The sequence below is a fragment of the Ixodes scapularis genome, unplaced genomic scaffold, assembly GCF_016920785.2.
Source record: "Ixodes scapularis isolate PalLabHiFi unplaced genomic scaffold, ASM1692078v2 PGA_scaffold6__148_contigs__length_123643588, whole genome shotgun sequence".
Taxonomy (NCBI): domain Eukaryota; kingdom Metazoa; phylum Arthropoda; class Arachnida; order Ixodida; family Ixodidae; genus Ixodes; species Ixodes scapularis.
This window is the reverse complement of record NW_024609881.1, coordinates 62,785,884-62,857,972: the sequence shown is the minus strand read 5'-3', so window position 1 is coordinate 62,857,972 and position 72,089 is coordinate 62,785,884. Positions and strand designations below refer to the sequence as shown.

The 72,089-nt window shown below is 44.1% G+C and overlaps 1 protein-coding gene across 1 annotated transcript; it reads left to right on the top strand.

Annotated features, from left to right (window-relative positions):
* Positions 1 to 11,983: 11,983 nt before the first annotated feature.
* Positions 11,984 to 47,349, top strand: LOC120836237 (venom metalloproteinase antarease-like TtrivMP_A). Its single transcript, XM_040212267.1, has 14 exons — positions 11,984 to 12,065; positions 23,124 to 23,281; positions 24,354 to 24,446; positions 24,834 to 24,951; positions 25,971 to 26,012; positions 26,431 to 26,558; positions 26,699 to 26,770; positions 32,766 to 32,899; positions 36,218 to 36,273; positions 38,713 to 38,824; positions 39,057 to 39,224; positions 44,187 to 44,319; positions 45,450 to 45,554; positions 47,302 to 47,349. The coding sequence occupies exons 1-14, from the start codon at positions 12,017 to 12,019 to the stop codon at positions 47,347 to 47,349; spliced, it is 1,416 nt and encodes a 471-aa protein (XP_040068201.1). The 5' UTR covers positions 11,984 to 12,016.
* Positions 47,350 to 72,089: the final 24,740 nt, after the last annotated feature.

The window sequence follows — 72,089 nt, the reverse complement described above, 5'->3', positions numbered from 1 at the left end:
ATGTTGCATCATTGCACTGTGAAAGAAGAAACAACTCCCCAAAGTAGGGTCCTTTTTCAAAGCCTACACTTAGCAGTGTCCTATACAAGAAGTGACTCTGAGTTCCAGTTTCATGAAACTTGCACAAATCTTTTATATACATTTATTCAGACGAGGTCATTGATAAAAAGAGCGATCGGTCACACAGTAAAAGGGAGGAGAAACTATATACAGCATTTTACATAAGCGTACAAAGTGGTATCATATTAGAGACTAATGATTTGAGAAAAGATGATGCAGTGTGAAGTTGTACCTTCCTGTATATTTTACATCTAGAGTAAAATAAATAACTTTATTTCCACACAGAAAAACAAAGATATAATAGTAAGATATTTAGGTTGGCTGTGTATTTACGATTACAAACAATTTCAGGTGACGGATGCCATAGTGCCTAACTGGATCAGCTTCGATGCTCTCGGTGTATGATTGAATCGTGGCAAGCCGATATATTTTATCCTGCTCGAGGATAACATTTTGGGATTTTTTTATAGTGATCAGATAAAAATTACTAGTAACCACCAACAAAAACAGTAGGTTAAATACCCCGTGAAGAAAAATGTGATAAATAAGATGTCCCTGCATTCAAAATGAGCAGTCCTTGGGAAATCAAATTCGGCACTTTACGCTAAGGTTTTCCTCGCTGTACCCATTTAATAAAGTTGCTTCCAAGCAGATCCGACTGTCCGTGCTGCATATACGTCACAGGTCCCTTCTGTTGATGACTTGCTGAGCCTCCACGCGTGCCAAGACTGAATGCCAGGGAAGGCGCGCACCGTCAGCCACTCTTCTTTTTTTTTGTTCACGATACCGAACAACCTCATTTTCGTCCAGATATACAAGAAGCACGCCTTTCAGTTTCTTTGATAGAACGCTCACCATTGTCCTGGCCGTCTGAATTGCGCTTACTGAACGTTCTGTCAGGTTGTTCAGCGTGGCCTGGTGCTTCACGATTCCGCCAACTCCGTCACATGCATTTTTCCCATGTCCAGATGCAGAAAATAACCACTGGGCTTGTGGGCAATCGTCCTTTGCAAATTGGTGAAGCTGGTAGCGATTCTTGAAATGACTGGCGGCGCCGTCACTTACGTACGTCACGTACGAGTATACCGCAACGTTGTCTTCAACCCACTCCTTCACTTTTTCTAGAGCCAAGCAAGCGTGAGCGGCGTCGTGACACAGGTCCTCACTGATGATGGCAAAGCTGTTTGTAGATTTTCTTGTCGTCACTACACATGTAAATATCGAAACTTGTTTTTTTTTCCAGTGATATGCTTGCACTTCGTCAGGAAGCACGATTGTCCAGTTTTCAGCAAAGTCAAAATGAAAGACAATGCTCCCACGTTGCATGCACTGTTTTTCATCGTAGATCGCTTTACCTTGCGTTTGCCGGATATGGTTGTGAAGTACCCAACTTCCAATTGTCACTTGGATGACTTTTAGGAAAGTCTCAGGTTCCAAAGTTTTTTTCACAAGGTCGCCGGACTCCCATGTTGCAAGCACAATCTCTTCATCCTCCGGGACATCAAGTTCCTGAAGTGTAAGAAACTGGCCTTTTGGGAAGTGATCACAGTCTCCTTGAAGGCACAGTTCTGTTGCTGGGACGCACAGAAATGCCGAGTTCATTTCACCAGTGTTGAATGTTGAGCCTGTAACGTCCTCTAGAGCGGCAATACAAAGATAATAATTGGCGCAGCGCACACAAACGCACACTTCCTGGTGTGGAATACATTGGACCCATCTAGGGCGCAACGAATAAAATTTCGTTAGCCCAACGCCGGAATCGGGATGCTTGTCTTTGTATATACGGAAGGCCTCTCGTATTGAGCGTGTCATGAAGCGCTTTGGCACGAACGTTTTCTCTCCGTTGAGCATGACAGAGATGACGTCCTTCTGGTTGGGACTTTGGCGCGAACATTGTAGCTCGTCTTTTGTGAAGTACTTTAGGGTAGCAGACAGGTTCTCAGGGCTCACCTTGCACCTCGTGTAAGGATCCGGCTCATACCACACGCCATGCTTTTCGTTGAGTTTTCGGAATTTACTGATGAGGTACATTGAGGCCTGTGGAATCATCTTTTGAACCTCATTCTTCGTCAGTGTTGACGGCAGGAGTGTAAGCAGTTGACAACGTTCCCGGAGAGAGGTGGCGGTTTCAAAGGCCTGCCGAAAGTTGTCCACCCACTCAGTGCATGTGGAGCATGTTGGTTCGGACGACCCCGATGGTGCGTCCCTGTCGTACGCAATACGTAGCCTTGAGCGTATATTCTTGACAGCAACCTGCTCCAGTTCTGTCTGCTTTCTCTTGACATAGGCAGGCCTGTCCCGACTTCTTACGACGCTTGGTTGTCTCAGCGGCGACACATCTGTAGGTAGTATGCTGCGATTTAGATCTTCAATTGCTTCTTCAGCTGGCACAAATATGTCAGGACACTGCTCTGAGCTTCGCATCGAGATCTCCTTAGTGATGTGCATGACGCAATGGTAGCACAGGTAGTCCGTCGCACTCACTTTGGTGGAACAGTCAGGCGGAAGAATTTGCTTCAACGAGTTTAGGTCTAACTCGCCAACACTTCGAAAATTCCGCTGCTTTGGTATAGTCTTTTTGTGTTTGCAAAAGTAATCTGCACAAAACACTCGTTCGGAGCTCCAGGACGTCTTCATAATGTGTACATAAATAATAGAAATTAAACCCCAACTGATGGCATATAATTGCCAAGTGAAAGAACTACTGGGTGCACAAGTGACAAGTCCGAGGCTGAAGAGCTCACTCACTGCAAACGTACATTTGAAAAGAGAAGTCACAACTGAGGCTGTCGGCAAAGCTTGATCCACGTCAAAGGAAGAAAGAGGGAAAGTCTGAAGACTTTGACGAGCGTGTTGGGACAGATGTAACAGTAAGAAAGCACAAAACAAACAGAGGGACATGTGCTTTCTTACTGTTACAGGGAAAGTCTCCAGACAAAAAATTGTGGTCAGCGGCCTTCGAAAAAGACTTTCCGGAATCGCACTGTCGTCCCTCCACGCGCTGATATGAAACCACCCGAGCTTCTACCACGTGGTTCATGACACAGCCTGAGCCATGTCGGCGACCGGTTCGCGAGGGGTTGGCGGTGGGGTTACGTTGATGGTCACTCGGATTAGCCCTTGCTGTACTGAGCTACCGCCTGCAGTGCCTTATCGCCGGCTGGTGTCAACAACGAGAACACACACACCCTGTCTACACCAAAACTACAAGCGTTCACCGCGCACGCGTCGCCGCCACTTTTGAGCTTTTGTGAAATTGCTTTTTTTTGCCGCGGAGAACCGCCTTATCTTAACTACGCGCCTGAAATCCTTCCAGGCGGGCGTACACAATATCAAGCGTTTCGAGAAATGCCCGTGGAGTAGAACTATGGGAAAATTAGGCGCCCGCGATGTCGATATCGTCGCCGTTGTGGTAGGACGCCGTCGCGTACTGCAGTCCCCCGTTGGGGGAGGGGGGGGGGGGGGGCGGTCTTACTACGATAACATGGCGACAGCGTTTACACTCTATGTATTTACGCGAGGCTCGAGTATTTGGGGATAATGCTGCCGGTTGGTGTGCCCCTTTGTGCCTGGTATTATCGCCCGTGACGCCAGCGAGTGAGATGGCGACAGGCATGACTGCTCAGTAAACAGGCGTCGGCGGCCATGTTTTGCTGGTTGAAGCGAACCCCCTTGTCCTTGACAGCGAGCGGGGAAATGCGAAAAACATTGTATCGGCCGTTTTGCCAGAACTAGCGACGAGTGTCGTCTGCGGTTTCCGGCAACTATTTTGCCATAATCGTGAGCTTAGCGAGGAAATGATTTTTGCTAGCCACAGAACACTACCACGCAGAAAGGGAATGCTTGAACATGTTTTTGTTCTGGATATATACCAGGGATATATATGAGAGAGAGAGAGAGAGAGATGAAGGTAGAGCGGAAGAGGGAATAGCATATAGTGTTGCAGGAGAATAAAGTAAACAAAGTTTCTAGTGGCCGATGGCTGCATGATCTTTTCTCGGATCACTAGTCCGTAATATGATACCTCTTTGTACACAGTAGTTTCTCCTTAATTTAAGTGTGTGAACGATTTCTTTAGTTATCATTGGCCTCATCTGAATAAAAATATATAAAAGATGTGTGTTGGTTTCATGAAACTGGAACTCAGAGTCAGTTCTTGTATAAAACACTGCTAAGTGTAGGCTTTGAAAAAGGACCCTACTTTGGGGAGTTGTATCTTCTTTCTCAATAAAATGATGCAACATGTTTTTAATGGAAATGAATGCCGAAATAGAGTATAACAGGTTGCCTAAATTTAAAAAAAAAATCGAGGGTGGTGTTTTTTTTTTTATTCGCATCGGAATTTTTCTTTGTTTGATTTTTTTTCCATGTTTGACTAAATATATCCTAACTATTGTATCACACAGATACTTTAGTTATTTTTTAAATATTAGCTATATATTAGTAGAATAATATCTGCAAATTACATCATAATGATTAAATTATTTCATGAGATACAGACCTCCAAAGTTTGCCATTTGTCGTTCGAGCAGGCATGTTTGTCAATTTTTAGAAAATAAATAAATTTTAAATAAATATGATTACTTTATATTACAAGCAAGCTGTACCCATAGTTTGCGCCTAAAACGTATTAGAGTTCTCCTAATGTTATCGCTTTAGTTATTCACTCTCAAACGGGCCCCCTCCATCAGTGCGCGTTAATGCAACTGTCCACTTCCTCATGCCTTACGATTTTTCCTGTCCCCAAGTATTTTTTCTAGTCAAAACTAAGTTTGGATTCGTTCATACCAGACACTAGACAATAACATATAAAAACATCAGTTGATTTGAAAATGTCGACTAGCCATCCTTTGGTCGATCTTATCTGAAATCACCCTACTGCAATACATTTTTCGAATTTGTTTGATACGCCAATTGAGATGAAGCTCGAAGTTGGAAGTGGAAGTTTTTGATCCCGAAATTACTTTCCCGTAGGGTTGGCACTTTGCCTTTTAGGTAGTGTTTTCAGACAACGAGGAGTCTACAATGGGCTTAAAAAAACGTTTCATCAAGGACTGTCCCTTTCCTCACATCCTGTCTGTCTCACGAGGGATGCGAAAAGACTCCTACCTCTAAATAAATTATATGTCATCCTAAAGCCCATCAAAACGTTAAAACGCCCTTGTCCAATGAGGACGACCCTGTCAACATTGATCAAATGATTTCAACGCGGAATGAACTGGTATTCTTGATCTGCAGGTGGGGCCTTGACCATGAAACTTTACCGCGTTGCTGTATGAAAAGACAATACGTACTTTCGTTGTTGGTTACATCGTTGAAGATCATGCAGGCGCATTTGGAATTTTCGAAAATAGTGAACCGCCTGAAACATTCCGGAACACATGCCTTATCTTCTGTTACGACTGAAAAAAAAAAAACGATACGGTAGCATCCCTGTTGTGAAGGTGCTTCCTGCCGACCCTCCGCCCCCGACAGATGAATTGCAGGCCTCAAGTTTCGCCCAGCATCATCCAAAGAGAGGCCTCGTGAATTGCGACCTGATATTGCCGGCACAGGTGCGAGCACTTCGAGAAACGGCGGGCTCGAGACGAGTCGCAGGTGTACGAAGTCTGGGTCGGCCTGATCTCTATGGGGTCGGCACAGCGATGATTCGTCTGGCCTCCTTTCTGAGTTCCGGACCACCAGAGCAGCGGGTCACATTCACGTCGGCTGATGACGTACCCTTGACCCGTGCAATATTACGGATGCAGCCGCAGACGCCTTCGAATATGTGTTGAACTTCACTGCGTGCGTCATCCTATTTATTTCAAGTCAACCACCGCCAGGCTCGTGCTGCAATGGACTGTGACTCAGCTACGCCGGCAGGGTGTACTGTGTACGTTAAGGCAAGAGAGGCGGTTAGCCGCGGGCACTGGAGGCCAGCAAACAATGACTCAAGAAATCCCTACCTAAGGACCTGCGGCAGTAGATGCTCTGACTCCACTCCTGGCACGCCACCTCGTTCCAGTCCCCGCCTATGCACGCAACAATTCTCAGAAGAGAGAAGTAAACGCATAGGAAAATAGTTCGGAGAATTGGAGGGAACCTCGGTCGGCATGGTAACAATGTAATAGACGCAAAGCAGACTTGTACGTAATCCGTTACAAGTAACGAAATTACTTGTAATCCCTTACATTTATCAGTAATTTAGTAATGGAATAATTACATATTTTCTAGAGTAATTTTAAAGTAATTCCCTTACATTTTTGACGTAACGGATTCCTTGTAATCCGTTACATTTTTTTTTTGTCAGAACCAACCCTCCCCCCTCATTCTAAATAGTTTTTTTTTTTTTTTTTTTTTTTTTCAAATTTTCGTAAAGTCGAGTGCAGTGACACTGTCACGCGAATCGACCAGCGCAAAGGGAGGCTTGGCACTCCTCAGTTCCGCAAAGCCTTTTTTGCAACACCAAGCCTCTGAATCTATCTTTTTTTTTTTTTTTTAGATCCTAATATCAATGTCAAAAAATCGATAAAATCATTTCTACAAAAAAAGAAAAAAAAGGGGGGAGGGGGGCAAGTTATATCCGGTTTTTTTTAGTCCCTTTGTTTTTTCTTTGCGATCGAAGACGGGGAGAGGAGGACACCAAGTGATTTGCGGCTCTTCGAGAAGCTCGAGGCGGTAAGTGACTACGACCATTTTCATAATGTCACAACACGAGACAACGCTCCGTCTACCCCACCCTTTAGGTGAGTCAGCTTTTTGCGAGCACTTAGAAAATGGTGATAGCCTTCCTTTCTTCTTCTTCCTGTTTTGCCCCAGCAGGACGCATCTTATCTTAAGCAGATATTTTTACAAATAAAACATAATGGTGGCTGACGTAGACTTGATATTCTGGGCTTGAGGAGAGAGCGAAATTCGTGAGTGGGGCCATAGCGCGGCTTACTTAGTACTCTAACCTTTGCTGCCCGTGGCATCAGCGGACGTCTATCTGGAGAACACCGGAGTAAACTGCAGTCGGTCCGTGCTCCGTGCGTTTTTGAACGGCACCAAGAAAGGTACACACGGCAAACGTGCGTTTACATTTCCTTCTTTTAACCGACGTTCTAAATAATTGTTGTTATGAGTGTCTTTCTTTTTCTTTTATTACTTGTATTTATATACTGGAAGCTTTTTTTTTTTTTTTTATTCACCAACCTCTCAAGTGAGGCTCGAACTGTTCAGAACCAAAGGGAGAAGAATATCGATTATTTATTATTTAATTATCACCTTTCTGTTATAACCATCTTTTGTTATTCATGGCTTCTACAGCTTCGCGATTTAGACTGTGGAGAATTTTAGTAGATCGGTCCGATGGCTCCGATACGATATCCGATACCCCGCCGCCGTCTTTGCGTGTGCATCACATTTTTATCGGGTACCGTTATCGCGGGTATCGTATCGGAGGTATCGGAAGGCTGTACTAAATCTCTCAAATCGCAGGCAACGACTGCAACGACGAAGCTTTGCTCTACATTCGAGGTAAATAGTACTTCCCTTGCTTCGCTGAAAAAGCTCAATGCAGAGCATGAAGCATTCGTGAGGAACAATATGGCACTCCCATCCAGTGCCTCAGCTGAAATGGTGTTCAGAGTAGCAGTCGACATATTGCGTAAGAAATAACGCAAAATGTCTGACGAGGCTTTCGAGAGCCAGCTGTGACTCAAAATACTCAAGGTCATTATACGGAACAGGTGGCAACAATAAGAACTTGAATAACCCTCTTCCATTTGTTTCTTACTTGAGGACAATAATGTAAAAAGTAACGCCACGAAAGTAACGGATTACTTTTTGGAGTAACGGTCAGTTACTTTCATGGGAGGGTAATTGTAATTGTAATAAATTACAATTTAACCTCGAGTATTTGTAAATGTAATTCCTTACTATTTTTCAGTAACGTGTACAAGTCTGACGCAAAGTATCACGACTGGCTTTTCTTCATCGCGAGTATTATTACAACGCTGACCTGAAAAGTCAAATTTTACTTCCGCCCCATAGGATTTTTCCTCGGCATAATCACCGTCATAAAATTAGGCTACCCATATGTCGCATTTTTCAGAGACGCCCTTGATCTTGGCTATTCATGAATGGAATGACCTCCCTGAAAGTGTGGTTGATATCTCAGACAGTGCACAGTTTAGGAGTGTATGTGAAGAATTATTCAAGTGAGTTTAATGTTATACGCTCTCTGGTGTGTAGCTGTTGTGTATATAGTATGATGTGTATGTGTGCGCGATCTGTCGCGTGCTGTTTTCAATGTTAGCGTTTTCTTGTTTTTACAGCGAACTTTTTCTTTTGTCTCTCTCCCCCCCCCCCCCCCCCCCATGTAATGCCTCCGGGCGCTTTGAGGGAACAATAAATGAAATGAAATGAAATGAAATGAAATGCCCCAGCATCTCCTTGACCTAGCACCTCAGAAGTAAAAAAATAAAATAAAAAATAGATGCGTTCACATTTTTTTTTTCGGGGAGGGGGGGTGGTATTTCTCACGAGATATATCGAAATACATTTCACCCTGATTGTATTGTGATACACAGAAATCTTCTAAATGTATTTTGATACAAGAATACAGATACTGGTGCAAAAACTCTATCCCGATACAGAAATGCACATACGAAATGTATTTCTGAAATACTATCGCGATACATTTGTATCGCGATACTGCCCAACCCTGCCCCCAAGGGGGAATCCAAACACAAGCTAATCGGGGCTCGTGGCTATCGTGGGGGTGCACTGATTGACCTAGAGGTCTTTAAGAGGGAGGATGATCATTGTCGGTGTACAAGTACCCTTGCTGGGTAACGCAGGGTTCATCTTTCAGGAAAAGGGTGCATGTGCACCCGATAAACCCGACTGCACCCTTTCTTTCTTAGAATGAACGAGGTATGACAGAAGCTTTTTAAAATGGACCCTGACGAGTGTTGAAAACTGCAGTGCGTCAACCTGGAAAAGATTCTGCAGCTCCATTCGCGCGTGGAACTAAGAGCCGCGCCACAAACCGAACAGAACACAATGATTCGCCAATTTTGTTTTTTTCAAGAAAAAAAAAACACAACAACAAAAGACAACTTTTTGACGTACCCCGCAAAACGCTTTTCAAGTTAAAGGGAGACTGAAGCGGTTTTTTATTTAAGGAAAAACACCAAAATAGCCTTCAGTTGGCCTCCAAGATTACGAATATCAAGATTATTCTTCGATTTGGCGCACTAAGGCTGCAGAAATTATTTTTCAAAGCTAATATCAAAGTGCAAGGGGCGCGGCGTCATACTAGGAGTTTTCGGAATCCCTGCTCTAGCGCATCTTCAGCACCTGTCAAAGCTATGCACGTGCACACTTGCTATCTTCGAAAAGGTCACAAATAGACGTCACGATTGAAGTCAGCGCGGAAAAATACACCTGGCAAGCTTGCGATTGCACGCGCTGCCCACACGAGCGACACGCGCTTGGCGGCCCAAAGATCCTAGTGTGACGTTACGACTGGTCTGAGGATTTTCGAGTTTTCTCAGGTTTTGTATAAATCTTCGTGGAAAATGAACGTAATATTCAAATTCACGGGATAAATATACTCTAAAATTCTCGTCTAACTCGTTTCCTTTCCTTTTCAAAAATTCTTTCTGTTTCTTTTTAAAGGCTCTCAGCTATTCAGTCTTTTCAATCCGCGCGCCCGCGGATTGAAATAATATTTTATTGTATTGTACTAATTTCTTCTGCCAAAAACATAAAATGGTCTTTGCTAGTAAATAAGAAAAAATACGAAATGTTGTTTAACAACTTATGAACAAAAACGAGGACAAGCGGGCTCCCATCATTTCGACCAGTCGCCAGACGTGCCACAATTGATGTCACGGTCCACGTCATTCATGAGCTGGATTTTTCCGCAGTCTAGGGCGTCGCTCTCATCGGCCCCGGTGTGATTGATGGTGGTTCTATTCAATTAATTTGTGCGGCGCGCAAGCGCCACATCGGTCTTAAACTTCGTAAAGATTGCCTGCAAGACACTTGGCGTTCATATCGATCGTTAAACTGAACTTCAGAGTGGTCTTCATGGTCCCATCAAGGTTTTTTTTTTTCATTTTCTTAGCAGATTTGCGTTTGAGTAATGACGAATTCCAGTCGTCGTTCTGACACGTTCCGGGATCGACCTTTTTGGAGGGCGCGTTCGCCACTGGTCGTTTGAGATCAAATAAGATGTCTTTCGCACGTCCATTAAGAGCCGCGCCGAATCTTATTTAGGGTTCGGACCGCCCAAATCTAGATCGGCTGATCTTCCCGAAGCCGAGTGGAAGCCGATCTCTGGGAGACGTAACTTCCTGCCTCGCCGAGCATGACGGGAACGGCGGCCGACCGACGCCTGATGGCGCTTTCCGGAAGTGACGATAGCCCAGCGCGATGGGGAATGCCGGAACGACAGTATATCACTCCCGGAAGACTGTCGTCTTCCGCTGGTGGACTCGGAGTCGCGGTGGCTCCGCATGAATCGGATGCTCCGTAGTTGATTTAGGATAGTGATCTAAAACGATCAGGGGAATGGTCGTTTTGACACGACTGCGACCGCTTTTCAACGAGGGAACACAGTGGTGTCATATACCGGGCAGCCCTGGATACCTCCCGATCTTCCTACAGTTTTTGGTGTCATCCTTAGGCATTACTCTATTATCACGGATCAAAAAGTAGGTTCATTTAAAAACTGAAAATAAATGTACAATAAGGCAAACTCGCTCTCCTAACCAAAGCAAAAAGAACAGCGTGCATCCCGTGACGATGACAGGGGACCAAGGGCCCAATGTTGCCAAATTCACCTTCCTTTGTACATAGTCTGTATTCTAAAACATTCCGAACATGAACGAGCGATACGTTACAAGATGAGAGCGTTATAGAAGAGACGGCAGAGATAAAATGTGAAATTTGGCTGGTGGGGTCCTAGTCCTGTGCCCTTCCGTGGGAGACGCGTGCGATGCCAACTCGGTCGTGAATATGTCAATAGAAATCCCTTGAGTAAACGTAGCCTTCGAGAGCTGTTCTGAGCTTCCCTAGCAGCAAGTCAGATGACGCTCATAAAGTACACGATTGTTTAATCTCAGTTTTACGTGTCCTCACTGTTATTAAGTGTATGAAATCGCACTTTTTTTTCTACCAGAGCGACGATAGATTTGAGGAAGCCATTTGTCGACAACCTCTGGTGTATTTTTCGGCGTCTCCGACGGGCCGGTTTCGTGACATTTGCATGTCTCCTTAACCGCGGCGTTTATATGTGGCCGGCATGTGACGTCATATTACATACTTATTTTCATGCAGTGATGTAGAAGCCACGTGCTCAGCAAGCAATGGCCACCAGAATGGCCGCTTATGTGATGTCAGTGGAAGCCATGTTTAGTCTCCACCGCGATAAGCAAACCGCTTGCGTCTCCTTTTTGACACGCTTCAATGGACCCTTTTCAAATGTTAGTGTACCTACCACGCGCAGAGCCAAACTCGACGCTCTAATGGCGGCGCTACGCAGCTTCTGCACCCTTGGAGAGGCGAGCGTCTTTGAAAGTTCGCCACAGAGAAGCGGAGAATCCATTCTAACAAGTTGGTCCTTGTAAGTCGCCTCTGATTCACAAAATCTGGAGTGTTTGAAGGTAGACAATCTTGATCTTCTATCGCCATCATTAGTGCGGAGAAATTGGAGCTATTGAGACTGCCACGAGATGGCTCCGACGTTTGAAAAGGGTGAGTTGCGGTGTTAATGCTCGTCTCGTGCAAAAGCTGTCTTTAACAACATAACAAATGCAACTTCCTGTGTACGATATTTGACTTGTTGTTTTCATTATCTCGCATTTTATGTAATATTTTAAAGGGCACTTAACCTTTCCACCCTTTAAAAAGGTTCCTGACAGAGCCATCCTTACATTTCCAAGTGTTTTTCTTTCCTTTACGCACGTTTTTACGACGGAAAATGTATTCGGCTACACTCATTATTTTCAGCGTTGCTATTGCTCACGCCGGTGATGTATTGACTCTATTTACGTAGACGCTTGTGCATGGCGTTTTTCTAAGTGACGTAAAATCGAATTTTACTTTTCTGCTGGGCATAAATTTCGGAGTTTTTGGGCACGATAAACATTTATCATAGAACTTCCGAACACAATATTGCAGACGAGAAATGACTTGTATTACGGCATGCACCATACTCCCGAAAGGCGCAGGGTTTAAATAGGCTTGGATAGACATACTCCATTGATTGTATTCATTGATTCCTTCATAGTCGCTGACAAATAAGACGCGCAGGGTGTGGCTTAATATTATAATCTTAATTCTTACCTCGCAATTGCTTCTTCCGTGTTCTTATCCTTTAATACCGCAATACTACTGGATGAGAAGAAATAATCAAATGATCGTCAGTCAGCGCGCCCTTCACTTAGGTTGTCAACGATTGAAAGAGAGGCCTCTTATAAATATATGCCGCTATATCTCCCGATAACCAGGACGGGTTGATTCGGATACTTTAATACGTTGGTATTATAACGGGTGTATCAAGTAGTGGCCAGGCTATTTAAATCTACCGCAAAATTCGGTTTCTTAACCCATCGCGCTACGACTTTGTGCAGCGTTGCCCACAGGCGGCGCATATTTTTCTATAAAATTTACAAAGATTGAACTTACCTGAGGAAAAATTAAAGAAAACAATAGTCTTAATTCCTGTGGAAACCCAGCGAAGCAACCGATCCTCAATCATTGAGGCGCCCTCTTGTTTGAAAACTGGTGACTTCGCTACGTTTCCATAGGAGTTAAGCCTTTTTTTTACATTTTCCTCAGGTAAGTTTGCTCTTTGCAAATTTTATAGAACAAATGCACCACCTGTGAGCAAAGCTGCAGAACATCGTAGCGCGATAAGTTAAGAAACCAAATTTTGCTGTGAATTTAAAGAGTCTGGCCGCTACTTGATAATCCCGGTACTACATCCAAATGCCTTCAAAAACACAAGCAAAATAAAATTGCGACTAGGTTAACGCATACCTAGTGATTATATTTTTTATAGCTGTGACATAGAAGTGGCGAACGTAATTCTTGTACTTTTAACCAAATATGTTAATTATTTTTTTCTTTTTTTTATATAGATTTGTCAAAGCAACTTAGCTTAAGCAGCGTTCTTAAGTACTGCTGGCTCCATAGAATGGTTTGGAGCCAGCAGTACGAAAGCCACGTTCCGCGTTCTAAAAAAGTTGTCGGTCTTTTTCCGCGCATTGACGTCATATAAGTTCCATGCCGTCGGCCAGGATCCTGGCGGTGCCGCATCGGTGGAGGTAGGAGCCAAAAGTGCGAGCTTTCCATCGTAATTAAGGCCGGGAATTCTAGCACCAAGCGGAAGGGTTGCGACATCTAACAGCATGACGCTTTGGCTCCTGTGAGGTCGTTAGTGGACACTTCGGAATTACTTTGAAGGTATGGGTGCGATAGGATCCTGAACGCACCAGTCACAGACGAGTTCTAACGGCAACGTACTCCAGAGTTCATCCAGCTAAGGGCGTCACAAATACGCAGAAAGATACACCGAGGTCATCATACAGGAGGCAGTTGTTCACGTATTCAACGTCTGAGGTACGTCAGGTCTACGTACAGACCATCCCTACTGAAAAAAACCATTTGAAATTCAAACGGGTGGCAAACTGGTCGCCCGTTTGAATCAAACCTGTCGATCCGTTTGGATCAAACGTGATTATGGGATACGGGTGCCCGTTTGGAAACGGTACCCGTTCGATACAGGTGCCCGTTTGATACGGGTGCCGTCTGGTACGAGTACCCGTTCGACATGGCACGTTTGAACGTTGTAAAGACTCGGGGCTTGTCCATGTAGTCGATCTCCGCTGGAGCCATGTTTCGCCCAGGACATCGGGCAGAGTTGGTAGCGAGCCAGGGTGTCTCTTCTCAAACTGTTTATTTACATGCTATGTACAGTCTGCCGTTCGGCATGAGAACAACGTGAGAACACGCAGAGGGAGCGTAAAACCGCTCTTTTTATAATGTCCCCCTTCCCTACATCCCTAGGCCAGGACGCCGTTCCCCAACTGGTCAGGCACCGCCCACTCGCACGCACACGCACACACAGAGGATAAGTGCTCTTCCGGTTCCTCCAGGCTTGTGGTGGCAGCCGTTTCTTCAGTGACACTTGAGATTTGGCCTTGCTCCTGGAATCTAGGTCGAGGTGACACCTAAAAGCTCATTCCCAAACGTCCGGGCACCGCCTATGAGCACGCCCAAACGGACACACCGGTTAATCCTTTTGTTGGCTCTAAGAGAGCACGAACGCCCGGAGGATACCGTCCCACTCCCTAGTCGGGACGGAGAAGACCTTGGACGCCGATATCCGGGCAGTTCCCGTTCACGGCTTATCTCCTTCTTTCGGCTTAGCAGGGATCACCGTGGCCGTTGGTTCCTGCTTGGACACCTCAAAGAGAACGCATTTCCGTTTCAGCACCCAACTTGAGCCGGTATCGACGACGGCTTGTCTTGCTCTTTTGTCGACGGTACCAGGGCACCGGGTAAAATAATCCCAGCTTGAGATTGTCAGCGAAAGGCGCGTCCTCGGGAATGTTACAAAAGGGGTGGCGATCCGCGTCCAGGTCCGGCCGCGAAGGTCGTTCGTTACAGCTCCTCCACGCAAAGGCTGATCTCGGAAGGGGAGGAGTATCAGCTGCTTTCCTGGAGAGATCAGCTTCGAAATCGTCGTGAGTAGCCAACACATCAACAGAGACACGAACCGCTACAACCAAATCCAGCGAGCGGCAGCACCCTCTCCCCAACCGCCAGGCCTTTTTTCTGCGGCAATAAACCTATCACTTTTTCTGCCATTGACACCACCAAGAAAAGCCCGCGATAGGGCAACATTGCACAAAGCGAAATCGCTGACACATGTGAAGATTACAAAAAGTAAAAGAAAACGCAATGAAACTTCTTAAAATTTGGCCCAACTCGCAAGGCAACATCCAGAACAAATAATCTCAAAACGACCTGCTAAGTCCGTCTACGTTGGAGTTAGCCGCCCCCCTCTTGTACTTAACCGTGAAGGTTAATTCTTGCAAAGCCAAACTCCACCGTAGAAGTCGGGCATTTTTTTTCGACATTTGAGTTAACCATGTCAAAGGACAGTGGTCGGTGACGAAGACGAACGGAGCTCCGTAAAGGTAACAGGAGAGCTTTTGAGTTGCCCAAATTGAGCCGGCGCATTCCTTTTCCGACGCACTGTAAGCCTCCTCTCGGCTGCTGAGTTTCCGGCTTGCGTACAGCACGGGGTGCTCCTCTCCGGCATCATCCTCCTGACATAAAATCACCCCCAAGCCGCGATTACTGGCATCGCACTGCACTATAAACGAGCGACTATAATCCGGGGCCCGAAGTATGGGGGAACAGCAGAGGGAATTTTTCAAGCCCTGGAAGGCCTGTTCTTTTTTGTCGTCCCACCGAATCTTATCGGGTTCGGTCTTCCGCAGCGCATCGGTTAGGGGGCTAGCCTTTTCTGAGTACTGAGGGATATAGCGTTGGTAATACCCCGTCAGCCCCAAAAAAGCCCTCATGCCAGTTTTTTTCTCAGGTCGCGGGAAGTCTCTTACAGCCTCAACCTTGAGTTCGTCGGGCCTTCTTAGCCCCTGACCCACGATATGGCCGAGGTATCTAACCTCGCCTCTCGCCAGCTGACACTTACTTGGTTTCGCGGTTAGACCCGCGCTCCTCAACCTTTCAAATACGTCAGAAAGGTGGTTCATGTGATCTGCCCAAGTTGTCGAAAAAATGGCGATGTCATCTAGATACGGTAGCGCGTAGCTTTCCGCCCCACGCGAAATTCTGTCCATCATTCGCGAGAAACAGAACGGAGCGTTTTTAAGGCCGAAGCTCAAAACCAACGGGCGGAATGTGCCCGTTGGGGTCACGAAGGCTGCGTAATGGCTAGCTCTTTCCGTCATCGGGACCTGCCAGTATCCGCGCACTAGGTCTAAAGTCGAGACGTATCTAGCCCCACTAACCGTCTCAACTCTTTCCTCCACGTTGGGAATCGGGTAAGCCTGGTCTCTGGTGATTGCATTGAGTTTGCGATAGTCAATGCATGGTCGGGGATCCCTTCCCGCAGCCTCTACGATGATCATAGGGGAAGAGTAATCACTTTCACACGGAACGATTACCCCTAAGTGCAGCATGCGCTCCACCTCGTCTTTTAAGATAGCCTGCTGCCTTGGTGACATGCGATAGGGACGGGATCGTACCGCGACGTTTGATGTTAGCTCAATGTCATGCGTGGCAAGGGAGGTTCGTCCGGGAGACATTGAGAACAAGTTCTCGTACTTTTCCAGAAGATCTCTCAATTCAGCCCGCTGTGAGACCGAAAGATCCTCCGAACGAACCGCCTGAGCCATGACTTCATTTACTCCGACCGGCGCTCCAGCCTCCCAAAGTAGCGGAACATCAGTCTGAACTTCCTCTGGGGCGTTTAGTGTCAAGTTCACCACTTCCGTTTCGCTCACGTAACGCTTCATCAGATTGCAGTGATAGATTCTGATTTCCTTTCTCTTGCCTCTGGTTTCGATTGCGTAGTTAGTATCCGACAGCTTTTGAGTCACCTTGAATGGTCCCTCCCACTGCACCTGTAGCTTATTTTGGCGTGAGGGACGAAGCAAGAGGACTTGATCGCCCGCCCGGTACTCCCGGACACGGGCGTTTCGGTCGTAATACCGTTTCGCTCTGATCTGGGCCTCGCGCATATTAACCTCCGCTATCTCACTCGTGCTTCGGAATCGCTCTAGCAGATCAAGAATGTACTCTACCACACTCGGATCGGATCCCTTGGTCTCCCAAGTTTCGCGGAGCAGCCGCAGGGGAGTCCGCAAACACCGTCCATACACTAGTTCGGCCGGGCTGAAGCCGGTTGCCTCGTGAGTCACGGTGCGCAGCGCGAACAACATTGCCGGCAGGCAGGCGTCCCATTCGTTCCCACTCTCATAAGTTAGCGCCCTCAGAACCCGCTTCATAACTGAGTGACACCTCTCGACACTGTTTGACTGCGGGTGATATACTGAACTGTGTATAACCTTTATACCGCACCTCTCGAGGAAACCAGTAGTCAAAGCGCTTGTGAAAACGCTCCCTTGGTCGCTCTGGACCTCTTGGGGGAAGCCTACCCTCGCAAAAATTGACAGAAGTGCGTTCACCACCTCCACTGAACTCTGTTCCTTCATGGGGACCGCTTCGGGGAACTTGGTAGCCGCGCACATGACCGTTAGAGCATAGCGGTACCCCCCCTTAGTAGCCGGAAGAGGACCCACCACATCAATGACCACCCGCCTGAATGGCTCCGAGATAATCGGAACAAGTCTCAGGGGCGCTTTGCATTTTTCATTGGGTTTTCCCACTCTCTGACAGACATCGCACGCCCGCACCTGAAACTCGGCATCTCGGAAGCATCCCGGCCAGTAGAATTCCGTGAGGAGCCGATCTTTCGTCTTTTTGTTGCCCAAGTGACCGGATCATCCCGCTCCGTGGCACAGGCGCAACACATCCGCTCGATATTTCTCCGGCACTACCAGCTGATCGAACGTGCGACCCGACCGATATCGGTAGTGTCAGTACAGCACACCATCACGGACAGGAAATGAAACGTTTTTCCTGGCCACGCCCACCTTGGAGGTTTCCCACACCTTATCTAGACTAGGATCAGCTTTTTGCTCCTTGATCAGAACTTCCTTCGTTACGGACACGAGTTTCTCAAAGTTTCCCGACGTCGGGGGCAATATTAACTCGTCCAGTTCGATTAGCTGCTCTTGGCGAGTTTCTTTTTCGACCGCGACTTTTTCCTCACTCCCCCGGTCTTTCTCTGCTTCCCCGGAACTGGTTTCCTCCGAGACCCCCGTCGGCGGATCCTTCGGTTTTCCTGGGCTAGCCTCGTCATAACTGAGCCGCGTGGAAATCTCGCGAGCTTTAGCCCTCGTGAGCGCTTGAACGAGTCCCTTCCCGAGGCTCTTGCCCTGTTCTTTCAAAATCCTGTCTGTTCGGTTCGAAAATAGGTAGGGGTACTGTGGCGGCAGTTTGTCTGAAACAGCCGCCTCAGTACGCACCTCTCCGAATGGTCCAGAAATCAGAACATCGGCCACAGGGAGACACACGCTCCCCTCGTCCAGCACCGACTTGATCCAGCTACATTTCCCATTGTAATGGGTCTCAGTAACGTACGACGGGTGAATTAGGTCAATGGTAGCCCCACTGTCGCGCAACACGCGGCACGACTTTCCGTTCACTGTCATGTCGAAAAGATACGGACTCAGGAGCTCCTCATTCTCCTCGCACTTACTCGCTAAGGCGAAAACCACCTTTGGTTTTTGACATCCCGCGGCAATGTGCCCATTTTCATGGCAATTGAAGCACCTTATCGGCCTCCTGGCCTCAAAGGGTTTCTTCTTTTGCTGACTGTCTGGCCCGTTGCCCCGGGAGGTCGTGGAGATATTCTCCTCCTTGTCTTCCTCCTTTCGCGACTCTGTTCTTTTCCAGCCCCCTTTTTTCCGCTCATCTCCGCTTTCCTTCTCAAAGGTTCTCCTCATTCCCTCTTTTCCGCCTCTACGGGAACTGTACTCATCCGCAAGGTCTGCGGCTCGATAAACAGAGTCTACTCCTGACTTATCTTGAATCCAGGTTCGCATGCTTTCAGGAAGAGTCTTATAGAACTGTTCGAGCGCGACCGTCTCCAGCATTTTCTCTTTGTCGTCATACGACTCGGCGACCTTCATCCATTCGACAAGGTACGACCGAAGTTCGTATGCGAACTCCGCATAACTGGCTTCCGACTTTTTGGTCACGCCCCTGAACTTCTGTCTGAACGCTTCTGCCGACAACCGATACTTCTTGAGCAGGCAGCTCTTCACGCGGTCGTAGTCGTCCGAGTCGTCCGCGGATAACCTCGCGATTACCCCGGCTGCCTCGCATGGCAGAACACTCAGCAACCTTCTGGCCCAAGATACCCGATTAAAACGGGCCCTCTCGCAAGCTCTCTCGAAGTTTACCAGGTAGAGGCCCATGTCCTGTCCCACCTTGAAAGCCTGAATAAGCTTCGTCATGTCATAGAGACTTCGGGTGCCCTCTACCTCCGTTTCCCGTTCTCCGGTCGTTTTCCTTAGCTCCACCTCGAGACGAAGTTTTTCTAGTTCTAATTCCTTGAATTTTGCTTCGTCTCCTTTTTTTGTTTTGATTTTTTCCCACATCTCTTCGATTTCCTCGTTGTCAAGTTTTTCGTCCTGGATAGCCTTAACAAGCTCCGGTTTTTTCATCGATGTGTTCGCGTCTACCCCGAGCTCCTCACACAAGTCGAGCAACTGACACTTTAGCAAACGCTGCAGATCCATGTCTGTGACCTACCTGGGTGGCAAAACTCTGCACTACCAACACACAACAACCTTAAAATTGCCTTTTCGGTAGTTACTTACGCCCCTGCAAAATACACCTCGATCTTACAGGCCTGGCGACAGAGAAAAGATGCCGTCACTCACCAGACTCGGCTCACGGCCCATGAGATCCGTTGTTGCTGCCGCTCAATGATCGTAGCTGTCGATCCCACCGTCCGCCATCCAGTTGTAAAGACTCGGGGCTTGTCCATGTAGTCGATCTCCGCTGGAGCCATGTTTCGCCCAGGACATCGGGCAGAGTTGGTAGTGAGCCAGGGTGTCTCTTCTCAAACTGTTTATTTACATGCTATGTACAGTCTGCCGTTCGGCATGAGAACAACGTGAGAACACGCAGAGGGAGCGTAAAACCGCTCTTTTTATAATGTCCCCCTTCCCTACATCCCTAGGCCAGGACGCCGTTCCCCAACTGGTCAGGCACCGCCCACTCGCACGCACACGCACACACAGAGGATAAGTGCTCTTCCGGTTCCTCCAGGCTTGTGGTGGCAGCCGTTTCTTCAGTGACACTTGAGATTTGGCCTTGCTCCTGGAATCTAGGTCGAGGTGACACCTAGAAGCTCATTCCCAAACGTCCGGGCACCGCCTATGAGCACGCCCAAACGGACACACCGGTTAATCCTTTTGTTGGCTCTAAGAGAGCACGAACGCCCGGAGGATACCGTCCCACTCCCTAGTCGGGACGGAGAAGACCTTGGACGCCGATATCCGGGCAGTTCCCGTTCACGGCTTATCTCCTTCTTTCGGCTTAGCAGGGATCACCGTGGCCGTTGGTTCCTGCTTGGACACCTCAAAGAGAACGCATTTCCGTTTCAGCACCCAACTTGAGCCGGTATCGACGACGGCTTGTCTTGCTCTTTTGTCGACGGTACCAGGGCAGCGGGGAAAATAATCCCAGCTTGAGATTGTCAGCGAAAGGCGCGTCCTCGGGAATGTTACAAAAGGGGTGGCGATCCGCGTCCAGGTCCGGCCGCGAAGGTCGTTCGTTACAACGTGCCCTTCGAAATTGCAAATTATGCGCTAGCCCTAAATGGGTATCGTCTGGGAGGTTGGTTATCTTAAACATATTTAAGACGTCCCGAAACTCATAAACGTATTTATAACATGGAGAAAACACGTAGAACAAATGCACTCGCGTAGGTGCTTGTAAGTGGACAGGAAAACCGACACAAAAGATTGTTTTCAATTCTCCTCGAAGTTTATTACCTCTTCTGTAGACAAGTACAAACGTGCAAGCGATCTGTGAACACTATACAGGTAGACTTTCGGGGAAATTATTCTCCTGGCTGCCGCGCGAATAGGCGCTGCATAATTCTTTAGATAATTTAGAAGAGTACGCGTAGAAGAACGGTCAATCGTTGCCAACACGTAGGTTGCAGTGCACTTACCATAACAATAGCGGACTTGAAAGAGGTAATCCGTGATATTTGTCGACACGGTCAAAGCAGGACAACCACACAAACACAAACGAGAGGAACCGGCTCCTTGGAAGTTTCAACACGATGCGGCGCACAAGCTGTCATTTGCCGAACCCAACCAAACCGCGAGAATTTGCGACTTCTTTGAAGAATCGCTCGTTGCCGACATACACGTGGGTCGTTTCGAACACTGATAGCTTTGGTGCACATCCAATACGTTGTCGTGAGACATCCCAATAAGACAGCAGGGTTAGGCGACAGATTGAAGCAGGTAGGACGAGCGAACTTCGAGCAGCAACTGACAACAAGCAGACAAAGTAAAAAGCGGCTGCAAGGCGCGCCCTTCCGGATCTCGATGCTTATCAGCGTGTAGCTCGCGCGCTGCTGTGGGTCACGTGACAGGGGTGACAAGAGAGGAGGGAGGGAGCGAGGTCAAGGCGCTGGGACCACCGGGACAGCCCCTCTCCCTCTCCCCAGGCATTCCAGGGAGATGCGTTTTTGTAGTCCCGAAGAACAAACGCGCGCGCGCGCGCGCGCTCGAACTTTGGAAATGGCGGCGGGGCTGCCAGAAGCTCGGCTTGCGCCCGAGCGAAGAAAGAACTCAGCGCAAGCTCGTAGTTTGAGTGCTGCAACGGCGGGCGTGCTCTCGCAATGCTCGATGTTCTTGCAGCCGCGTGTACGCGTGCTACCTTCGCTGCGTCTTGAATAAAGTGAAACGGAGTCTAGACGTACATTCTTTCACGCGGTCGCGTCTTCTGCGAGAGAGATTCCAGCTGAATAAGTAAATTGAGGCAACAAAGATGGACAAAGTATTAAAGGTCTGTCAAAAATATCGGCTCACCAACGTCGCGCGTTTACGTAAAACAAAAAAAAAAAAGGTGTTAGTTTTAGTTGCAGTATAATCGAAAATCAGCGCAATTGAAATATAAATATAATTACTTGCCTTACGCGGACGATCTGAAATCGATGAACCGGCGCTCCCAGCCTTCCGGAAAACATTGGCTGCAACGGCTGAAACGCTAGGCGTGCCCACGCCGCCGATCTGTACGTTCAATATCAAACGGGCTCCGGAGAGCCGTTTGATTAAACAGGTGCAGTTTGCAACATGGTCGCCGGTTTGAGCAAACGTGCGACAGCTTTGCCCAAACGAGTCGCCCATTTGCCCAGACGAGCGACCCGTTTGCCAAATAGATGACCATTATGGCTCATACGGGGGACCCCTTTGAGCCATACGGGCGACCCCTTTGACAAACTGGTGACCAGTATGGTTAAACTTTTACCGGTATGGACCCGTTTATTTTCATATGGGCGCCAAATGGTTTTTTTCAGTAGGGATGCACTTTGTTCCTCCTGTTACACCTACAAATTAAGAGAGGATGCAAATGTAGCTTGTTAATGCGGAACGCAATTGCATTGTACGTGCACGGAATGCACAATCACGTAATGTTTGTGTTTTGCCGAGTTCCAAACTGCCACAAATCCTTTCACGTTGTTGGGCATTTGAGAAAATAACTGTCCGCGCTTTTCTTAGCCTGTGTTTGTTCAGATTATATGTACCAATCGGGGTTACCAAATAAATGTGTCCCTCCCAATACGATGTTTCATTCATGATGGTGCCGTACAATTAGAGCGATGAAGAGCGAAACGTTTGACAGATATCCAAAAGGTTTTCGGAAGAACAGGAACGTAGGCGTGGTACAAAAGATTAAGATTTTAACCATCATTAACAAAAGCTTAGCAACAAGGTAATCTAGATTCTTCAGTTTCTTTCTTTTATGTGGTATGGCACTTTAATAGCATTTTGAAGTCTAGCGAAGTAGCATATCTTCTCATGAGCTGCATATTAAGAAATGCATATGAAAGAATAAATAGTGTTAACGAAACACGAATATAACATGCCCCCCCCCCCCTCCCCCGATTTTCCACATTTGTTCCGTTCGATATATTCACATGAGTAAAGGCTTGCTTCCCGTGGTTTTCTTTTATTGCATTACGTTTCCAACGTCTTGTCATTGCAGAAGAGCTTTCTTATTTTTGTTGAGTTAATTGTCCTTTGTTTTTGAAAGAGAACTTTGCTGGGAGATCTATTTACGATATTTTTTTATTAGGAAAACACCGTGACTTGTGACCAACGTTATCTTTTGTCGTCTTTACCGAGAAGTTTGTTGCGAGTATGGAGCGTCGGATAACAGGAGCGGTTACGTTCCAGGTGTCGTGTATCCGGTTCTGATTGAAAGCAGAAGCGGCAACTCAAGAGGCGCTGTTCGACTTTCTGAAGACTACGTCATAGACTTGGAAGAATCCAGTGTTTTAGGGAACCGTCTGTATTTTTCCGAGGCTAGGTATGGAGAGGTGAATCACGAATTGGTAAGGAAAGATTACCTTTTACAAGAAAGCATGCTTCCGCCTCTTAGATTAAAATTCACTTAATTTAATTAGAAAATAAACAATCCACCTATTTATTCACTCAAAAGTTGCTTGATGTGTCCGCTAGTCCCTTTAGAGGTTTTCGTACATTTGAATGTGCCATTCAAGCAGAATTGTCTCCACTGATATAACGCAAATAACGCGCATTTGTTTAAATGACGTGCCGACTCCCACGATTTCTTTTTTGCATTCTTTGAGAAAGTTTTAGTTCCTCGATGATTTATGGAACCATTCACCCTAATATTCGTTCTGCGTCTTGCAAAATTCATTGGAAGTAATCATTTAGTGTGTTTTTATAAAATGCCTTAGTTTGCAAAAAAAAAGCTTGAGCAATTCCAGTCTGTGAAGGTGGATGACAAGCGAAGCTGTTTAGCACATGACGCAGATGTGTCAAAGAATTTTGAACAAAAGTACGTCGAGATTAATTGTCTTGATCGGTGGTCATTGTGATGACCCGAAGGAAAAAAGACCCCCGCCGCGACCGCCACCCGGCGGAAAGTAGACACGCGCGACGGGATCGCAAATCCGGGAGAGCGGAAGGAACGGAAACTAGGCTCGCAAGCGCTTGGCGCGACTACAAGGAGAGAAGAGTGGTTGTTTGGGCGAGTTGGTTTGACATCTTATACAATCGTGTGCGCAACAAAGACGAGGACAAAAGTAGAGAAGAGGACAAGGAGAGGGCGGGTGCGAGAGTAGACATAGCTGACACGGGTCGCACAGCGCAAAATCTTTTAGAAACCTTCATTATCTACCTGAGAGTCTGCTGATCTTGAAAATAGAGCCCATTGATGACTAATCTACTGTGATTGATTGTGATTAGACAAAAGCTTTTGCATAGAATGAAGCAATTTTGAACCAAATTTGGGAACTGAGTTTTTGGTCACGCACACAAAAAATCCACGAAACCCTAGCCATAAATAGCTTGGCTATACAAGTAACCGTTTAGCATTTCAGCTGCTAGTGTTATGAAGATCACTCCACTGTAATTTTGCTCATAATATGTTGTTTTCAGATGGATACTACAGACATACGTAATAGTGTTTATGAAAATTCGAAACACAAGGCTTCCTTTACAATTACTGAAAAAAATATGGGAATTGAAATGGTATGTACAAATATTTTTGAAGTATATATTTGTATAGGAACAACGCATGTGATTATAGAAATGATCAGGAGTTTATGGAATCGTTACTTATAAATGCTGTATTTGTTAACTACATAGATTTTCGTGAACTTTTTTATAAACCTGCAGCGCTTTTTTAAGTTTCGCAAAAATGAAAGTGTATTAAGCATGTTGGAAGTACACACCACCGCAGCGTCTAAAAGTCATTATTTATGAGAACTTTAAATTATATATTTAGAATACTTTCTCCATAAATTGCTTCCTCACCAATTGAATTTTTATAAGGATGAATTTATTGTTTGGCGAGTCACAAACGGTCTGCAACGGGCAATGCTTGCACTATTCAGAAATCTTTCTCTTTTTTAACAGGAAGGATACCTAAGCTTTACACACGGAATTGAGCCATTGCGAATACATGACAAATCCGGCCGAATCCCTCACAGAATATTTCCGTTCCCGACGCCTGAGGAGGCGATCCACTTGGAAAGTAAGTGTCAGAATCAGTCACTACACTAGATATATCATGAAAATTGGACATTTAAAGGCTATAGACTTAGCGAAGCGAAAATGATTAGAAATTTTAAATGTACGACCGAATTCCTTCCTTCAGCGTTCGCTTCGCGTGCGGTGTCAATACTGGTATGCTGTCAGGTATTTGCCATTTATTCTCTCGATGAATTAATTTACCTGCCGTTCTTTTCTATAACACATTCTGTTTAATGGGTGGCGAAATGAGCGAATTAATTGATTATCATTGGAAAATAAAAGGTGAATAGTGCTTGAAAAGGCGACAGCCCCACAGTATTTCCTTATTTTTTTTTTACTTGCACCATTTCAATGGCTCCTGTATTAGTGATCTGAGTATGTAATCCGATGTTCAGAGTATTCAAAGTATCACAGTATGTATGATCTCAAATCGTACCAATAATTAGCACTTTCTGAGCTAACGGAACGGGTCAATGGTTTGGCAGTCGGAAAAAAGTAATGATATCCTTATATTCAAGTTAACACACCTTAAGTGCGTTCAAAGTTGCCGTTCACTTTTTCCTGAATAATTTAATTGGTAGCACTCAACAGTTCCGAAACAATATGTTTCTACTAATGATTTTTCGGACGCGGAATACACTGACAATTATGACGTCTCTTATGTTTTTACTTAATTATACCGACTTTTTAGGTAACACATAAAAAATATCACTTCGTCGTCTTTTCTTTCAAACAAAAATATTATCTACTTCATTTCGGCATGGTTCGGTCTTGAGGTGATGGTATTTAGAAAAACACATATGCGCTGGCATCGGATATTGTAACAATTTGAGAAAATTATCTTGAAGATATCTTAAGGACGAAAACCGCAAAAATGGGCCAGCAAAAAAGAAAAAAAAAACTGATTGACAGAAACACGAACTGTTCCTCTATAATTTTGCTGAAGAGGCATGCCTTTGAAAAGCTATAACCTTGGACTCTGATTACTTTTTACATTCAGTATCCCAATGATGTTTACAGTTCCCGTAGAAGACCGTTCGGATGAAAGTCTACTGCCAAAAAGTAAGCTTATTTTGTTTTCAAAACATTTAATATTGCTCAGCAGTCCTCTCAACCAATTCTACAAACACCAAGGAGCGGGTTGCAATTCTAGTTACATGCGCGGCATACATACTTGCCATTTTATAACTATGATGCAATTTTCTTTACACGGTAGAAACCCCCATTTTTCTGCTTTAGGTTTTTGCTTTGAAATAATTCGGTAGACGTCAGCACGTGCTGAGCGAGTAGCTACAATTCGAGAACGCACTTTGTTGATATAATGAATTTGAAAACTCGTAATTGGAGAGACTGTTTCACTATCTTGCACAGAAAACAAGATAAACTTTTCTGGCATCGTGCATATTAAAAAAAAATGATTACACAGTTAATTCTAAACTTGCGGAGCACTGAGGACATGCCATGATTTGAAACCTTCTAGGTGACACTGCAGAGCCACCCAGCGTGTGGCGACCTGAAATGTACGTAATGTTTGACAGTGCAATACACAAGTCCCTCAAGGAAAGCAAATATATACAGGCTCGATACATCATAAGGCTAATGAACATCGTGCGTATGGTTTACCTTTGTTCTTGTTCAGAAATAATATAGTAATGTCAGCTTTCTTTGACCAAACAAAAAGTGGTTATTGAGGCTTTCTTGCTCCGAGTTCTGACACCCGTTCGAATGCCTTATTTTTTTCCATGAAGGTGAATGCAATCTTCAAAACGGTTCGCAAGCCCCGAATAAACCTCCAGCTTGTTGGAATATTCCGGTTTCCGGTGCGTATTTTTTGTCGAACCCCCACACGTTGGTATCTTTAAATCTGAAAGCCTTGTTATTCCCGCCAAGGGTGCAACACAATTGTAAACTCAAAATTTTTAGAAGAAAACAAAATTTTTGTCATCTAAGGTCGACTTTTTTATTTGAAACCGTTTGGATGAGATTCCGCTTTGCCAGGGGGCTCGACTGAGAGGAAAACAATAACTATTTGTTTAACTATAAATTATTGGATTCCTATGATTTAAGTCAGATTCATTTGCGTTATACCAGATTAATTTATTTTAAATTAGCATTCCTATAAAATAGTGCATTTGATCACTAGATGTATTTTTGAACACGACAGAGTGACTAATAAATCCATCCGACCACTGAAGATAATGCGGAAGAAATAATTACTGCAAATTTAACGTGCGGTTTAAGTGACCTTTTTTTTAGGAAACTTTGACGTTGTAATGAAAAAAATCTGCTTAATATTGTGTGGTTACGATTTGGTGAGACGACTGGTTTATGCTTGATTTCAATGCGTTAGGAGATTTTTTTGTTTTGATTAGCGTTTCCTTGATTTAAAAAGAAAACAAGTAATATGCAATGCATCGCATGATAGAAAAATAGTAAATTAAAAAAATCTATGTTGGGATTTTTTTTTGTGGAAATGTTTTTATTCAAAATATTGTAGTGAAACTGGCATGGATTTAAAGCACTTTTGAAATCATGACAGAAATCACGATTTAAATCGTCCAGACTTTTATTCTCCACCATGCTGTCAACGCTCATGTTTTCTGGGTTGCCAGAATAATGTATTGGTCAACTTGATACAATATTGTGTTTTTCATATGATAGTGGTGCAGAGCAGGTTTACACAATTGTACCGGATGCAAAATTATGTTAAATATTGTGATTTATACAATAGGTAAATATTGAAAATAATATTAGTTACTATAGAAACTACCACACGTTTTGCAATTAGTATAAAATGAGAACGGACACGGCAGTAAAATAGATAAAAATATCCGCAAGGTATTTATACCCTTCCCACATAGACGACTTTTTTCCTGAATTCCTGTGAAGGCCACGTGTTACAAAGTCACGGGAAGTCATTTCTTCTTCTAAATTTAGTGGAGAAACTGAATAGGTGTTGAGGTCACGTGGCGTCAAATTTGCTGCTAAATCTAGTGGCCAAATTAAAATTTCGTTAAGGTCACGTGACGAAGTCACATGACATCACTTTTTCCGATATATTTAGCTGAGAAACAATATTTTTTTTATAGATCACGTGACATGAAGTCATGTGACGTAATTTCCCCGCGAAATTCAGAGGGGAAATAGCAGAGCTTGAGCAAAAATCGGGACCCGGAATTCCATTGTTCATTTTTCTGAGGTGCATCGAGGGCACTGCAATAGTATTGTAGGCGTTACCGAAAAAAAGTAACGAAATACGTTACTCATTGCAGCAGGTGATATCAAGGCCATACCAATCATAGCTGTCGCCCATCTACTGTGTTCATTTCTACAGCATACATGTAACATCGCATTAGCAACTAAAGCGCCGTTCACATATATGGGACCGAGTACGACCGAGAGAGACCAGACCGGTTTTTAAGCCTTTTGCGACGCCTTAGGGCCAGCCCCGCTGCAGCGGAGCTTGTCCTAAGAAGTCGCAAGAGGATTAAAAACTGGTCTTGTCTTTCTCGGTTGTACTCGGTTGCAAGAGTGTGAACGAGCCTTAATACTTTTCCCCATCGCATGAAATTTTCAAGAGTTGCTGTTTTGCACAAAGCCCAGGCTATTTTGACAACATTAACAACTATAAGCCCATATCCGTACCTCCCTAATGTTTAGAAGTATTAGAACATCTGATAAAAAAAAACGCTTATGCAAATTTTTGAATGAAAGAGATGTCTTTGTAATGCAGCAATACGGTTTTCAAGAAAAAAAATCTACAGAAATGGCGCTACTCAGTATCAAAAAAACAATTAATCAGCATTTTCAAAATAAGCTATTTACCCACTGAAATATTTTGAGACTAGAGAAGAGCGTTTGATCTCATTAAACATGATATATTGTTTTATGAACTACCGTTTTTTTAGAATTCGAGGTTTTGCTTTAGATTTTGTACGTAGTTACTTATCTTGTCGGTCGCAATATACGTGTTTTAATGGATACCGGTCCAAGCCAGAACAAATTTCGTATGGGGTTCTATAGGGGTTTATTTTAGGTCCTCTTTTTTTATTATTTATAATAATAATTATATACCTATCCTAAGCACTCCTGAAATAGTTTTGTACCCCGACGATACGAGCTTATTTTTTTCTGGTCCATTTTTACGTCATCTAGAAGTTACTGCTAACACGTGGCTCAATGAATTATCGGACTGGCTTGACTCTAATGAACTTCAGTTAAATGTTACGAAGACATAATATGAAATTTTTAAGCCACGAGGTAAACCTGACGATCGTGAAATTGTTTTTAAAAATTCCAAGACTCGGTGATCGAGCGTGTAATCGTTTATGAGTTGTCAGGAGAAACTTGAGCTGGACACCACATATTAATAAAATGCATGGAAGCATCTTGAGATCTATTTGTGTTTTATACAAAATTAGATTGCTGGTTCCATGCTGGTTAAAACGTCAGTTGTATTATACTTTAGTTACTTTCATCTTTATTACTGTTTATTAGTTTGGGGTTCAACAACGAAAAAAAATATTGATAGGTTGTTTGTTGTGCGAAAACAAAAGGTATAGGTTGTAAAGAAAACCTTCAGCATACTGACCACACAGCACCGTTCTTTTGGAGCGCAGATCTTAGACTCCCGTTTCTGGCTGGAGCGGCGTCGGCGTCGCCGTCGGCGTAAGAGTAAGGCACGTGACACCCGTGAGGTCACGTGACCCCGGTGACGTACCGTGACCTCCTTGAGGTCACGTGACCCGGGTGGAATCACGTGACCTCCTTGAGGTCACGTGACACCGGTGACGTCACGTCACCTCGTGAGGTAACGTGACCCCAGTGAGGTCAGTTGACCCCGTGAAGTCACGTGATCCCCATGAGGTCACGTGACTCCAGTGAGTTCACGTGACCCCGGCGACGTCACGTCAACCTTGTGAGATAACATGACCGCCGTGAGGTCACGAGGGTCACGTGACCTCACGACCTCACGTGACCTCACGACCTCACGACCTCACGTGACCTCACGGTTACGTCGTTGGCGTCGGCGTCAACGGCGCCATCGGCGTAACCGTGAGGAGTGGCAGGCAGGATGAGGAGGTAAGGAGGAGGAAGGAGTATACGCTCTTCTCAGTACCCTTCCCTCCTCCTCCTTGAGAGCAGCGCACTAATTCGGTTTTACAGGGAGTTGTACACTCTAAAAAAATTCCGTGAGTCTACTTTCCCGCACAACACTCGGAGATCCAATCAGCGCACCTTACGGAGGCAGCTCAGCGAATGATGATACCGAAACATATGTTTAGACCAGAAAAAGGCAGTCTCAGCTGTGACATTAAGCAATGCAATCCTGACCTTTTATATTGAATAATGTCACAACTCAGACTGAATTTTTTGTTCTAAAAATGTGTTTCGGCATCGTCATTCGCTGAGCTGCCTCCGAAAGATGCGGAGAAGAAGCGGGGGGCATGTTCTGACATGCCCCCGATGAGCTCCGCAGTTCTTCGAATATTTCGGCGGTTTCTTCTACGCCACAATTCTAAACCTGGCTCCGACAGATCCGCGAAGTCAGGCGGCACCCGCGGATAACATTTTTGGCTCAGGGAAGCAAATTTTAGGCATTTTACGGCCCTTTTTTGACCGCACCGCGCTTACTTCTTACTTAATCTTACTAGCGCCACCAGGAACATGCTTAAGGGCCGTTAACATGCCATTGCACATTTACGCCCCTTTTACTTATAGGCGTCCATAACCATGCAACAGACGAGCCGAGGATTGTGAGGGACCAGCTGCGCTTGGCGCTGAAAACATCAGCAGCACACAACTCGAATACGCCCATGCCAAGGTTGTTTAACGAGGAACTTCTCCAAACCTGCTCAGCAGTTTACTTCCAAATTATTATATCTATCACGGCTCCGAATTATCAGGCAAAGTTCGCTATACGAAATCACTAAATTTCTTTTAGGCGCCAGATGAAAAAGCAGCAGATGTGCCCACGTTTGCCAGCCTGAAGGATTTGATGTATCGAGAAAGGCGCTCAGCGCAGCCACCGGTTCCTTCATCAGCTGACACTCCGCAAGACAACGACGCCCACAAAAAGAAAAAAACTAGCAGAGCCCTTCTTGATCATCGACGACCGCAGAGACCCTCGTCTTGAATAGTTGTCTTCGCAACACGAGATGGCATGCAACGGCTGTCGTCAGTTAAAATTACTTTTTTTTTTTGCGGACGGGACATTGTTTGTTGTACCTTACATGTGTGACCAACTTGTAACTCTGCAAATTGTAACTGACGGAGTGCCTAGCGCAGCCGTTTGCTTTTTGTTGTCGGGTCGGCTAGCTACAAATTTATGCCCGTGCGTTTGAAAGGCTATAATTACATTCATATCTGCTGGGATTCCTTCCTTGACCCCTGAAAGTTTCGTGATGGATTTTGAGCCGGCGCTTGTTAGTGGTCTGCGCATCGTGTTTCCCCAAGCTGCTTATCGAGGGTGCGATTTTCATTGTTGCGCAAAAAATGTGGGCTTCCGTTCAGAGACTGGTCCTCATAGCGCCTACTCAAGAAACAGCCAGCTAAGGGCGCTCATTCGTAAGCTCGTGGCACTTTCCTTTCTTTCGCCTTCTGAAGTCCCTCGCCCCTGGGCGTTTCTGCGTCGGAGCATATATTTCTCGTATTCCGGAGCTCATTGAATTGCTTGATTACTTTGACGGAACATGGATGAGCACATTTTCCAACTGGAGCGGTGGCACCATCACGGAAACAGGGGACACAGAACCAACAACCGTATGGGGGCATGGCATGGAAAAATGAACGCGAACCCCTTCGCGTTCGTTGATTTAATCGAGAGAGATGAGGCCCAAACAAGAGTCATCTTGCTTCAAGTTAAAAACGAGGGAGCCGTACGTGCGCGAGCCCGCAAGTCGGCTAAAAAAGTCAGAAGAATGGCGGAGATTGAGTACGTTTTCACAGTGGCGTCATTTCCCTTTTTTTAATTTTTGAACTCTGCTCAAGCTTCTTTTGAAGTATAGGCATTGCCGAGAGCTTTACCCGGAGAAATAAGTGTGTGAAAAACGTTGCAGTCGATTCGTTGTACCAGTGTGTGATGTGCGAGAGATAAAACCAAGATACGTTTGTCGCAAACAGATGGTATCCCTCTAATCGAATGCATAAAAATGGTTCCAAACAAGCCTGAAAGGAGGGGGGGGGGGGAAAGGGGGGGTACTAGTGCATGCCTGTGCACATATCTTATATCTGATGGTATGTTGGGGTCCCGAACGAGGTAAGAAAGGAGCGTCGGTCTGTGTTGCGAAGAATGATTCCTATGGTTTGGTGAGGGTAACAAAGAAACCACTTGTTTACGACGTGACCTTGCACTATTTTAATATCACGATTATATAACACCGTGTAAATGAATAAGAAAACGGACATATGTCTCAAACTGATCGTGCCAATCAACAGCAATAGGGGATTTATCTGTCTAAATCAAAGTTCCAAAATCGCTTCTGTTCGCGCAGTCAAAGCCGACGGTTTTATTTCGAAGCAGCCATTTGTTCTCTATTTAAATTGTGTACAATATTGATTTTTGTCGCGACATACGGCGCTGTCAAAACAAAACTAGCTCATTTCTAGTTCGTTTTCGCAAAGGTTCTTATATTTCATTTAGCTTATTTTACTTAGTAGACTCAATGCCAAGTATTGCAGATTTTTATGAACAATTAGAGCTAGAGACATTTTTGCATCTAGAATGTACTACTTTTAGATGATAACGGCGGTCTAATTTGTGATTGAAAAAGTAATAAAATATAAATATTTCCGTTTAATGCTTTATGTTTACAGACGAAAGGAGATGAGTATTTCGTTGTGGAGGAAGATAATGTAGTCTCAGCGCCTGAGTCACTAAAAGCCTTTGGACAATTCACCAAAAACACCACGTTCAAAAGGCCTGCCGATTTCTACCTGATGCTCTTTGGGTAAGCAAGATCATTTAATTCCTGAGGTCTAGTTGTGCGGTTGAGGCACAGATAACATATCATAGTTCCTTATTTCGATGCAATGCTCCCGAAGGATATGGGATAGATTAAGGCGGTCGTCCCAATATTTTTGGGCTTACAATAAATTACCCACCACTCAGATCAAATCTTTGACTTCCATAACCCCTTAAAACATGGACTAGCTTTTATTTTCTCTCAAAAGCAGTCTTAGAATTTTTTTTTTCTTTACTGAAACGAGCACAGTCAGCTTTTAACTCTTTGCCGGTACAAGTGGCCATATTATCTTCTATTACGGATTCTAGGCAGGCAAGAGGCAAAACCTTGGCGGAGGTCGGAGGAGTGTTACTACAGGGTGACTTAAGGAGTTGCCAGGCTTTTTAAATCGACCGCAAAATTAGGTTTCTTAACCTATCGCGCTACGATTTTGTGCAACGCTGCCAAGAGATGGTGCTTTTTTTTTTCTTTTTTTTTGTAAAATTCGGAAAGAGTGATCTGACCTGAGGAAAAATTAAAAAAAGAAAAAGTCTTAGCTCCTACGGAAACGCAGTGAAGCCACCGGTCTTCAAACAACACGGTGCCGTATTGCACGGGAGGCAAGAGATGGCGCAAGCGGTCGCGACGCCAACTGCCACCAACGAATGAGCACACGACATGTTTAGCAGACAAGGAATTGTAGTTCCTTCTTCTTATCGCGCCTGTTTTTGTTTCTGCGACTCTCGCCGCCTGCGGAACGCGCGCCGCTTTTGAGTCGAAATATCGTCGGCTAAAAACGCCGGCTGTAGGCGCCGTATGCTCGTTCGTTGGCGGCGTTCGTTGCGCCATCTCTTGTCTCCCGTGCGAAACGGCGCCGTGTTGTTTGAAGCCCGCTGGCGTCGCTGCGTTTCCATAGCAGCTAAGCCTTTTTCTTTCTTTACTTTTTCCTCAGGTAAATTTGCTCTTTGCAAAGTTTACAAAAAAAAAATGCACCATTTGTGGGCAACGCTGCAAAAGTTGTAACGCGATAAGTTAAGAAACCGAATTTTGCGGTCAATTTAAAGAGCCTGGCCTCTCCCTGAATCACCCTGTACAGTTGGCTATTCACTGCACCGCAGTGATTAGACGCAAACTAATACTGAAATGTTCTTCTAGCTGTTTTTCCTCACGAGCCTAAATCGAGTGATTGTGCACTGCTCGTGTCGAATACTCGAGCCGCCTTCGACACTTTACCCCATATGGTGTGATCCCCGTAACTACGTCGTTAATATTTAGGAAGCAGAATAGCATTTTACCAATACAGGGAAGCTTCTGTGCTAGAAGTGTTTCCTGGGAGTACAGTAGGATATATCGAAACGTTTCCGAAATGAATATGAAATGAAAACAAAACCATTTCAAGTTATGGTATTTGAAAACAAAATCCCCTCGAAGATCAACGCACTTGATGCAAGGTCTTTCAAACTTTTCGCAATTGAATTCCTCTGTAACCTTTTCACTCGGCCGAAATCTCTTTCTAGCCAAAACCGTTTGAGTTTTGGGAAACATATAAAGTGTGAGGGCATGCAAACTTCTGTACTCTTATGTTTTTTTTATTTTTTTTTGTTGTTTTTTTTTCCAATCGGAGCAATGCTGAATGCAGATCATTAGCTACGTATTAAGAAAATGCGACACCCATCTTGCGGAAAGCTTTCTGTTTTGAATTCAATTCATTACGTAAAATATTATCTACTGGGTGACAAGAGATGCCCACGGGTTCCTCTATTTTACGCACTTTTATTCGGCGACATGCAAAACGTTTCTTCTACAGTCTCTGATGTGCTGACCGTTTCACTGTGTAGCGAACCTGATTCGTCGCTTAATGTGTGCCATAATGCTGGAGCTTCGAAACCCCCAAAACTCACTTTTGAAAACAAAGGCGATAAATATCAAGGACATCAAAGCTGTATTTATTTTCGCTTTTTTTTCTTTTATATATATATATATAATGACCACTGGGGCTTTGATTTTAATATCGGCTAGTTCAGTTATTAGGAGGCGGTATCTAGTTACACACACATGTGCTAATATGTGTCTATCCGATATGTGTTCAAGAGAGGACACATGTGCGCTGATGTCTCTTTCCTCTTTGTCTTCGTCTTTCTCTGCGCTGTATTTACCTTACCTAGTGATGAACAAACTCGCCCAGCATCGCCACGTTTGCTAACTTCGTACTTCGGTGCGACTCGTGGCAGCAAGCTTGTGTAAAGAGCATTTCAATTCAAAATCGTAACATGCCCTTTTTTATGTGCCGGTTAAATTGACTTGACGGCAAGGTGATCAGAGACGTGTAAAAAAGTTTTGTCCCCTCAAAACGAGCGGTAGAGGTGCATAATTTCGGCTAATACGCGCTGCATGCTACAAGTTATTCATGTATTATTTACGAGGATAGCAAAGCCCTATATTTATGCAAATCATAGAGATCTCAAATTGTCAGTATTAGGCTGTCGCAAGCATCGCAGTTTCGGTTTTAGAATTTCCGGTCAGCAGACATAAAAACAATTTCCTGGGAACAAAATTTCTCTTGTAAACGTTAATTAAAGTCTTCGATTTTGTCGATTGTTTATGTATAGTAAGTGAGTTTAGCGGATATTTAATGTTTCTTCCGGTATCTTAATGTTCTAAATAAAAAAAAAAGCTAATGCTTTTCATGATGCACAATCTTTTTCTCTATCTCTACGTTTGGTTCAAAGCGATGGCCCAGAGAAAAACGTGGTAAGGGCCGCGGGTGAATATTACATTCAAAATCGAGAGTGTTTTTAGATTGGCAGGGCTGGTGATGTGTAAACGCAGACGATTATATTCTCATCTGAGTTTTTGCATCCCCAACCGTGCACGGATTTCACTGGTGGTAACGTCAGCGCGCCATAACCCTTCCCAAATGTTCCAGAATTTTCTAAAATCGACTAGTTTAGTGCTGTAGGGTGGAAAGTTAGTCTAGTTGGTAGCTATTCATCTTGGTTTGTTAAACCAAGATGAATAGTTTAGTGCGTTTTGATGACGCTCAACTACGTTCTGATTAGAATGGTATGTTTTTCTTACGAACGAGAACGTTCATTCACAAGTTTTAGTTAACAATCTTACTTATCGTGACAGCTCCTCTGTTACGTCACCATCGGCGTGTAACTCACCTGCCGAGACTATGTACGTGCAGCTTTCGTGGCTTTTCTAAAAAAGGAGAAGTAGCGCCTAAAAAGCACAAACTATATGCACGTACACCGTTTGACGTGATTATTGTTTATTGCAGCAGGGATGCGCATAATTAGTATTTTCATATTTGCATTTCAGGCGCCGCTTAGGGACACGTAACAAGAACACTAACAAATTATCTCCCAATGTTCAAGGTAAGAGAGAGGGGTCAGAAGATGCTCCGGACCACACATTTTTGCTGAATTTTAAAAAAAATCGGAGTTTAACCAGCTATTTCCGAGAGATGTCTAACGAATAACGAAGGTATTCGCGGTTTCTGCTAGTTGGTAACACGAATTACTGAGTGCGATTTGTCAGTTGGTTGCCTTTTTCACAGAAGGTGGCCTTTACTGAATAAAACTAACATTGCTTGCTTTGAAGCAGTTGGAGAAAGTCAAGTTCAAAATGTCTTTAAACCACGTTTTGGCCACTGAGTTCACAAATAGCACTTGACGAGGAGGATTGTCGTCAGATGATGATGATAAAAATCACGTTCAACGAATATCTCTTGAAAATTTCAAACGCGAAAATCAACAACAAATTATAACTGTACACTTTTATTCTACGTAAAACTGCAAGGCCGGAAGGGTACGTGCGTCCTCAAAAATAGTGTTTTTTTCATGACAATACAGCCTGGGCATTGCCCAACGCTTATGGCGCATTCACACTGGAAGCGGACCCGCGTTCGCGAAGCGGTCGCGGTTCGGTTCGCGAGCGACCCCGTTCACACACACCGAGAGGCGGTTGGCGGTTTCTCGGCGGTCACGCGTGATCTTTTGAGACCTGCGTTTGGCAACCCTGTTTTACAATCAAAACTCCGCTTTAATTCAAGGTCCAAAGCCAAACTTTTGCTATTTTGGCACTCGGAATATTTTTCTCCGGGATGTTCGCACGCATCACGAGTTCAGGCAGCGAAAAAAGAAGCATGGACCCGCCAAACTCGCCCGTGATTTCCTCGACTTCGCCCACAAGCAAAGCCCAGCTAGGCGCGCCTTGCTGACTCAGAACAGGATGACCCCAACCTTATCTTCGAAGTGGACCCTTTCCGCATGAATAGCTGACCTTATTTTCGGGAAAGACGGCCAGTTTTCCCCCCTCGTTGTTGTTCGCTCCTATCATTTTCAAAGTTGTGAGCGGTGGGGTGGACCGTGGTGCGGGGAATGTGTTCGGTGCTATCCGGTCGTGGCATCGTTGCTGGCGGACTCTCTCGTCACTCGCTCGTCGATCGAGTCTACTGTTTGTTTGACATTAAGCTCAAATAAACGCCGTGTGGATTACCTCTGCATTGTCTGGTACGTACACTTTATTCCTTGAGTAGGTTCCCTTTATATATTTTATTGTTAGTAAACTTTACAGGTCGAGCTAGCGCAGGTACCCTGCCCCCTCCGCGTTAGTGCGTTGGCTACGCAATCAAGCTCACGACGTCTCTATCGGCCTTCGTGGTGATCATGCACGGTGTCGAAAGCTTTCAATAGTTCACGCGACTATCTTAGTGGGTAGAAAAGCTGAGATTTTGGTCGATCAGGGGCGGGTTCCGACGTTCTACAGGCAGAGGTTAAGAAGGCAGCGAGCTTCGGGCTGTGGCACCAGGAATAATAAACAAACTCTTACCCGAACCAAATCACCGGTGGGAAGCCCGTTAAAATTACGAGTCAATTCTTTTCGCGGCGGATTCAAGTGACGGACGTGAACATCAAGTTTCTCCGCTGATTTGTCCAAACCTAAGACTACAGCGCTAGGACTACAGCGCCTTGGACGCCTCACCAGCGACAGGTGCCATGTTGTTTCGAAAGTCACTGACGTCACGTCAGCGTCGCGTTGTGCTTGGTTGCCGCTTTGCGGTTCGTGAAAGCGGTTGGGAGAAATCAGTCTCGAAGCGGTTGGCAAAAACGCGCTCCAACCGCTCGATCCTAGCTTTGCGGTTGAGAACGCCCAGATCTGCTTCGCGAACGCGGATCCGCTTCCAGTGTGAACGCGCCATTAGTGCCCTCCAAACGGAGCTCTAACGGTACAACCTGATGCCAAAGCTTTAAAACTCACGTTTGAAGATTCAAACGTTAGAAGCAATTTTTTAATTTTACTCTGGCAAAATGAGTCCCGTTTTCGGTAGCCGACGTCACTCATTTGCATGCATTGCTGGACTTCGTCGACTGCCTTCGTCTTATTGTGAATTTCCCAAAACTGTTCACAATTTTTGAGTCAGCAAGTTCTGAAACTTCGGCATCAGGTTCAAGCACCGAGCGCTACATTTGACCAAAGGCTGGGTGTGTAGTTTTTCGTTATTTAGCTTTGCGCTGAAAAAAAGTAACTCTTGATGTTTGTTTGTGTATTTGTTTTGCTTGTACCTTTCTGAAGAAACTTTTCCCTGTAAGCACACCGCCAAACTTCTAGATACGGCTTGTTTCCTTGGCATTCGAGACTTTTGCACAAGCGGTCACGCCTCGGGTAATTTTTAATTATTAGTGGCTGAGCGTCTCATAATTATAAATAGCTGCTTTTTCAAAGACGGGGATTTTCACATCACAGCGTATTTTTAAAGCTTGAAAAAAACGTTATTGAATGTCTTTGGTAAGCAACAAATGGATTATTTTCAGGTAGCTCCTATTCCGGAATGGTGTGCGTGAAAGGCGATAATGTGGGAATTTCCGAGGAAGTACCTCCTCTGTACATTAGATTTACCACAATAGCCCACGAAATTGGGCATTTGTAAGTATCTCGTCGCTTCCTTTATAAACATATGTGCTCAGCGTTTCACCCGGGAGAAACTTTTTTAGTCACCGTTAGTGAATCCCATGGCTTTTATCATCGCGATGGACAATGCGATAAGGGCCGATAAGAAGCGTGACTATAATGAGCCTTGCTTTGCGTATCTTAATCTGTCACTTATTATAGTGTTGAGCATTAGATGGTCTTTTTAGCATGAACAATATTCGCGCAGGCTCGGGAGCGCGCACGATGGAAGTGGTCCCTTGAGAAATGTCAAGAATCATCCTGGTGCTCTTGACTGCAAGTCCAAAGTCAAATACATTATGAACTCTGGAGGGCCTCTTGGGCCGCCTTTCGCGTTTTCGAATTGTAGTGAGAAGGGTATGGAATTTGTATTGAAGTAAGTATTTGCTTAACCTTTCTTAGGCGCTTGCATCATCGAACCTTTATTCTTCTTTTGACCCGTGACATTTCCTATGCCATTATTTCAGCCTAATTTTGAATGTATCGTTTGCCAGTTGACGGGGATGTTACTTCCAATCGTGGTTACTTAAATCGTAGTTCACTTAAAAGGTAGCTGAATCCATCAAAAGAACGACGACGCTAAAAGCTTTTCCATAATACGGGCACATGTTCCTTCAGCTGTCATCAATAGTTGAAAGGAACTTGCAACTCACCTGTCATTGGAGAGGCAACGAGGCTGCAAGTTCACAGCAATAATACATTGTATTGTGGTTGTGCTGTTATTCTCACTATAAACTAATTATGGCCATTATATCGAACTGAAGAAACATCAGAGCGTTCACCAAAACGTAGCTGAATCCATTAAACGTGACAAATAACTTTTCTTTTTAGAGTCCTAGTACGTCCGTCGTTTGTTTAGTGCAAACGAACAGAACCGAAAGAAACATTACAAGGTTGATTGATGCAACGCTCTTAAGGCCCGGCCACACTGAGCCGACAGTCGGACAACTCTATTCGGCAACACGAGATGACGCGTTTCCGGTGACCCTCTCACATCGCGGCAACAAGAACCGCAGGGCAACATGTTGCAGTCACCCGGAATCCGTGTTGGCCGATTTGTTGTCCGACCACCCTATCACACCGCGCTGACGGCGGGCACAACGCTTGGAACGCTCCACGACCTTGATTGTTTACCTTCGTTCGTGTGTGGCGAGGCGTCGCTGGGAATGCGACTCTTCAATGTGCTAGAGCATTCGAAGGTCCGGAAATTGCCACGGAACGACATCAACTAGTGACTGTGGTTAGAAAACTTGACACGGTGAGTATTTTCCACCCTTTATATTATGAAGATGTTTTTCATTCGCTGACAACGATATAGCCCTATACGAGGAAGATGAAATGGCCGATATATGTTAGGAATCTTCGACATCGTATAAGGTGTTTCTGTTCAGTTTTTTTTTTTCTCTCGTGCAATTCCTATTTCTACTGTAAAATTGAGTTAGCGCCTGCAGTTCCCTAAAGCGTATTTTGTAGCCTGGTGTTGAGCTGAACTGACAGTGCTTAAAAACTGCGACGCCGACATGATCGGCCTTCATAAGAATAGGTAAAATGAATATTTTTCCACGCTGTATACTTGATTCCGCCTACTATGTGACCGCTTCATTCTCCCGAAACGTTCTGGGTATTTTAGAATACATTCAGGTGTCTGGTAGCGCCTGTTTCCTAATGCCAAGAGAGCAGGCTAAAATATCGCGTTCTTCGATTGCATTTGTAAGGTACGACGAAATCAACCAAATGTGTGTAAATGAACTAAAGAAAGCGAAAGATCCGATCTTTATTGAAGACCTACGCGGCCTTATAAAGACTGACTCGAATAATTTGGAATGCAGTTAACCCCAAGCACACTTCCAACCCCTTCCACTTTACTGATTCTTCGGGAAACAAGCTGGATGCTGTTGACGTCTGTGAACGAGTTGGCAATTTCTTTAGTGAAATGTTTTCTGATTAGTGAAATGTTTTCTGACGAAACCTTTCCGTTGCTAGTTTTTTTGCCTGAAGATAGTATACTGACTCATATGGCTCCGATCGCTATGTGTGCGACTGGTATTCAGAAACTGATAGAATATCTTCGACCAAGTTGAGCTCCAGTCCCGGGTATAATTTCAACGAAAGTGCTTAGGCTCTGTAAATAAGAAGCTTCCTCTCTTCTGTGTTTACTTTTCCAACAATCCTTACCTACTGGTAAAATTCCTGCAAACTGAAGAGAAGCAAAAGCCACCCTACTTTTTAAGACCGGTCAAAAGAATGAGTTGACGAATTATAGACCAATCTCTCTTACAAGTGTACCTAGTAAGCCTATGAAGCATGAGATTTTCTGGAATATTATGGATCATTTGTCGGACAACAACTTTCTCTTACTAAACCAGCACAGTTTCCCGCGGTATCATTCTTGCGAAACCCAACTCTTTGAATTTGTCACAGACCTTCATCACAACCTTTAGTCTAAAAGAGAAACCCATGCACTGTTATGGACATTAAAAAAACATTTAACAGGGTACCACATCTACGACTTCTTAAATTACGCGCTTTGCAAATAGAACCGTCTGTCATACAGAGTAATTGAACTTCCTCGTCGACCGCTCGCAAAGTGTCCGCTATGAACGCGAATCCTCATGTCAAAGGAAAGTAAACTCAGCAGTACCACAGGGAACCCTGCTGGGCTCACTACTTTCCTTTTGTACGTAAACGACTTGCCCCCTACTATCCACTCCACCATCCATTTTTACGCCAATTATTGTGTGATTTATAGAAAATCATCTAGCATTCATGATTGTATTGAACTTCAGAACAACTTATTTACAATTAAAATATGGTGTCTAATGTGGCAAAAGAAGATGAATATTTCCAAAAACGAAATGTCAAAATTTTAGTACTAAGCGAAGTGCGGCAGAGTTTTACACACACTCTCTTTGATTTGGTTCTTGAACATGTGCGTACATATAAATATCTTTTGGTTCATTTCACATCAAACTTGTCTTGCGAAGCCCACATCAATCACATAAGTGTAAAAGCAAATCAAAGCCTCGGTTTTCTAAGTCGAAATTTTCACATGGCCAACTGGGAAGCAAAGCTTATAGCATATACCACCCTCATTCGATCTGAACTTGATTGCGCTTCTTTATTATAAAATAAAACCACATCAGTTTTATTTGACAAAAAAGACTAGAATCAGTTCAAAATAGAGCCACACGCTTCATTCTTAAAAACTACACGCACACAAGCATCACCTCACTAAAGGAAAAACTCGGAGTACCAACTCTTGCACACAGAAGGAAAAGCTCAAGACTTGCAACATTGCATACTTTGCACTACCACTGCCCATAAAAGAGAGAACTATTTTGCCGGGCTGCACCACATATTTCTACGCGCACTGACAATTCGGAAAAACTTCATTTGGTCACTCCACGAACGAACCTTTTTAAATTATCCCCATTACAGTTGGCGACATACGAATGCAACTCCTTTTCTGATAATATTGTAATCATCCAAGAATCCTTTGGTTTCAAAGATTCTCTTACCACTTACTTAAACGCATAGCAAATGTAACACCTGTTTTCTTGTTTTATTTATTTTCTGTTTGTTTTTTGAATAATGACGTACTTGCCCCCTTTACATAAAGCCCGATGGGCGCCTTAAGGATATAATAAATAAAATGAAATAAAATCGAGAATCATTATCATAGCGGTCGTTTTAATACTTTTATTTTTTAACCTTTGCTTTCTTGCGTCATTTTAATAATACTTTATCACCAGGCGAGTAGAGACATGCCATTTTATTTCACTAGCAGTAATGTGAGCTGGTCTCTTGGTAGTTCCAATATCAACACTAGTTTGAACGTTCACGAGCGCCTCTGTGACCTTTTTGACAAGCACTTGCCATAATTATGCAGTAAAAACATTCATAAAATTTTTTTAGCTGCACGACAGCCTTAATTATTGTTTGATAACATTTTCCAAGCCTCTATTTCAGTAAGCTCATAAGAAAACGACGTTGATAGGAAACTAGCTCTGCCCTTAAAGCTATATGTGTAGTCTTGTTGTCGGCCCGAAATTCGCTCAGCCAGTCATCAGAGCTGTTTTTTTGTGTTTGTTTTCGCTTCAGAAACAGAAGCATCAAAGTTGCTTCTGTTTTTGTTTTTTTTTTCCGAAAGCTTTCATACCAAGGTAACTTTTTCGTTCTCATCCATGTTGTGCGACTGTTGCCGCGATGTGACAGGGTTGTCGGACAACATCGGAAAGGAGCAACAGGTTGCACGATTGTTGGACAACATGTTTTGTTGGTGTTGCCGCCGTGTTGCCTCAGTGTTTCAGGGCCCTTAGAATTTTCGAAAGGCACGCATTTCGGATAATTACTCCAATTATAGAGGCATTAGTATATCGGCTGCCTAATGCTAGTGGAAGGATACTTTTTTTTTGTTTCTTCGTGTGCGTTCAGTAAAAATTTAAATGTTGTAATATTAATCTAATGTCATGAATCAGAAAAAAAATTCGGTATGAAAATATTCCCTTTAGAAGAAGAACAAGGGGAACAGAGGACAAACGGATATCTCCAAACATAGTTAATTTCTCCTAGCTGTGTTGAGATTTGTGCATGTACTTTGTCCCTTTGTTCCGTTTTCTACAGCGATTATTTTCATCATGCTTTTCCAGCTCGCTTGCACCTTTGCATTATTTTCATTATCATAATAACCTTACTATGCAGGCCATTCACCCTTCCGTATTGACAGATCTCATTTGCATGAGAACTTTTTGCGTTCAATAGGCACATAGGAATCATACAAGATATATAATAACATATAAGAACTATATAAGAGGTATAAAAAACTTGTGAAAAGTTTCTCATATGTTCTCATATGTCTTATATAGTTTTTTACGGTTCTTATATGGTTCTTATATGTTCTTATATATCTTGTATGATTCATATGTGCGAATTGGGCACAAGAAATTCCTCATAAAAATGGCATTTTCTCTAGGGTTGTTGGAGCTCGACCGGCGGCAGCTGATAAAACCCCTTTGCTCTACTGACGCCTAACTCCTGATTAGCTCAGTTGGTAGAGAGCTCCACTAGAAATAGAGGTGTCCCTGATTCGATACCAGGACCAGGCGGATATTTTCTGTCCCGCACCAGTCGCCTAGCTGTGTTTGGAGATTGGTGTTTGTCCTTTGTCCCCGTTGTTTCTCTTCTCCAGGGAATATTTTCATCGTTCTAGTGCAGCTCGCTCGCACCTTTGGATTAATTGAATTATCAGAAAAACATTCGTATTTCTCCCATTGCACACACCTATATTTCGATATATTGTTCCTTTAAAACATATTGATCGATTCTTGTTTATTTCCAGGCTACGTGGAGAGCAATGCTGGAAAACACAATCCGACTATGACTTTTTTAACGTCACCAAGGATGTTGCGGGCCGTTTCATCACACCGCAGACGTTTTGTCGACTCATTAACCCGGAGGAATTTTCTTCGGGCGTGAGCATCACTCCCCTTCCCCTTTGTATGCCTTTCCTGTCCCTGAAATCCGCTCCCCTACCTCTCGGCAATGCGCGCAGCATGCTGAAGGTCTGTCCAAACAGGACACGTTTAGTGCAGCCACATCATTTGCTCTCGCTGCAAATGAATGGTTTCCTTCCGTCCGAGTCCGCTTGCAAACTTTTTTTTTTTTTACTTTTTTTTCCGTTGGGGAAATGCTATTCACGACTTGGGTTCTTGGAGAGAGGTTTTAAGGGTTGTCATCACGTGGATCCGGAGCCACACGCCTTGCTGGCTGTCGTCAAGACCTCACTGTTTTTGGCAATCGCCAATCTTCTGAACGATAGTAAACGATAGTCGGGAGGCGAGGAGGAAAGGCGTGCTGTCTCTATGGTTGATGCCCTCGCTGAAAACGTAGGCCCCCGCAGCAAACTTCACGCCCTTGAGAACCGTGCACACTTTTTTTTTTTGCTGTGCACAAAATTTTTTGTTTTGTTTGGGCAACCCTTGAGTCGTGCGCTAACAAAGACGTTTCCAATAAGAAAAGCTACCTTTCAAGTAATGCCGATTATGTCTGTGCTGTGTCATGAACATACGTCACAGCTCAGGCTGGCATAGAGCTACGCACTTTATGGTTGGAAAAGGACAGTCTCGGTTTTTTGTCTTTGTAAAAAAGAACAAAGCCTTTTTTTAATTTGTGTATTCACATTAATTCAAATGCCTCTTAGGTATTGCATATATAAGGACTAGACCGTTCGATATAAAACCTGGACGTAAATGGACGTGAAATCGCTAAAGATGTACCGGAAATGGAACCTACTGGACAATGCATTATCTACAACAAAAAATATTATAAGTACGACTTAAGCTTAATATTTTCACCCAGTTATTGATCTCAAAATCCATAGGCATAAAATATGTCAACACCTCCTTATTCGCTGACCATCTATTTCAATTGAAAAAGCCATCGCTTTCGGAGGCCCTTAGACATTTGCTGTAGTGTCAGTGGTTATGTGCACATATGTTCTACAGAACTTGATATCTAAATTAATATTGAAAAAGTAATCAAACTTTTTGTCCCACAGCAAATATTTGAAGTTAACTACTTTTCTTGCTACAAATACTTTCAGAGTATGAAGGACTGCGTCATAACGTGCAGTAATTCGGACTTTTGGTCCGTAACGGAGAACACCTACTTCGCTCCATTTGGCTACCCATGCGGGAATAATGGCGAGGTAGGATATCCCAAAATACTTTCTTTTTTTAGTTTTCAAGCAGCTTGGGGGGCATGGGTGTTTCTGATGAGTGCAGGGACGAGAACCTGTCAGTTAGGGGAGTTTGAGTACCAACAATGTAAGAAACGCATTAAGTGCCGGGTACTGGACATCTTACCATTGCTCGGTAGCCAATAAGATCTTGGCATCAGTGGTTAAGAACGTCGAAGAGCCGATCACGCTCTCAGAATCAAGACCATAATGGTCCACACCCTGCGATCTTTCAGCTGACAGCTACTCTATGTGTGCTTCAACAACGGCTTACCAGTATGTCATCTCATAGCGAACACTAGGTAGACAATTAATGTTATATATATTTTGAGTTAGCTCAACTCTTTAGAGGTGCAAGTAATATCCGGCTCCAATCAATCTTCAGGGGTACACAGCCTGCTCTTTTAGGCTTTTTAGATTTGTTTTCAAAAAGGCCGTGATTGCTACACTAATGCAGTCTGCCAGCTTTAATGGTGCAAAAATATAATGTCGCCCCAGCGACCTACCAAGTACACCTAAGTCACCCAGGGTGGATAGATTGGACAAAAAAAGCTGAATTTCTCTTTTTTGCACCATCAGAGGAAGATAAGCTCCTCTACTCTTGATTATAAGAGGTTTCCATTTTTCCACTCTCCTCTTCTCTGGAGTTCCCTCTGGCATTGTGGAAAGAATGAAGAAGTTCGTGAGAGGAGCTTATTGTGCAATTTTTTTTTTTAAATCTACCTTTCTCCGAACCATTTTCGAAATATTACTTAGGCCCTTTTTTTTTTTTTTTTTTTTGTAAAGGGTTATGGGGCGGGTTCACCAAAAAGATGGTTTCGAATTTATGATAAAAATCGGACAGTTAAAATTCGGCATCGAATGTAACGAGATAACTAAGCCTGTCACAGTTTTACAATGCTAGCAGTACATCAATGATTTTATTTTTTTTAGAACTGAGATAAAAATTTGTGTTTCACATGTAACTTGAAAGAAAGACACAGACACTCAAACGTTTCCCTAAGATACTATTGGGATACATGTGCACCGCGACACTGCCCAGTTCTGTCTATCGCCGATTTCACAATGAACAGAGAGGATCAACAGCAAGAGCAGTCTTTCGAACTGCGTAGAAGATAAAAAAGACAGCAGATTGACCAAGCGCCACTTACCCATTTCAAGCATTCTTAGTCTGATGTTAACTACCAACCGCTCTCTGACGTAAAGCTCAAATTCATTGGAACTGTGGTATCTGATGGCTCGTTCAAAGCAACCAAACCCATTCGGCATGCCACATGTTGCTCGCACACACATTATAACCGGACGGAAAACAAATAAGGAGAGTTCGTCACAAATAGCGAACAGCTCAAACCTACTTAAAGGTGATATTGACGCAGGACGCGCTTTTTCTATGCCAGTATATAGTGCGTATACGGGTATGTTTGTTTTGCCTTAAGTTGTTCGCACATGTATACACCAATGTACTACAACTATATGTTTTCAGACATCTTCTTGCTAACCTTGTGCGGTTTTTGGTGAATGCTTATTTTTAACGTGTATTATGCTCCAAAAGCCGAAACCAGGCCAGTACGCGTAATAAAGAGTTCCTACGTTAAAACTTCTGCGTGGTGCTTAGAATCGCGTAGCAAGCATAAATTGACGGCTGGTTAATATTCCTCGGTGTCTCGCCACGACAAATTTGAGAAATCCGAGATTAAAATTGTTCCCTCTTTTTCAGCGGTGCTGGTTCGGAAAGTGCAAAAATATTGATAGTGAGGTGTCTTGAACAGTTCCTAGGTGGAAATTGCGCTCCCAAATATCCATGCCTCTGAAGAAGTATATATAAAAGCGTTTTCTTTGACTTTCGCATTCAGCGTTATCTAAGGAAATAATCACAATCAATGTATGTGTTTACAATATCTTTTTACAATAAAATGCATATTAGAACGTTTTATGAACTTCATTTAGCTTTATCTGCAAAAAAAAACACGAAAAACGAAATACAGAGACTTGACCTAACGGGTCGTTTATCTTTAATTTTAGTAGAATCTAAAAGATTCTTCGCGTCAGTCATTAGTCCAGGTCTTGATATCTGCCTTGCTACATATCGATGAAGAGCGAAAGCACTGTAGCAACCTGTATCAGATCAATCGAAGCAAATCAATTTTATTTATGAATTGCCACACAATACACAACAGCATGCACATATAAAGCCTTTGTTTCAGTAGGGCAGTATAGCTTTCTGGTTATCGCGTATCTTCTCGCACATGTCAGCATATTTCGTCGCCATTGCAACCCAACGTCTTCATCACGTGACAAAAATATGAAGTGAGCAAGCAGTAAATCAAAGGAAATCTTGTCTCATTTCAAGGAGTCATGGGTAAATTTAAAATACAAAGTTAGTTCTAGAAAATAAAACCGTTTTTTTTTCTTTTTGCACAATAAAACTATGTATCTCAGAAATTTAGAACTTCGTTAATAAAGCGAATTCAAACGCATTTAGACGCCGCAGTATTTAGGAACCTTATTTTTGTCGACACCGTTTATTGCCTTTCACCTTGTGAGCGGGGCTGTCACATTACGAAGATCACTAATCGTCACGTGTCGCTGTAGCGCCCCAAGTGAGACAGAACACTGTGAGAGACTGAACGCAGAGTTCAATCAGCTTTGCTAACCCAAGACATGAAACAAGCGTGGTCCTGCTCGAGGAGGCTCGGCGTGAAAGAAACGCAGTCTTGGGCTTGCGCAGGGACGTGTACCGATGTTTCAGTGCACCACAGGCGCAAAAGGGTCTCGGATGAAAAGCTGGATGGACGTGAAGGAAAGATCGTGGCGTGCGAGACGAGGTCTGACAGAAGCTTTTCGACATGAACGCGGAGGAGTACCGGAAACTGCACGCGTCAGCCTAGAACAGTTTCTGCAGCTCCCTTCCCGCCTGTAACCTAGAATTGCACGACAAACTGGACAAAACACAACGATTCTCCAGTTTTGTTTTTCTCAACAGAAAACAAAAACAACAACAACACGACCTTATGTTGATACCACACTAAATGCTTTTCGAGTTACACGCCTCTCGGCTCTTCAGTCTTTTTCCTCTGCGCGCCCGTGAACTGAAATAATATTTTATTTTATAGTAGAAATTCGTTTTGCCAAAAAACGAAATTTTCGTTGTACTAAATAAAAAAAGGAACGAATTTGTTTAGAGAACTTACAATCGAAAAAGAGGAGGAGCGGACTACGCTCATTTCGGCCAATCACCGGACGAGCCTCGATTGATGTCATGGTCCACCCACAAGCTGGATTTTTTGCAGTCTAGTGCGCCAATCTCATAGGTCCCGGTGTGATTGTTGCTGTTTTTGTTAAATTAATTTGTGCGACGCGCAAGAGCGACATCGTGCTAAAACGTCGTTAAAGTTATATACTCTAAGAAAAAGGGGAGGGCGACTTAGTACCAGAGGGGAGCAAGTGCGTTGCCACCACTATTAGTCCCCTCAGGGAGTAACGGGAAGCGGAGTAACTGTTGCACCCCTCCTTTAGTCTCTCGCATTAGCACCGTTGGGGCTAACTGTAACACCGTTTCAATTACACCTTAAGGAACAACTGTTAGGCGCTTGCACCTGGTTCTTTGGGACCAACTGTTGCACCGCTTCAATTGAACCCCGAGGACGAACTGTTAGGCCCTTGCACTTGGACTCCTAGGTCTAAACGTTGCGCCCTTGGATTTAGACCCCTGGGACTAAATATTTATCCTTTACATTCGGTCCCGAGCAACAAATCTCCGAAACGAAATTGTGTTAAACGTAGCTTTACTGCCTCGTAGATACATATCGCATTCAAGGATGACTGAAGTCGAAGTTCCTGAGCGGTAGAATCCACAATAAGGCCAAAAGCTTCCTGCCTGTTTGCGAGGAATTTTGGAGTATTAGCAACAGAGGCAGCGTGAAATACCCGATCGCATCAGCAAAAGTATGAGTTATAACATACACGTAATAAAAAAACAAATAAGCTACAAAAGTGGTACAATGGTTTACATCTAACATGCGATCTGTTGACAGCAGACCAGCGCAACATTATACTTTTAGTAGACCGTTCGCTGCGAATTACACACCCAGCGTGTGCGTGCTCAAACTATGCTTCAAACCAACGGAACGAGCTCATGCCATCAACCCGAAAGTCTGTACAATCGAATGAATGTCTCCATTAAAGCCGGTTCTCACAGGCAGCGAAGCGCTGAAGTAGCGCTGCTCACGTGTCGTGAGCTGCTTTTCGTCTGCCTTGAGCAAGAGTTTTGATGGTGCGATACAAAGCTGGTGAAAGCTCCCGTCAGCACGCGCTTAGCGCTAGGTCAGTGCTATGCTTCTAGCTCTCTGGAGCATGTGTGAAAAGGCCGTTATGGTAAAGCGATCCTGCCAGGGTCTGCAAAAAGCAAAAAAATAAGCCATCGGTAGATCTGGCGTTTTGCTCAAATCAGGTCTCTGTTCGGCATGCCAAAATAAGCAACCATGGTGCCAAAAAGAATAGAGCTTGGCGCGCGCTTTGGAAGCTAGAGAACGCGCTCGAAAAAGAACACTTCCTGAAGTCGCAGTTAATTAATATAACATAAACAGAAGTACATTGACATTCCTTAATCAGGTTCCCTTGTCTTGTGACTTCAGCAGTGTTGCAGCACCGCGAATCCAAACCGGATCCCGCAATGATCGGAGACGACCAACTTCTAAGTTCTGACGAAGGCTATTTTCAAAGAAAGACCCATTCCCGTTTTCCCGACGAACCCTGTCTGCCCCATCTGCCCAACCCCCGCGTGTACGAAGGGCGCAAGAAAGAACGCAGAGTAGGTTGTTGGTGGGAGGGGGAAGGGCGCGCACACGGAAATCTCTTTTCCCCCTCCCTCTGCACGCAATGCACATGGACACAGCAATGCTTCAAGGACGGGAGAAGGTCAAAGGTTGCCATTTTCAACACGCCGGTCAAGTGACGAACAAGCAAACGCGTTTTTTTTTCTCGCTTTCTCTCTTTTTTCAGTTTTCTTGGCGGCTTTTTTTTTAGTTCGCATTTGTTTTGTATAAGCACTGTGTTGCCATGGATGACGATCCGGGCACGGGTTGTTCTTCGTTGTTCATCTGGAATGTTATCTGAAACAGCGACGACGATCGTATGAAGGCGTCTAGATACTACCCCTGAATGTGCTTTTTAAGTGGAACGCGCAGTGCATCAAGTGTGTCGTTGCGAATTTTGAGTTCCACATCGGACTCCCAAGAAAAAGTTGGTTACTATAGACGCAGAGACTAGGCTCGACCCTTTCTCAGTAAGTAAAGGTTTAACGATTGAAGTGACCATTTATTCTGACTGCGAGACTCCGGTGTTGAAAGCGCGTCTTCAACAAGCTCTAAAGTTTTATTTAAGGAAAAAAAAGTGTTAGTGTTTAGAGGTGTTGCGTTTGGATAAATGCTCATTTTTTGCGCGAAGGAAAATCATGGGAATGGGACTTGTGCAATGTCAACAGATAAGTTTTGACGAGATAGTTGCAAGAAGTAAAGTCAACGCATTCGTTAAAGGCCGACGTACAAGCTCGGTTTTCTGCAGGGAAGATAACCCTCTTAGAATTCCCCCTCTCCTAAGCTGTGAGGGGAGCCAAGTTGGGGAGAGGTAAAAAGAGGAGAGGCTATAGGAGAGGAGGGGGTGGGAAAAAGTGGAAAGCGCGAAGTGTAAGTCGGCCTTTAAGTCGCATTCGCACTACGCACGAAGCTCTACCATGTGATGTCTGAAGGTTCGTGGCACGTTAAGCGAATTCGCCAGTTTCGTCCGAGTTTTGTCAACACTTTCAGCCGTGCTGGGCTGAGTCTCGCCGATCCCCAAGACAAGCGAAATATCATCCGTCCTCCTGGCGAACATTACGTTTGCCTTCGGGGACTAAATCGTACTGATGCACCCTGTCTGAGGGCTACTAATGGCTGCTTTTGCTCGCGCACGCCTATCGGTTAGTCCCCGTCGAGCGCAGTTATCGCTCATTCACACTGGAAGCGGATCCGCTTTCGCAAAGCGGTTGCGAACGCGGTTGTATAAAGATGTAGTACTATTGCACGCGACCTCGATGTCATCAAGTTCACGTGCAATTGCACTGAATCTTTATACAACCGCGTTCGCAACCGCTTTGCGAACGCGGATCCGCTTCCAGTGTGAATGAGCGGTTAGTCTCCATCTTTTGCGCACGGTACCTAGCTTGAACCAGATGGTCCTTTCGGGGAGCAACTGGGAGTTCAGAGGACCGAATGCTGCCGTTAGTCCCTTGACGCCAATTTTTTTCTTGGAGTGTACCTGCCAGATGCGGAGTTCCGGAGAGCCAAGAGGGGGGGGGGGGGGGGGGGAAGCATCGGAGAAGTCGCCGATACACGTCCTATCTGTTTCCCGGTCACCGGACGAGTCCCTTTCCCGCAAGCGGGAAAACAAGAGGCCGAACCTCCTCGCCTCTCAGCAGTGATTCGCGTCCGAGGGGGGGAACGGAAAAAGGTCCCCCCGGGCCCCGGGAGAGAGTGAAGAGGAGAGCCCCCCAAGCCAGGTAGCCCTCCGCCTCACAAACAGGTAGGGGCCCACGGGGAAGGCGGCCGAGCGTTCCGACCCTCGGTCGTTGTCACAGCCATCGGGGAAAACCACAGGAATCCCCTCAGATGCTAGCAAACAATGACTCATGAAATTCCTACCTAGGGACCTGCGGCAGGAGACGCTTCGACTCCACTCTTGGAACGCTACCTGGTTCGAGTCCCCGGCAACGCAACACTTGTCAGAAGGAAAAAATAGTTCGGAGAATCGGAAGGAACCTTGGTCAGTATAGTAACAATGCCCCAGCATCGCCTTGACCGTGGTGCCCTCAAAACTTAAAAAAAGGCGTGCGAACTTACGTTTTGTTTCTCGGGGCGAAGAGTATTTCTCAATAAATGTAAAAGAATACACTTCATCGTGATTGTATTGCAATACAAAGAAACATTTCAAATGTAGTTTATGCAGGAATACGAATACTGGTGAAAAAAATGTATCGCGATACAGAAATACAGATCCAAAATGTATTTCTAAAAGACTATCGCGATACATTTGTATCGCGATACTGCCCAGCCCTGGTTCATTCACACAGTTGCCTTTCAATGCGTTTGAAAGGGTTGACTGCGTTGCGGCGACAAGGGACCGCCAGACATTCACGCTACCTGTGAAACGTGGCCACCTTTTCAAGGAGTAGCTTGGCAAGCTGAACACGAAGGCACAAATATCCTGGCTCGCAGTCGTAACACGGTGCAACGCTCTCAAACTAATAAGTGTCGCTACAGCTCACTGCGTCATCAAAGTTCATGACTGCTAAATTTTTGCCAAAACCGAAGGTTCAAAGTTGACGTCACCTCCGTCTTCAGGGAGGCTGTATGTTGGTAAAACCGAATATCAGTTTTGGTTTCGGTGATTTATTTTATACGAAATATTAGACTTCATAAAATTTCATATAAAGATTGAGCATACTGCCAAGTCCCCCAGGAGCCAGAAAACACCCTTTCCTAAAGAAAATTTCAAAATAGTTTTAATGGTCCTTTAGGCAGCAGTTTGCCGTGTTGTACCCGGCACCGTTTGAACCAGAGCGGATTGGAGAATGCCGAGGAAGTGACAACTTTTTCCAGTAATAATATGTAAATATTGTCACGGGGTAAGGCGAAGAGGCGATAAATTTTGAACTCAAAAGAAAGGTTTAATCGGCGAATTTGTGCCAAACAATATAAAGAAGGGGCGGCGAGGCAGCAGAAAACCGTGCGGCGATTTAGCGGCGTAACAGGAGGCGAGAGCGAGACTGACTCGACAAGGTGGCGGGCCGCTCCTTATCTAGTGTGCGTCGGCATTGCGAAAATTTGGCCGACAAAGTTCGAGCATCGAGCATTCAAGGTGAGAATGCACATGCCCTTTTAAGAACAAGGAACTAGGGTGAAATGATAAAAGTTACGGCTTGAGTAAGAATAAACGTGAAACTTCTAGAATGCCGTGACCGGGCGCTGCTTGACCGGCCCATCGCGCGGCAATATACAGGGAACGATTGAGAAAATGTAAGCGTGTTGTTCGTCTCGTATGAATGGACTACCCATCGTAGGAGGCTGAAGCTCTGCGGGAATGTCACGCTACCAGTGGTGACAATATGCGAGTGTGGGCAAGTGGCTTTACCTGGATCAGAAGATACTAAGGAAAAACAATATCTGTCTGTGAGTCGATGTCAGCCTACACCAGATATTCATCAAAAGAAGATTTCAGATTCTGGGCGGCACTGTAGCATATCTATCTGTGAAAACAACTTATCAGTATGACAATGACAATGATGTTTTTTCTTGCTGTCAACTAGCCTAAATGCAACATTCGCGTACAGACTCAAATTTTTGTTTGTCGAGTATTAGACAGGTAAACGTCGGCTCATAAAGAATTTTTTTTTTATTTAGGTAACGTTATATGTTCAAAATTTGACATTGCACCACCACTCTCTTGCGTCATATTCTTACCGATTTTCAGCATACTGAAATGCGTTGCTTTTCTATGCGAGCCGAAAATCTGTATTTCACTTTCTCGATCGATGCCTATATTTCGCATCTATATTTTAACTTTCAAAACACACTTCTCCGGTTTTTTTTTGGTTTTTTTTTCGTGTATCTTTTCAGAAATCACCTAAGAAATTTTCAAACCATGTATCATTACATGGTATCTTTAATATCTTATATTAGAGTGGGCAACTACAGCAGCCCTAAAACAAAAGGAAATTCAAGTGCTTCGGCTAGCTTTATTTTATTTGGGGAGTTCGATTAGGAGGTCAATTTATTCCTTAGGCATATGTTATAGTGAGCAGGGAAACCTTAACACTCAGAGCCGTGGGAAAGTGCGGGGGGTGGGGGGGTGTTAAAAAGGCACAAATAAAGCAAGTTTTTTTGCCGGAATGGAGTCGTTATACAAGCGGGGATTCGAGATGGAAACCCGTAACCAAACAAATTGCAGCTGATGAATAACACTAGTCTAACCGTAATCGCATGTAACCCTCGAACAAGGTGTGTAAAGGGCTGACTGAGCCCACGCACAGTTTTCCGATCGAACATCATTTTCAAGGCCCCGCATATGAATTTCCGCGATTCAATCTTGCACCCATTCTACCCCGCTACACCGGAGGAGCATCCGTGACAGAACAGAGCCTCTATCAGTATCGGGATTGCACTTCTTCATCACGCACGTCGCCGGCTGCGCTGCAGTCTCCGGTCGAAACAGCGGGTAAATAGTACTAAAGTTCAAGATATTACCTCACAATCTCCACCGCACTCGCGGTAACTGAAGTATGACACGAAGCAATTTTTCAAGACTGACTAGGTATGCTCCATGCCGAGCCTCCTCGCGTTTTGTGTTCCATGCCTAAGGTTGATTCAGATATTTGCATTTTATACCCCAGATGCACGGGCAAGCTTAGTTGCACGCACAAAAGGTGTGAATGAGGAGGTATGACTTAAATGGGGTTAGGACTGTCGGAAGGGCATTCTAAATAGAAATAACACTTAAGTGTAGCAAGGCACAGGGCGCGCCATTTTTAGCTGTTGCATTCTTCCAATAGTGCACTGAGGGAGCCTCAGAATGGCACCTGGTGTTTGTAGAGGCATCAACAGTAAAAAAAGAACCCTTCGACGATCCAGTTTGAAGCTGATTGGGGGGGATTCGCTTTTGCCAGGCCCATATACTGCTTTCGGTGTAGAAATAAATCAACCTTTATTCTATACTCTAAAACAAATCACTACTGATCAAACTGTGTCGAGCGCCGCCACATAAACTGCATCAGCAAACCATTCTTTCATAGTGTGGGAGACTGTAAGTGTGGGAGACTGTACACCTAAAGCCCCTTCATGTTTCAAAAGTAGCGCATGGTTCGTCGATGCACGAGGCACGTGCAACGCGCAGCTCTTAGGAAGATCATGGCGGCACAGCGCAGCACTGAGCTAGATTTCAGACGCCATGAATTTCCCAGAAGTGGCGCGCGGTTCGGGCCTTGAGCATTTCTACAACATCGAATGGCGCCACTTTTCCCAAGATGGAGGGGCTTTATGTACACCCCCCGCGGAATACATGAGCTGAAACGCCATATACAACCTGTTTGTGTGTCTACAAGGTCCTCACAAGCTCTAACCTATCAGTGTGTCAAATAGTCCCAAGTATGGAACCTTAACTTTGCATTTCATTTCTAGTTTGGAGCAGAGCTCTCTCAAAAAGTGGCACTTCTGCCCAGTGTTGCACATGTTCCTCAATAAAAGGAACAAAAGCTGGTTCCTCGTACCTTCTTATTTTTTTAATGCCTTCCCGTTACAAGTTACATTTATGAAAAAGGAACTCGTTCTCGTTACAGAGTAAAAATAGAACGTATCGCTACAACTATGTTACATTTGTATTTTGCTCATTACTATGTTTATTTAAATCAAGTAAAGTTTTTTTTATCAATCCCATTTGTAGTCAACATACGAGTTTGTAAGTTGTCATGGAAGGGCAACAGGAGAAGAAAACAAGCGGAAGCAGGGTTTCATTTGTTGATATAGTCAAGTTAAAAATATCAGGTTTAACCATATTCATGTTTGTAGTGGACGATTGAGAGGAGTCGAATGTACTTTTGGACAACATTGTACGAGCGTTTTACAACAACCTCATATGTTGGAATTCAACAAAATCCCTTGTTCGAACTTAGCAACAGTTGCTTCTCGAGGTTGCTGTCCGCAAGACGAGCAAGCGGACCGGGAGGAGACTGTAGGGCTTTTGGAAGGTCAGTCTTAAAAACTACAAACACTTCTTTGTGAGGTTGGCTTTGTTGTTCATTTTGAAGGTGGGGGACAGGAGAAGAAATAAATGTTATTTTTTGTGTATCTTTTAAGTGACCAATGTTCAGGATACAAGGATGCGTTCGATGTTGGCCAATCTCTGATCTTGTTGTAACTGTAGGTCTCGCTATGGAAGTTCACAAGTGGCTGTAATCGGACTTAGAGTTCTGGGTGTATGAGGATTCGAGGAACTAAAGAAAACAGCTGAGATTAAAACAACCCTCTTTCTTTTTCTTTTCCTATGACTAAAAGCTTTGCTTTTGGTACCGCAGTTTCGGGCACTCAAAAAAACAAAAATGTCTACAGTCTCTCCTGCAACCGAAACTGTTAGCAAGCGAGGACCACACAAAATAATCCATGAGATTAGTAGCCAAAAAAAGTAACGAGATCCTCCACTTCGTAAAAAGATAGTTCTTGTACTTTCAAAATTTTTCCTGTTGCAAATAAAATAAAAATTACCCCACTGGACGGAAAAAAAGGAACGCCTTTACTCTTTCCGTTCCAGTACAATGTAACCCGTTCCCGTTCCAGTTCCAGCCATGCAAAGTGCAACGGCAGCGTTCCTTCGTTCCTCCTAAAAGGAACGCGTTCCAGGAACGCCGTTCCGTGTAACACTGCTTGTGCCAAAGAAGTGTGAAACACTGTCGAACGCATATTGTCCGCAATAGCATGTATCAGGCAATTTCATATAAGGTAAAGCAAAAAAAATTAAACAATTGTTGCACGCTCTGCTGCACACTGCCTGACATCAGGAGTACCGAGCGGTACAACTGAGACACGGAACGTCTCACTTTAGCTGTACACGAGGAAAGAGGCCTAACTCGCAACAAAGTCAAGAATCGCACCAGTTGAAATACTATTTAGACATTATGAGTTGAAGCAGGCCTTCATGCTTTTTAACGTAAATACTTGTCCGTTTTTGAGAGAGCAATAGGGTCTAAAATAGTAATGGGCTCTATATATGCTTCGGAGCTTGTGGGGACCGTAGCAAAAAAGAAATATTGGATCGGGCGTTTCAAGCTTATATTGTTTACGTGGGTACATTAAGAAGCAGCTGAATATCCGACCGCGTTGAAAAACGAAGTTTCAGGAATAACCCTTAAGAGACAAAGCAGGCGCTTCCTCGCAAAAGACGTTTTTACATGCAAGGTGAAAATGGTAGAAACAACGCACAAGATGGAGGCGAGCTGGTGAGCATTCAACTTCTTGGACACCCGATACTAGGAACAAAGGACGAATAACACACACACGCACAAAAAGGTCTCTTTGTGTGTTGCCCACTATTTGCTTCCTAGTGTCGGGTGGTCAAGATAAGCAGAGGGTGATTTAGGCAGTTTAATAAAAGAAGGGTTCTCTTTCTGCACTGCTTTTCTACGGGCTTGGTCCAAGTGCGCCTTGTTTTTTTATGCCTAGCCAAACGTCGCGGTCTCTCTAATCCGGTCTCTCTTTGGCACGTCCAGCTCGGTCACACTCAACATGTCACCGCTAGTGTTCAAATATACTGATGTGGGTGGTCTCATTTGAATTCGGCCACCCTTGTCGAGGTGGGTTCTCAGAATTATCTGTAAAAGATATATGTAAAATCCAAATCCCTGTGATGAACAAAACTCTCTTTAAGAACAAAAAAAATGTTTGAAAGCAAAAAAAAAATAAAAAAAATATATATATGTATGTGTGTGAAACGCTGCCGGGTGGGATGCATGAAAATCGTAATGGGATTTTGGCTCACGTTTAGATGGTCTTTGCAAAGTATTGACTTTTTACTTAGTCATAACAATTTTTACACGATAAGTATGCAATTCGTGTTGTTTTTAGAGAAAAATTGTTGTCTTTTACCATTTTTGTTTATTTTCACATAAAATCGCCATCATGCAACCAGGAGCAAGCTTAACTAATATTGAGATAGTTATATCAAACGAACGAAAAGTAGGTATGTCATAAGAGATATATCGATACGTAGCTATCTATATAGGCTATCGATTCGTATTTGTTTCTGGTTTATCGAACTTATCGAACTTAAAGCAAGTTTGAGTTTGCCCCAAATGTCTACAAAAATTAAAAATATGCAAATTTGGAGGCCAATGTTTAAAAAAAAAAAACATTTTTTAGTTTCTTTAACTTGTAGTTCAGGGCCCATTAGGCTCAGGAACAGAGTATTTAAGTCTTCGGTGTAATATCTTTGCTATATTTTGGTGACAAAAAGTTAAATTATCAAATTTTAAGCCCTCCACTGAATCCTTGGTTCAACTATGCTGGCTTCACCGCAATGGTAGTGGCGACATCATTAATACCAGATGGTTTAAGAAGCCAGTTTATCGTTAAAAGTTTCCTCTTAAATATGCTCATGACAACTCCTGGGACATCTGAGGCATGTCACGGAGGGCAAAATAAAGCATTCAAGGTAACAGTGATTCAACCTGCAGCCTGAGAGCGGCACGTGCTAGATATTATATTTCGAGATTTGGCGGGCGAGTCTTTTACCGAATAAATCACTGAAAATGAGTGCGTTGAAGTGAACTTGCATATGGGAAACTTATTCTTTTTACGATGGCCTTGTTTCTGAAAACAATCTAATACCTTATTGCAAGAGCCGTTACAGATAGAAAGAACAATGATTAAAATGTTATTATATGTATAATTTTGCCTTAAATTTTAGGGTTCGAGGAAGCTTCTCGACATCCCCTTTACTATAAAACACAAACAGGAGCGAAGCTGGTAGTAAAAACCTAAAGCTTCCGAAAGCAGCCACCGACGCTTCACCAAGAAAGTTGGATATCTGGTTGTAATTCGTTTACGTGGTTCAACAAATCACAAACAAAAGATTTCTGACAGTAACGTGATGCTTTCTTCAAAATAAAAAAAAAATAAAAAAATTAAACAGACAGTTCTATTTTGCACCAAACGGGGTATCAACGTTCATCTTGTAAGTAGCACCCTGTTGTTAATCGAATTGTCTCAAACGCTGCTCCCTTTTGTTCAGCGCGAGGGAGATCAATGATGGTTTCAGACTACGCCCTACGATGAGCTTTGTTGCCCTCATGCCTCCGACCGAGGCTGTGTACCGGACCAGTTCGCCTTCTCCAACCATCCTCCTCTCACCATAGAACCTCACTGCGCAAACTTTGCCTGGCTCTGTTTAGTCAGGGTTGTCTAGAGGAGGAGACAAACAGAGCCGACATTTGACTTTATCATGCAGATCTCATGAATGCCCGGAACCTTATTCACGCATGGGTCGCAATGCATATGTCGTCATAACCGCTATGTATGTTGACAGTTCCCAGCGAAACCGCTGTCTCGGGCACGCAAGCGCCACACCAAAGAGGAACCCTTTGTCGGCGTTATCTCGTTTAAGTTCGTCTATCTCATTTAGTACGTTTCCCCTAAATTTTGCAGCCCTAGTTTATCCTCCGATTCTAATATATATATATATATATATATATTATTATTATTTATTACTTCTGTTCTTTTTAAGGAACCACAAAAAAGAAAACAAACTTTTTTTTTTTTTAACAATCTGCCGCTGTCAGTATTGCTCTAAATTTTCCTGCGTAAACTATATTTTTTGACACGCGTGTCCCAATCAGATTGCTTAATTTTTTTTCAAGTTTTTTTTTTTTTTTCAAACGAAAAGTTTTACCGCGCTTTTCTTCTCCATGATGCTTTTCAGCTATTAAATTCACATAATCGTCGATACTAAATCCAAAGGAAGTCAAAAATAGTAAAAGAGAGATAACAAGCACGCAAAACAACGCGGCAAGAAATAACACATAGGTTTGAAATGGGAAGTAGGTGGTCACTCGTATTTCGCACGTCCACACTTCAGTCGTGGCTGCAGTTTTTAGCTTTAAAAGGAAGTACTGCGCCGACTACTTCGAAAGACATAAGCGTGTGATTTACCGCAACCGATTTTTTCGGCCCGTAACCGACCTCATCGTAGATGCATTGAAAAGAATTCTGACTTTGACCAAAGCTGCTACTGTTCTGTCGACGGATATGCTCTGCCACAACGGTTTTCGACACACCGGTGAGCAACGTTCAGCTCGTACGGTGAGTGACCCATCTTCACGCTCTCCGGCAAGCTTCACTGAAGAACATAAAGTAGTAGATGAAATTAACGAAGAAATATCTGAAGGAGGGCTTGAGACAACTCCCTTGCGGATGCCGTCTGCCTTTAAATCAAAGAGCCATCACCCTTAAGTGGCAAGAAAACAGCGGGAAATTGAAGGGTCGTGCAGCAGACCGCAAAACGTTGGCTACGAGAGATAGCCCGGCAACGAGTGAATCAAATTCTGTCACTGAACGCTTCTGCCTTGACTGTGACGAGTGGTGAGCAAACCTCAAAAAAGCCTTTGTCAAGGCGCTGTCTTAGCAGGAGAGATGCCAGCTGCTCACGCTCGTCCCTGCAAGCGTAATTGTTAACGAGGTTAAACGGTTAATCCCGGATGCATTGAGCTATTGCCTAAAAAGGTCCAAATGACTTCGTGAACGTTTTGGCGTATAAGAGTGTCTCGAGCCATACAAATTCGCTAAGATAGACGAGGACATCACGCAGTCAGCCACGCGGTTTTACAGCGACAATTATTTCAACTATTCCCGGCAGAGCCCCAACAAAAAGGACGTTGTAAACATTATGAAGGGTGGGAAACAACAAGCCTTCGTCACGCGCTCATGACCAGTTTCATCCGAGAAGCCTTCCAGCTGTTTAAGAAAGCTAACCGGGACTCCAAATTAGGAGTGACCCAATTTTATTCGCTGCGACCAAAATGGGTTAAGCTGAACACCGGCCAAACCGTGTGTGGATGCGTGTTCTGCACAAAATTCATCTGTGCTTGTCTTCCCTAAACAGCGTACGCGAGGAAAAAGACAACAGCTGAAAATATTGTCGTTTTGTGCCTTTGCCTTGACCCAACGCTCAATCGTTTACGGGGTGAATGCGAGAAAATCCCTAGCATTGATCGACTCTCCTCACAAGAATTAAAATAGACCAATCTCATTATAGTACTCTGTCTCACTAAAACTGCGCAGTAGAGTGGAAGGTACGACGTGTCAACAGGCTCGCGCAGTCAGCACCAGAACATAGTGCCAAGTTGTAGTCGGGTTTTCTCTCGATATTTTTCGGTGTCTGACAATTTAGGCGCGCAAAAATATTAAAAATCTATTTTTAAAATGATCTTAACTTTTTTTTTATTTAATAACGTGTTAATTGTCTCAATATTGTTTTTCGTTAAAGACTATAGTTCTGCTGCTAAGTGACCAATTCGCCGCCGACGTTGGGATCTGCGCAAGCCTTTGAGCGCGGGTTTAAAGGATACGTCCCAAAAACGCAAAAGAATATTTCTTGAAGGGGATATACCCCAAGATAGATATCCGTCGACGGACCGTGTTGAGGGCGCCGCGAAAGACACATTTCGTTGTGTTCCTCACCGCCATGGCTGCCATGGCTGACATCGGCTCTCCCCCGAGCCCTTATCGCCGAAAAGCATCTTTTTATCCCACGCCAGCCGAGCAGACAGCTTTAAACGTGCTAAGTAAGCTAAAGGAAGAGCGTGAAAAGTGCTGGCACCAATTCCATCATCGGAAGGGCGGCAGCGGTGAGCGGTGTCTGTAGGCGAGCACTCTACAAATGGGCTAGTGAGTAGAACGGGAGGGGCAAGGCGTCTCACCAACAAAATGATCTCGGACAGCGACGGGCTGCGCGAGAAAAACGAAATTTTACGATTTTGACCTCGGAGTTCTAAGAAGAATAGTTCACGGGTTTTTCCTTGATAATGAAATTTCGACGGTCGAGAAGATTAAGCGGAGGTTCGGCGACGACGGCAACCTACAAAGTGTGTCCAAAGAAACCCACCAACGGATCCTCAAAAAGCTAGGCTTTAGATTTAAGCGCCGCTTTCTCAACTGCCATCTGATCGAGACAGCGAACATTGTGCTGTGGCGGTGCAAGTACCTGCGACAGATACACGTGTTTAGACGGAAGGGGCGGTTTATTTTCTACACTGACGATACGTGGGTGAACGCCGGGCACACCCACTCGAGAGTCTGGGCCGACGTGACCGTGATATCCGGTGGAGACTCCGGAGCGCTTGGCCTCAAGCGCACCGCTTGGGGCCAAGCGCTCCGGTCACACCACCGGGTTGAAAAACCCCAGTGGCAAAGTTGGGAGGCTGATCGTCACTCATGTTGTCAACGAGAACGGGTTTATTGACGGTGCGGGGTAAGTTTACCGCGCACGAAGGGTAAGCAGTGACTGCCATGAAAATATGGACGAATAGCACTGCGAAAGGTGGTTTGTCGACACACTACTCCACTTCCTACCTCTAGCGAGTGTGGTAGTGATGGATTAGGCGCTCCCTACCATTCGGTGAAGCTGGAGAAAGTGCCGAGGATGTCAACTCTCAAGAAAGACATTCAGGCGTAGCATTCAGCAAAATGGGCGGCCTGGAGCTCGGCCTGGAGCCGTTTTACCCTTTCCAACTTCGACGTCTGCACAGACATCAAACACGGCGCCGTACCCCTTCCTTTCGCGGGTTCACAACTGGCGTAACAAACGATGTAGCCTCGCGCGAGGGGTCGAATTCTTTTTGTTTTTAATGGGCCCTAATGGATCCTAGTACCTTTTTGAGGCACAGCTGAAAACCGCCCGGCGCGAGGCTGAGAGAATTGTCTTCGAGGGTAGGGACGACGCTTTTTTTGGTTTACTTGTCTGGGCATGGAGGTCGAGTCCACTCCTCAGTTTACAGTCAACTGTCGACATAAAAGGGGGGAGGGGGGGTTAGGCCATCTAAGTAGCCCTGACAGAGAGACAGAGAGTGAACCTGTAAAAGTGATCTGATCTTTTATTGTTTTCTGAGACCGATGGCCACCGCGTCTCTTGCTCTCTCTGCCCTCCCCTCCCCTGGTATCCATGAATATTGGTATAAAAGTGAGAACCGATGAATGCTCGATAACCCGCAACCGCCACTTTTTTCCTGACTGGTCGAGTTTTCGGTCATAGAGTGTCCGTCGTCTTCATGGCCATCTCATAATGAGATGTTCCAAATTCATGGCATTACGGATAACGGAAACCTAGAGTTTCAGAGCATACTTTGCTCGCCAATAAAACACAGATTGTCATCAGCAAGAACAACGAACTACTGTACGGAAACACATCAAGGTAAGCTGGCACACATGCATTCTGAATCGGCTATACATTGTATCGTTACAACCAAGCTTCTCTTTATTTCAGAATGACAGGCGGAACATCCGAGTCAAAATGGGCGTTTCGTAGATCGCTTCTTTAGCTCCGAATCTCGTAGCGGAGGTTCAGGCTGGTACTGAACATGCGCACCAATTGCTTTGTCTGCGAAATTCCGGGGATCATTTCTGTAGGCCGTAAGCTAGCGGGATGATGGTTGCAGCTTTCGGTGCCTTGTCAGCTTACAGGTAAACGGAGTGCGCCTACACTCCTTCTCCTAAATACAATGTTTTATTTTTACAAACACTACCATAATACTGGCGTATGAGAAATGAAAAGAAGTGTTGCGGAACATTTTGAAAAATGTCAAAATTGTTTCTATTGTTTTCTGGATAAGTGTACGGAAAAAGTAAAGCGAAAGTAATTTGTAACGTGTCGAGTAAAGCAATCCGTACTTTTCAGCGAAAGTAGCTGGTATCAGTAATACATTACATTTGAAGCTCGGTAATTTGGAATTGTAATCTATTACATTTTTCAAGTAACGAGCACAAGTCTAGGCGAGACGCTTACGTGACCTCGCTTGGCTCTAAGCTGCAGCATTACGGCCGCTAATGTCAGCAGAGAGAGGGAGAGGAAGCGTACTTCGAAACAGCACACGGGAACCTATACGACACCCCGAATTACGTCACTAGGGGTGCGACCAGGTATGACCCTGAAGACTGTGAGTGAATAAAGGGGTGACCGAAATGTCAATAGTTGTCTTTTTTTTATTCTACATAACAACTAGAAGACGCAGGCGACATCGGTTTTCTGTTCTTTACTTCAGAAGTGTCAGTGGGCAACGTCCACAAGTTTTTTATTTGAGACCGGAAATCGTTGCACTCCCCTAGTATAAGCTGAAATGGTATTGGAATACTGCTTCCGGTTTTCGTGTTGCCCGCCACAGTTAACAATTTGTTGATTAAGTGTTGCATTTAAATGTCAGCGCATTCATGATAGTATCGCCAATGAATGCATACTAGCTATTAAACTCTCCGTTTTGTAGAGAAATTAAAGGCACCTTACACCCAATTGCAGCTCCTTCAGGAGCTTTGTGGTATGAAGCACCTTATGGCTGCAACCTCTGAGCGGATCTTGTTCTGTGATGTGCGCAGGCCCATTGCAGGAAGTCAATCTGAGAGCATCACCAGAGTTTCCTGTCCGTTGTCATTAGTTTCATTTCATTTCGTTTATTGTACCCTTATATCGCCCTCAGGGGGCTTTAGATAAGGGGGGACAAACAGCAATATATATATTAAAACTCACAAGGAAAACACACAAACACAAAAACAGTTTAGGTTAATTACGTGTAAAGAGTGGCAAGTGCGGCTCGAAACGTACTGGGCTCTTCTATTTTTACAATGTTATCGGGGAGTAAATTCCAGTCGGTAATAGACAGCTGTAAAGGGGAAAACTTATAGATGCTAGTCCTAGAAGCGGTGACATGAAGTTTCCGCATGTGGTCTGTGCGTGAGGAGATGTGGATGGCGGCTCTAATATACTCATCTTTTTTGGATGGCGAATGGTAATACAGCTGGTGCAGGGCAATCAACCGTGACATTTTCCGACGGTCTGCAAGAAGGGGAACCTTAAGTTGCTGTTTTAATGCTGTAATGCTTGTGCGGGTGTAGTTACTAAGTATGAAGCGAGTAGCTCGGTTTTGTATGGCTTCTAATTTATCGATTAAATATGACTGATGAGGATTCTAGATGACAGATGCATATTCAAGCTTGGGTCAAATGAGTGATGAATATGCGATCAGCTTAGTGTCCCGTTTTGCAAGGTAGAGGTGTGGCTCCAGGAAACCGAGGGTTTGGTTAGCTTTTGCAGTAATGTAATTAATGTGAGGCTCCCCTTGAAAGATTGCAAGTGAAGTGAACCCCAAGATATTTGTATGTTCGAGCATTTTCAATGGACGACTTGCATATAGTGTCGTTGAACAGGGTTAATGTACGTTTGGTATTAAAGTTGAGAAATTTTGTTTTGGAAACATTAATTTTCACTTGCCACTCTTCACACCATGTTTCGAGACATGTCAAGTCGCCCTACAAAAGTGCACAGTCATCTAGCCTTTCTATTTTTCGATAAATCACGCAATCATCGGCATATAACCTAATTGTGGACCGAATACAATTTGGTAAGTCATTTACGTATATTAGAAGAAGCAAAGGACCCAGCACGGTTCCCTGGGGCACACCCTATTTGACATTTTGTTGTGAAGAAATTTTATCGTTATAATGAACGCTTTTTGTACGGTTACAAATAAAAGGTGAGACCTATTCGATAACAAAAGGATCTATTTTCAATGAACGTATCTTTAACATGAGGTGGTGGTGAGGCACTTTGTCGAACGCTTTCTGGCAATCAATGAGGATGGCATGTGTTTCAGTGCGAGAGTGCTGGTTTTCATGGATATCATTAGTGAACTCAAAAAGCTGTGTTTCGCAAGAGTGGGACCTCCGGAAACCGTGCTGGTTTACAAAGAAGTAGTTGTGCGAGCATAAGTGGTTCATTGTGTTTGGAAATATAATGTGTTCCATGAGTTTACTGGGTACACTTGTTAGAGATTTTGGGCTATAGTTATAGAATTCATTCTTTGAACCACCTTTATAGATTGGACTCACCTGAGCATGCTTGCAGTCGTCGGGTATTTCACCGGAGTCCAGCGATTGTTCATAAATCAAGGAAGGAAGAAATGAACACTCATTTTTACAAAGTTTGAGTAGCTTTGATGTTATTTTCTCAGTGCCTGGTGCCGAGTTCGATGGTAGGTCGTCAATCGGTTTCATAACGCCAGATGCGTAGGTAGAGAAAGGGGCCATTCCTTTGTAACTATTATGGTCTGAATCAAAGTCTGGTAGAGGAAACTGGTCCTCGGAAAAAAAAAAAACATCCTTGAAATACTGACTGAACTGATCGCATGTCTCAGCAGTGGTCATCTCATTTCCGGATGCATCAGAGAAAGGGAAACATTCTTTGCCTTGTTTTGGGTAAACAGCGGTCCAGAACCTTTTGGGTTTGGCTCTCATAGGTTTACTAAGATCCTCATTGTAAAATTTCTTTTTCGCGCTTTTATTTCGAATTTAGACGTTTTTTGAAATTGGTTGCATTTTTCCCATGCATCCACAGACTGAGAAAGCTTGGCAGTCCTGTAGAGCTGCTGTTTTTTATTCAGTAGTCTCATCAACCGTGCCGAAAACCAAGGCTTTTCAACACAGGTATGAATGGTTATTTTGGGAATGTATGAATTTGCTATTTCATGTAATTTTTATTTAAGTAACGACCAATTTTCGTTTAACCGATATACAACCAATGTCAGCTAGGTCCAGATCCGAAAATGATGTTAAATTCATGCAGATTTCATCACCATTTGCTTTTGAATAATTCAAGATGGTTTTGATGAAAGGAATTTGCTTCTGCGAAGGGATGGCCATTTCAACATTAATAGAAACGTGATCACTCAATGGTTTCATAAAAAGAACACTCATTACGCGCTCATGTTTCGACATAAAGAACAAATCTAAAACAGCAGAGCCGCGAGTTGGCTCACTAATAATTTGACAAAGTGAGAACGCGCGCGTTACATTCACAAAATCTCGACTTTGTTTAGGAAGAGTAAACCAGCTTTCAAAGGGCATAGAGGAGGGAAAAGTCGGCCAAACAATGTCAGGAAAATTAAAGTCTCCTGCCAACACAAACATATCATTCCGGTAAGTTCTAACAAGCAGTTCCATAAACTCGTGAAGTAAAGGGGAAAAATCTAGAAGGCCGAAAGCTTGTAACAGGCAATCACTATAACAGAAACACCATGCGTTTTTATTCTGACACACACGCCTTCAAACTTTGGAATGATATCAGAGTTTTTAACACGCAAGCACTTTTTTATCGCGATCAAATCACCTCCCCCTCTACGCTCAGTGCGGTCTCTCCGAACAACAGAAAAATCGACGTTCAAAATTAATTCAGAGTTCTGGATATCTGCTGTGAGCCCCGTTTCACTGACAACAACCACGTCAGCTGTACATGATTGAGCAGCGGAAAGTAGCTCTTCTTTTTTAGAGTACAAACTTCTGGCGTTTGCGAAAAAGAAATTTGAAGTTGAGGAAGGCGGCGGTTGACGCACTTGGGCTGACGGGGGTGACTTGGATTTTTTCAATAGCTATGCTGGGTTCGGTTTCACCCAACCGGTCTCGGTGTCAAAATAATAACGTGAGGTTCCCATGACAAGCTTATCAAGTCGTTGTTTAAAGGTCTTTCTTTGAGTCTTTGCGAAGGCAATGAGTTCTTTCCTTGCCTTTCGAACTTCTTCAGTGAAATCTTCACTCAAGCGATACTCTGCTCCCTTCAGTTTAGGTGCTTTTGAAAGGACAAGTTCCTTTACTTCGAAGGAGTTAAATTTAACAATGATTGGCCTGCACGAGTTACGTTCATCTTTGTAATAACCAAACTCGATGGGCACGTTCAATCGAGCAAGCTTCTACCTTAACGCCAAGCATTTCTTCGCAGAACGCAAGGACGTTCTCCTCAGACCGTTTCCACGTCTCAATTCTGTTATCTTCGATATTGAAAAACAGCAGATTATTACGTCTCGACTGACTTTCAAGCTCTTGGCACCTTTTCGCCATTTTCTCAAGCGCGAAGCTGTTTCGCGATGTAGCCGCTGAAATGGCAGTTACGTCCGCCTTGATTGCTTTGAAGCTCACAACCTCCCTATCAATGTCGTCAATTTTGGTTTTCAGGGTCGGTTTTTGCTTGTCTTAATTGTAGGGACTTGATTTCAGTCATTATTGCTGCCTGGCCAGCAGTAAGCTTGTTTAAAAGGGCAAGCATTTGGTCCAATGGGGCGTTAGAATCATGGGTATCCGTAACAGGGCCAGGGCTAGATTCCACGTTCCCTGATAAGAGAAGTAGCTTAATTGAAAGGTTTATGTCCAGAGACACTTAAGATGCTACGGCGGCAAACTTCGACCGAACAGTGAGCAAGCGTTCATATACGGTGGGTGGGCACGATACCGCAGTCACGAACACATTGTCGTCTCGGTCGCTACATGGTAAGGCACCAACCTGTGAATGGGCGGGAAGTGAGTGACACATCCTAGCAGCGACATCATGCCCAAGGTGCGTCGTCCCTTGTGGCCACTTCTGTAGTCGAGCTTCCTGATGATGCCGTGGTAGCGGTTGCCAGGCTCGCGGAGGAGATTCTGCCGATGTTGACGAAAAGGCAGAAGGGTGAAGCGCACACGGTCCGAGTGGTCCAGGCGTCGATGTAAAGAACGAGTGCTCTCCGATGTGCAGAGTCAGCGTGCCGTAAGGCAGCGACACGCTGATTTCAGAAAGTTCTAAATCTTTCTGCTGTAGGTATGCACCCTTTGTCTTTCCCTGGTACTGGGGAGTTTTCTTTTCATATTCGCCCATTTGCCTCAAAATTTGTTATGCACAGGAATAGACGCTGTGAAACAGTATCCCGCATATCTTTGTCAAGATCATTCATCTTTGCCAAAGTTACAGATTTATTTATGAAGGTTTCTCTTCTTGTTTTTATTTACAATTTTATTTGAAATTCTCCATGGGCAACACTAAAACGTTATGCCAGCGGCGAGGACAAGTTAACTGCTCGAACTTGTTCTCAACTGATTGCAAGAATATTGCTTGTGAAAAATGGTTGCGTTAAACTTCCTTCCGGTACCTGCTCAGCAGCGCGATAAAATATATACATAAGAGCCAGGGCTTAAAATCTGGGGGTCTCAGGGGGTCTTATACACCGCACTGATTTTAACGGGTTGTCAGAGATCCTCATCCAAGGCCCCAGCATTAGTGAAATCAAAATCATGTATCACAATAAAATAGCTTGTTTTTTTAGGGATGTGTCATTGATTAGCAATTTGAGGGTTGCAAATAAAGCGTGGGCAGTGTCAACAGTGGGTTTCATTATATCTGCATCCACCACATCTCGTCAAAACACCCCCCCCGCCCCCCTAAACACAACCTTCTTGTAGGGACCGCGCCCTCAACTCACGGGAGACTTTAGGCACTGCATAAGACATACCCTGTTTTTTAGAGTGGTTGTTCATTATGTAGCTCTGCCTGCATGGCATGGATTTGTGCTACTGTAGAGAGCAGGCAAATTCGAATTTTGGTTTTCCATTGCTTTTTTTAGCAGTGGTCCCAACAGTTATTGAATACTATAAACGACTTAGTTTTCGCGGGCTCAAATTTTCGCAAGCTCAAATTTTCGCGGGCTCAAATTTTCGCGAATCGGGCCAAAGCAAACATTTTGAATTTATTCGCGTGTTCTAATTTTCGTTAATCGAGTATAGCTTCCGTAGCGTTCACGTATTGCCCGAATCGTTCGCGGGACGTATTTTGCGCGAATTGTAGGCGATTCGCGAAATTCGCGAAAATTAGTTCCTCGCAAAAATTTAGTCGGTTACAGTATTTAGAGATTTTCCTAAAAAGCAAGCCGGAAAGAATATTTAGTTCCATTAGGCAGCTGAAAATAATGATTGAGTACCCTCTAGTTAGTAAAATAGATAGTGTGCGCCACTGTTAGTGCCAAGTCGAGATCGACGCTTTTTTGGCATTTTGCTGAAAGTAGTACCCATTTTTATCGGTTAACCTCTTAATGCGCCAACTAAATTCTTTCGATGCAGACACCTGCCCACTGCTGGTACACTCTACCCTCATGCTCAGTGAGTGTATGAACTGGAGTTTTATCCCCAGGCAACACTGGTTGAGCATGAGGTTAGAAAAACGTTTTTATTGCAGTAGTAGTTTTTCTAATAGTCTTACAGTTGAATGTAAATATTCGACAGAAATCACTCCGGTTGGGGCGAAGGAGGGTTCAATTAACACGTTTAAGCATTTACCTTAATTAGATACCCGTAATTTCAAGGCCTATTAAGCCTTGTCCTTGGGAGTGACTATGGCTGTTGCAGTAAAAGAGCAGTTATTTTTATAAGTACAAGTACAAAGTATAAAGATAAAAGGATATATGTGCTGATCATGAACTAATATGCTAGCCATTGTAATGTATCTCTGCCAAGTTCTTAAGTGATATTTGTGTTTATTTTCAGTTACTTGGGTACCTCAAGATCTGGAGATCCTAGTGGCCACAAGCTCGGACTCAATCTTCTTGTGTCGTCTGGTTAGAACCATGGGAGAGTTAATCCTAGCAACCAGAACATCGCAGTATCTCCCTGCGTGTGACATTTGGTTAGCGTCATGACAGGGCAGTCCTCGCGCCACCAGGTGTTAGGTATGCCACTCGAAATAAGCATTCTTCTTACCTAATCCTTAAGTGAAACAGCAAAAGCACTACTAAGCCTAAAATCCAAAAGGCACATTCACATCTCTAGTTGGATGGAGTTGCAATTACAAAAAGGAGTCTGCTGACAGGATTAACATGTAAACTTAAAGCCCGCGGATACAGGTACGTTGGTGTCACAGAAATAACTTCTCTCAGATGACTTCGCTCGCGCTATACCGAAATTCTTAAAATAATCATTGTGTCACGTAGGTATCATCAATCTTATGTACCTATCGTGCCCATTAGTTGGGAGGTGTGAAATATAAAAAAACATAAACTTTCACATTGTCTGTTCTGCAAAGATTTATATAGTTAACAGAGCATAGCATTTTCAACCCCCGAAAAAAAATTCAATGCAGGTCTAGTTTCAAGGTTCACATATGCCTAACTGCTATTCATAATGAAGTGAAAACTGCTTAAGTTGTGGCCCACTACAGGCTTTCTATTAGTGTTAAAATGTCTTATGATGTTTTAAACAGCTCGCACCAAGTATTTTCTTAATATATATAGGTTCATGGAAATTCCTATGTGGATATTTGCAGACACCCATGGTGAGATCAATCTATAATCTCAAGTGTTCCACTTATTCAGAATTGATTGAGCCAGTAGATATTGTAAGTCGCAAATTAAGATTTTTTTTTTTGCTATGCAATTGGCACAATCGCGCGTAATGAACAGCTGTACCTAGTGGAAATGTATACGTTTACTACGGTAAGATGGCTCCACAAAACTAATTATTCTTTTATTGATTATCCTGCGCTAACCCTGTCTCTAGCAAACATTTTATATTCTTTGCAATGCTGAGATAAGAATCTGCAAATAATTTTTCTGGAAGTACGCTACATACTTCCAGTTCATCAACTTTCTCGCAAAGCATTCGAGAGATCCAAACCCTGTAATCTACGGAGGGAACTCACCGAATGACGTGACTGACAATTTGTTATAATCTATAAAAAAACAGTCAGCTCTATAACAGTTACAATGGCATGTCGCTTGCTTATGTTATGCTCATTGTCGCATATCAAACTGCTTTTTCCGTCTATGCTCATTATAGGTAGACATATTCACCGAACTCCCTCTCGAGAATGCAGCGCTTGGTTCTCCGAACTAATTTGCATGAACGTAGATGCAACAGGTTTCTTAGAGTGTGCGTCTAA

Coding starts and splice junctions, on each gene's coding strand:
- LOC120836237 (XM_040212267.1), top strand. CDS start 12,017: ATGTATTCGGCTACACTCATTATTTTCAGCGTTGCTATTGCTCACGCC. Junction 23,282..24,353: donor GAGAGGTGAATCACGAATTG/GTAAGGAAAGAT, acceptor TGTTGTTTTCAG/ATGGATACTACAGACATACG. Junction 45,555..47,301: donor CATGCGGGAATAATGGCGAG/GTAGGATATCCC, acceptor CCTCTTTTTCAG/CGGTGCTGGTTCGGAAAGTG.